This window comes from Convolutriloba macropyga, chromosome 7 (assembly GCF_964194025.1).
Source record: "Convolutriloba macropyga chromosome 7, txConMacr16.3, whole genome shotgun sequence".
Taxonomy (NCBI): Eukaryota; Metazoa; Xenacoelomorpha; order Acoela; family Convolutidae; genus Convolutriloba; species Convolutriloba macropyga.
Genome location: NC_134474.1, coordinates 36,698,219 through 36,770,307, shown reverse-complemented (window position 1 = coordinate 36,770,307; position 72,089 = coordinate 36,698,219). Strand labels below are relative to the sequence as shown.

General features: G+C 36.1%; 3 protein-coding genes across 10 annotated transcripts in view; 2 read left to right on the top strand and 1 right to left on the bottom strand.

Annotated features, from left to right (window-relative positions):
* LOC142342244 (small glutamine-rich tetratricopeptide repeat-containing protein beta-like) overlaps window positions 1-15,073 on the top strand; it is a 17,295-nt gene extending 2,222 nt beyond the window's left edge. The window contains exons 4-8 of the mRNA XM_075393507.1: window positions 10,232-10,493; window positions 10,724-10,825; window positions 11,003-11,040; window positions 13,148-13,240; window positions 14,698-15,073. Of these exons, the coding sequence (XP_075249622.1) occupies window positions 10,232-10,493; window positions 10,724-10,825; window positions 11,003-11,040; window positions 13,148-13,240; window positions 14,698-14,839 (637 nt within the window). The 3' untranslated portion in view covers window positions 14,840-15,073. The remainder of the gene's footprint in view (window positions 1-10,231; window positions 10,494-10,723; window positions 10,826-11,002; window positions 11,041-13,147; window positions 13,241-14,697) is intronic.
* A 7,617-nt stretch (window positions 15,074-22,690) lies between these two features.
* Window positions 22,691-28,929, top strand: LOC142342242 (uncharacterized). Of its 8 annotated transcripts, none has more exons than XM_075393499.1 (3): window positions 22,691-22,941; window positions 23,442-23,604; window positions 28,393-28,929. In XM_075393499.1, coding segments are annotated over exons 1-3 (495 nt in total). In that variant the 5' UTR covers window positions 22,691-22,939; the 3' UTR covers window positions 28,723-28,929. The 8 variants fall into 8 exon arrangements, with proteins under 8 accessions (XP_075249614.1, XP_075249618.1, XP_075249619.1 ...); XM_075393503.1 differs by having other exon boundaries at window positions 22,692-22,893; XM_075393504.1 differs by having other exon boundaries at window positions 22,692-22,893; window positions 23,438-23,604.
* A 6,346-nt stretch (window positions 28,930-35,275) lies between these two features.
* LOC142342825 (cilia- and flagella-associated protein 69-like) lies at window positions 35,276-49,340 on the bottom strand. The gene is made up of 2 exons (XM_075394424.1): window positions 46,377-49,340; window positions 35,276-35,891 (listed from the first exon to the last, which is right to left on the bottom strand). The coding sequence occupies exons 1-2, from the start codon at window positions 48,739-48,741 to the stop codon at window positions 35,395-35,397; spliced, it is 2,862 nt and encodes a 953-aa protein (XP_075250539.1). The 5' UTR covers window positions 48,742-49,340; the 3' UTR covers window positions 35,276-35,394.
* Window positions 49,341-72,089: the final 22,749 nt, after the last annotated feature.

Genomic DNA, 72,089 nt, shown 5'->3' with positions numbered 1-72,089 from the left:
TGACCAAATTAAAAAAACCAAACAGCAGGACCTGTCCTGAATTACAATTCAAGGAATTGAACAAACTGAAAACAACATTCAGCTTATTAAAGAACTGCTCCCATAATGAAAAATCATCAATCAGGACCTCCAAGAAAGTAAACAGAACACCACAAAATGTAAAACTGAATTGATATTTTTCCGTTTTAGAAAAATAGGATTTTCGAAGTTAATATTTCGAACAACGTCAACTTTGAAATTTCCTTGCGCAATGGGAATTTAGACAGCAATGACCAAATTTGTAGAAAACCACAGTGAAAGTAGAAGGACAACAAACATCCTTTGGTAAAAACCTGTTTTTAATCGTCAGCCTCTCAAACGGCTATTATTTAGGCGCGCTCCTTTTTTAAATTCACGTTACCTTTTGATCACATTTTTCGTTTTACATAAGTCACGATTTTCACTTTACTTTACTTGACGTACTTTACTCACTGTTTTAACGAAATGGATTTTAAATTCTTTCATGCATTCAATTACGCAATATAGTGAATACGGTCAAAGTCATAAGTGCAAAATCAAAAGTGACGGGATAAACCGATAAAGCGCGGTCATTAAGTCATTGAGAATTAGGTTATCAAAGTTTATTGGAGAGTTTGCTAGCTGATATTGGTATTAAGCTTATCAGATTATTGTTTAGAAGCTTAAGTTTAGTTTTAGAATCTAACTGAAACTGCACACCAAATTAGAACTTTTTGACACTGAAATAAAAACAGAAAAAAAATCAGTCAAATTGTTTCTTCTTTTCTTTTTCTGTTTCAATCACGATGTACATCAAGCACGTTAACGGCGGCTTTTTCCGGCAATTTGTCGGCTATGTTTACGATTTCTTTGAAAATATGTGGGATGAAAATAATTTGAACACCCAACTAAAGCTAAATCTTCAACGTCTATTGCACTCTTGATAGAATGAAAACGTATAGCATATTCAATGAAAAAGCTTGGATGACAACGTAACAATGTTAGCCACAAATGCAGGAAGCACTCTGAAGTTAAAAAATGATCAACAAACATGTTGTCAAACTCAAAGATAAGTATTAGCGTTTATTTGAAAACCTTAAGTAGATTCAACTATGGCTTTCTTTACCAAATTGTACGTCTCATTAATGACCAAGCGACGAAACAACAAAAACGGAAAAATCTAACAAACGCCAATCACGTCAAAGTACTGAAAATTGCTAGCTATGGATGAAAAGGATTACATAGATTTACTTTTGGCACATCGGAGAACCTGCCAATATTGACACTAAATGATAAAAACAACAAAAAATAAGAATAAAAATCCAAGAATAAAAAGAACAGTTTTCGAAAACAATTCATATCAGTAGTTAACACCTTCAATTTTGAAGTGAATTTAATGTTGAGGCCTGTCATTAGAGATTGAGGCCTATCATTATTTAATGAGATTTAGTCACAGAACTACAAAAACCAACAAAAAGTGGCAAAATCCCAAAACAGCATTATTCTAAAGCAAGTTGCGAAAGCAAGTCGTGAAAACCGTTAGATTTGAAAAAACGTTTTAATCGAATGACTCAAACAAAGCTATTTAAAGCTCTCAATAATGAGACTAAGTCAGAGAACGATAAACAGATTGATAAAAGATAAAAACTCCAAAAAATGGGTACTTTTTTTCAAAAATATTGTCATTCGTCCAAACCTAAATTTAAATTAAAATTTGTCTTTTCTAAATACCTCAGCAGAGAGCAACAACTTTTTTGATGAAACTAAAACTAATTGACAAAGCAACAGAAATCCAAAAAATTTACGTTTTTTATGAGGACAAATAGCTTCTAAGTCAAGAAAAACCATTAGTTGCCTTTTGAGGCGTCTAAACAACTGCAACTACGCCTTATTGGAAAGCACATATCACCTTTGAAAGACTCTATATGCAATGACAAAAATCAGCAAAAACAACTCTAATTGCAGCACGTAAAAAAATTGCTCACAAAACAGTCTCATAAAACATTTTTTTACTACTTCGCTTGAAAAACTTTTAGAAAAATCACAACTTAAAATTACTCGCTTTTAGCTCTTCCTACTACTCCAGTGTGAGCAAAAGTACTACTCCAATTTAACTGCTTATTGACAAGAAAAGGTGAAAAATGTGGACAGATCTTTAACAAAAGACAGCGCTCCTATGCAATTCAATTTCTTTGAATTAAAGTTTTAATCTTATCCATTGAAAACAAGAAATGCGTCAAAGATTAAATGTCAAATGTGTTCTTGTGTTGAAATCGCTTCTTCTCCCTTGGTTTTTAGACAAGAAATAAGTAACAATTAAATATTTTGATGTTCACCATTTAAAGTTTTTTTTGGGGCAACTGGAGGGGATAATTTATGGGTCGATTCACTTTTTTAAAGGAGTAGTAGTAGTAGTAGTAGTAGTAGAGGGTCTTGTTTCTCCACCTCCTCTGGACACAGAGGTAGGTTGGATTCATGATCTCATCTAGATTTCTGCTCTATCCGAGCATTAATGTGTTTCCAAAAAAGAACAATTAGAATAACTTCCGCTCTATCCGAGCATAGACATGTTTCCAAAGCAGATAAAATAGAATATCTTCTTTCTTCTCCAAGAATATACATGATCCCAAAGTAGAACAATTTACATAACTTCCGCTCTAACCAATGTTTTTCACCGGATGTCTTCTGCTCTAACCGAGCCTCAAAACTGTAAGTATTCTGCTCTAACCAAGCATTTTATCGAACGTCAAACATCTGCTAACCGAGTATTTTCACAACTACTGAATTAAAATCTGATAAATCCGAGCCTCAAAACTAAGTATTCTGCTCTAACCGAGCATTCAACGTCATACTTCTGCTCTAACCGAGAAATTCTCACAGCTAATGAAATTAGAATCTGATAAAACCATGCTTGCTTTAAAAATGCCACCGTTTAATCTGCTTGAAAGCATACCGAAAATCAGACGCCAGTTCCCAAATATCTTGCGGATTTGGATGCACTCCATCCGACGATATATGCCAATATCGAAACTTTTTATGTTCAATGAAAGGAATCCGATGATCGCGAGCAACATCCCGGTAGCACTCATTTACTTTCTTAATGATTTTCCATATGTCTTTTCGGTTAATTAGTGCCATAATCGTTACTTTGAACTTATAGAACTTGAGTTTTTCAATAAGATGATACATCTCATCTGATGTTTCAATAGGTCCCATCAGTGATTTATTACGTTGATCGAACAGGTTGTTTGTACCAGCCATGAAAACTACATTTCTTACACCAAATGATTTCATATTTTCAATTACGCGATCGCTGCAGAGTGTTCGCTGCTCCTAATATACAATTTTGAAACACTCGTTGACTTTTCTCTGGAAGGATTACTTTGCTGTAGGGTTTACTCAATTCGATGGATGTACAGCGTCGTTTCATTAAATTACATTTGGTTTCGCTTACTCTGGACCTCCGAAGAATTTTGTTTTCCGTTTTCTCTCTGAAAGACGCATTCAGTAAGAACTCGAGAAAAGAAACGTTTTTAACTTTTTCCTGAACAATGTATGATCAGCTATACAACGTAGGTATGAGAGCAGAGCATTCCATTTCTTTGGGCCAAGGAAAGAGAAAGCTCGTGAACCGTAAGAGTTTTTGGTTTTTGGCAACTTCATATTCCATTTGTTTTCGGAGCGAGTTTGGTTATATTTGTACTGAAAAATCACTAGGCTTTTCCAAAAGTGGCACATTGAGGTTGTACACAATTTTGTGAACATATGTCAAAATTTTGAAGTCAATTCGCTGAGCAATAGGCAGCCAGTGCAGGTTGTATCTGAATTCACGACAAGGCTCATATTTTCGCAAGTTGAAAATGAATCTGCAAGCGGCATTCTGTACTCTCTGCAATTTTGATATTTCTTTAAAGTTTAAACCAGATAATATAGCATTGCAGTAGTCAAGCCTAGAGATAATTAGATTTTGTACAGCAACTTTTCGTGACTCTAAAGAAAGATAATGTTTTATTGTAAAGTTTTCTCTGTTCATTGTATTAAGAGCTCGTGATTTTGTTTACATTCTTTTCGAAACTCAAGTGCTGATCAAAACTAATACCAACTGAAACCAAATTTCTACTGATATTCAAAACAATATCGTCCAGTTTTAGCGTTGTGATATTTGGACGTTTCTTTTTAGTAGACAATAATATTATTTCAGTTTTGTCCGGATTAACTTTGAGTTGCAAAGCTGTAAAAGCTCCGAACAATTCTTTAACTTGTAACCTCAAAGTTTCAATAAGTGGCTTTTCGTCCTGTATTTCGATTTTGGTGTACAAAACTGTGTCATCGGCGTACATTTGGTACCGTAGGTTACATTGCTTGATAAGATCACCAATTGGGGTTGCATACATCGAGAAAATCATCGGTCCAAGAGTGGAGCCCTGAGGTACTCCGTAGAAAACTTCAGTCTCTGAAGAAAAAGATTTCCGAATTTGAGTTTGTTGTTTTCTTTCGGTTAAGTAAGACATGATCCACTGTTTACATTTTCCTGTGATTTTGAAGCGCTCTTCCAAAGTTTTTCCAAAAATAGCAAAATCCAGTGTGTCAAAAGCTGCACTTAGGTCAAGCGAAATTACTAAAAGGTATTTTCTTTGGTCAAGTTCTACATAAAGGTCGTTTATGGTCTTGGAGACAACTTTCTGTAGAATGAAAGCGTCGGTATGCTGATTGCTGTGGGTCAAGCAGGCCATTTTATATCCAGATGTTTCCGTAGTTGACCTGCTGCAGTTCTCTCAAGAAGTTTAGAAAGGAAGGAAGAGTTTGCAATGGGCCTATAGCTTTTTGGATATTCTGTGTCCAAAGATTGCTTTTTAAGTTTCGGCTCCACAAAGCATTTTTTAAAAATTTCAGGAAAAACGCCATTTTGAATACTCATGTTTATCAAGAATAGAAAGAAAAATTTCCATGATTTGTACAGCTGCTTGCAGAGCACAGTAGGCATGGAATCTAGTTCACAGTATCTACTTGACATTTCAGTAAAAGCTTTGTCCAGAGAATTCAGATCCACGGGATTGAAAACACTCATTGGGTTAACATGGCTTGTGTGTATTGGTTTTAAGGAGAGTAGTTTGTCAACTGTTGTCGTGGTGGCGTTTTCAATAGAACTTTTGATTTTTGTTACCTTTTCCTCAAAGAAGGAGTTAAATTTTTGAGCAATTTCAGCATCTTTTCCCCAACCAGCAGGCAGTTTTTCTGTAGTTTTAACGCCCATTAGCATATTGAAGCTGCTGTACTTCTTTTTAATTTCGATTAACCTGCTCATCAAAGAATTCAGTTTTCTTTCGTTTGAACATCTCTTACATCTCCTGATTGCCGCCAAAAACTTTTCTTTACTTTGGTTGTCTGGATTTTTCTTATACTTTTTTTCGAGCTTTCTTCTATCTCTTTATAAATCTTGAAGCTCTCTGTCAAAGAAAGGACAAATAGCCAATTTGGAGCGGCGCCTCTCGATTGGAATGGCTTCTTTTGCAGCTAAATCTATTGCATCGACAAGGAGTTCAGCAGCAGTATCTACACAGATAAGGTGTCCATTCAGATCTAAGGTCAACTCTACATCATTCGCAAGCTTATTTGGGCTTTCTTCCACGCTCTGAAAACAGCTGGCTTTAGGCTATTTGAGGAAACAACTTCATGGAAAAAACAAAATTTGATGAGGTCGTGGTCACTGTAGTCTAAGCGTTGTTGTTCGATCTCAGAAAACAAATACGGTTCATTTGTTACCAATAGATCCAGAATTTTTCTGCACGATGTGTTGGTTTCGTCACTAGCTGTGTTAGTGAAGTTTCTTGGAAAAAGGAATTTAGGGCAGCGCTCTGAGGCATATTAAAATCACCAATTAAAAACAGGTCACTCTCAATCGATAAGGGTTGAATGTTATTGCATAAAAACTCCAGAAACACTTTTGTGCTGCCTGACGGTGGCCTGTAGAGCAAGCACAGAGTGATAACTTTCTTTGGAAAATTGAAAAAGGCAGCTGCAAAATCTGACGTACTTATATGCGAGAGAAGTGTAAGTTCGATTTTACGTTTGTAGATGACGCTAATCCCCCCTCGGGAGTTTGTTCGAGGCAAATTATGTTGATTATAAAGCTGCGAGTTTTCCTACGCCTGAGTTAACACATAGTTCTCATCAAAATCGCTTGACAGCCACGATTCCGTTATAAAAAATATCATAATTATCGTTTAAGATTTCATCCGAGAGTTCGTTTGTTTTATTTCTGAGCGACCGAATATTTAGCAGACCACAGTAAAGACGGTTTTGTAGTCACTCAGATGCATTTTCATCTGACGGTATAGATTTAAGCCAATTCCTAGCTTCCTCGTTTAAGTAGTATCTGCCATGCACAACATTCTCCGGCCAAAAGTCGCTTCTCTCAATGATGTCCGAAAACTAGATGATAGCTTCTCAGTTTTGACCCTTCTCTGCTTATTTTTCTGAGAAGTAGTAACTCAGCACCATTTTTTCACACCAGTTCTTGATCAATTCATCAAAACAGTTTGTATTCAAGCGCCCTAGATAGATGTGCCGTCTGCTTTGCTTTCATCTCACTCCACTAAAGTCATTTGAACTTGCCCTTGTGCCAACGTTTTGGATTCTTTTTGGCCTGCTCGATTTAGCAATGAAGTCGCCTTGACCGATATCATCCCAGTCATTTGGTTTGGGTCGTTTTACACTGTTATTGCTGTCAAGTCTATTTCGCCGAAATCCAGGTTCCTGTTTGAAAGTACCTTTTCTCTCTGGGTCTAACATAAACAGTGGCTTTTGCGAAGTTTCTGATATTGAATTTGTGACCGATTGCGATACAGTAGGCTTCTGGAAAAATGAACTGTACTTCGGTTTTAGTTGTTTAATTTCTTCATGCATCTGAATTAATTTTTCCGGAACTTGCTGCAGGTCTTCCACTTTCTGGCTCAATTATGACAGTTGTTTGGTTATATCACCAACTGAGGGTAAGCCACAATTTTCACAACTCCATAATATCTCTCCCTTTATAGGTGCTTTAATGCCAATACAGGACTTATGTGCTGATTTTCTGCAGGTTACACAATTTATGGAATCATTCCGTTGTACAATGTCATCACATAAGTAGCATGCAGACTGTTCCGCCCATGATCTGATGTTATCCATAGCCATACTTTCTGTTGTAGTTCGTTGCCGTCGAATGATAGTTTTCACCCTAACCGGGTATAATTCAGATGATAGTTTCCACCCTAACCGGGTATATTAAAAGTCTGAATAAAGAATTTTCCTTTCTTCGATTATTGTATCTTATCAGTTTATCCAAAACTGTAATCTGAAATGACTTATTAAACAGCAGTGAGTGCTATTTAATAAGTTTATCACAACAATTAGGCTATTTAAAGTTATGTCCCTTCATTTTAAATTGATTTGCTTCGCGATTTTTGTTTAAAATCAGAATCAGATTGCAATCATGCTAGAGAAGTCAAAAGATTACACGTGAAATTGTAGAAAAGCGGCGAAAATGGATTAAGCGAAACAATGTGTTGTAAAAATAGTGGGACAGTATTTGAACTAAGTTCCAAAAGAATTAAACATCCTAAGGAGCTGAGAATCGGCCTCACTCGACAAGCAGCTTCGTATAGTAGTGAAATCATTTATCATTACATTGAAGGAAAGAAAACAAAACAAAATATATAAGCAGAGCAATAAGTTTTTCTCAGCATTTCTGAAAAAATGGGTGTTTAAATTAAACGTTCCTCAAAAGCCAACCTAAGAAACCATCAAATTATGGAATTTATGACAGCACACCAACTTACGAACTTTGTATAAATCCAGTGAGACAAATTAAGCACACGAAAAGTTTGTCAATAACCGTTTCGTACTAATGGATTAACAATTTATGTCGTCAAAGTCATTGATACAAGCAACTGAGATTTTAAATCATTTACAGTTTTTGAATTATCAATCTTTTAAAAACTTGTCCTCTTTGATAAACAAAAACACTGAGGGGACCCGGTAACAAAAATGTATTGAACGAGCAGAAGTGGAGGTTTTGAAAACAAATGTGTCGAAGCCAATAAAACAATTAGCTAAGTAGAACTATCCAACAAAATGAAATAGGCGTCTCTAATTAGAGAGTAAGTGAGACCTATTGCAAATAAAACTGAGTGACAGTATAACAAAAAAACAAGTTGTGTCACTTGTTGAGAGTTAGTTCTGAAACAATGAATTATGAATCAAATGAATCGGCATATGACTCATTAGAAGCTCAATCAGACAAGTCAATAGTGAGACTAAGTAACACAACAGAAACGACCACAGTAACGCGAAAGCTAAAATTGCACTGTTTTTTAAAAAGTGCTGTAAGGTCGTAAAAAATGGTTGGATTTAAAATTTTTAGGCTATGTGAGAGACATACAAAAACAACTTTGTAAAGGGACAAAATTTAAAAAAATATCAGTAAAATTTTTCGAAACCAAGTCTCGTTTAAATTGATAAAAACAGTTAGATATGATCAGAAACAGTTAAATAAAGTGAGATTTCAGTCATTAAAGAGCTTGAGCCAATGAGAGTTGAGTTGAACTATTTCAGATTTTAAAACTAAGCAATGCATGCTACTTTGAGGTGCCGGTAAAAACAGGTTTGGTGTTTTTTTAGTTCTCCAGTTTGAACGAAATAGCTTTCTTTTGTTTATGCTATTAGAAAAATGTTTTTCTCTCTGTTTTTATCGTGGTTTGTATTTTGAGTTTAGTGGACTGTTTATGGAAGTGAGATGCATCTTCTACAATATTTATTTAGATTTGTCTTTGATTTTAGCTGTTAGTTACGGTGTTCAACTTTTTCGTCAAATTCACTGGATTGTCAGCCTTATAAAAAAATTTTTTGTGATAGTTTGCTTTTATGAGTCACTATTACAGTGAAATGGTTGAGTCAGACTGCTTCTGCCGTCAATGACAAATTTCCGAAAGCGATGGGCTCGTCTTGACGCATAAGTGCATGTGAATCCACAGTGACGGCTGTCAAAAGTTCTGCTTTTCGGTTAACTTGCTGATTTTGGTTCTAAAAATCAGCAAGTTAAAATTTCGAATTCTAAAAATCGATACGAAGTTCCAGATTTGGTACACAAAACTTGTTAGAATCCTTTTTGCTGGAGTTCTTTTTTTCTAGTGAATTCCCGGTTGTATTTGAAAAATATCGTCATCTTTTTTTTAGTTGCTCTCGAACAAAGCTCGTAGCAATTATTGTAAACGCGATGGTCTATTTCTTTTCTTCTAGAACATTCTTTTGACTTCACAAGTGACTTTTTCACGCTTTCATTTTTCATTTTTGAGTGATCTCTATTGCTCGTACTCCGAAGTAAATCTTGTTGCTAAAATAAAATCCTTTGCAGCATAGCAACAAGAAGGGCCTGATAGCCGAGTGGGCAGTGCTTCTGGTGAGGGATCGGGAGGTCCGTGGTTAGAATCCCGGTGTGGGTAACTATTTTTGCACCCATGAGGAAAAAATTATCTAGGCTACAGCCCTGAATTAAATTGCCTCTTCTGTCGTTCGAGAGCAATTCTTCCGCCATTAGTCGGTTTATGTTTTCTTTTGTTTCGCAAAAGTTAATATAATTTTTGTTGGTTGGGCGCGTGACATATGACCCCTCGATATATACCCCCTCCCCCCAGTATGGTATAATTACCATGATGGGGGCTATAGGATATGTGATCACTAAGATGGGGTTATAGTGTGGAAAGACCCATTTTTGCACAATTTTCTGCTAATTTTTGCATAATTTGCGTTTTTGCGCAAATTGCTATTTTATCTCATTCTAATAATCTGTCCACAGCTCCACGTCCTTATTCATGTAGTAGCTATTTACCAGAATACCTTAAAAAATCAGTGTATCAAAGCTTAAATTAAACTAGTTTTTTATTTTTAAATTTTTCTCTATACACCCAATTCGAATTACCGAATTTATCGTAAATATGCATAATGGGTTTCTTCTCTGATATCTCTTACAAAAAACAAACTAAATACAATCGTTACAAGTTTGGGCATAGATTACCACTAGGTTCTTTGTTTTGATATGGGCTTAATTTTAAGTCTTAAAGAAGCCGTTTTGTCATGACATTGGCCCGTCTCAAAATCCTGTTGTCATTGCTTGGCGACGCCAACTTATTGTAAAATCTGGTTTTATAATCGCGAATGGAACCGAATCGTGGGTTGAGTATGAATATTATTCTAGGGCTGCAGCCCACAGTAAAATGGGCAATCACGAGTTAGCTATTGAGGATTGTCATCTGGCCCTAAACATTGATCCCAAGTACAGCAAAGTGATGGGAAGAATGGGTCTGGCGTACACTGAGATGAAGGAGTACGATAGAGCTATTGAGTCGTACACGAGAGCACTGGAGTTTGAGCCCAACAACGAGAGCTACCAGAATAATCTCAGAGTAGCTCAAGATCTGGCTGCCAAAGCATCTGCTGCGCCTCCACCGCCCTCTGGAGTTAGTTCAGTCTATTTCTTTTGGTTGTTTAAAGTTAATGGTATCCTTGGGCTTGTGTGAACTGTTTTTGGAATTAAGAGAAGAGCCTGAGGAAAATTGGCTTGGTTGAGAGTGATGCGTCACAATTCAAATTTGGCTCTGAAAGGCAGGCGTTTCAATAATTTCACTCGGTTATTTTAAATTACAAATAATTGTTATTGTAAATCAAATCATGATTGAGATTATTTTAGCCCACTTTGGGAGGTGTGGATCTGGCTGGTCTAATGGGTGGCGCGGGAGGGGGCATGGGTGGCCTCAGTTCTGTCCTTAACAACCCGGACTTCATGAACATGGTAAATCATTCACTCTATCTACTCTTTTGTGCGACTACTCTTTAGATTTAAATGATGGTTTTGCAATTCCTCAATTTGACCGAGAGTATCGTAGGAGCGAGACGATCGATTTGAAATCGAAAATGTCTTAGTAGAAAATGTCTGTCCAATGTCTGCGTAATATTCGTAATGTTTTAGGCGACGAAGCTGATGCAAAATCCTCAAGTTATGAACGCGTAAGCAATTTCAAATAATTTTATTAGAATGATAATAAACGAAGCCGAATAAACTTATCCGGAAATACTGCATAAAATTGAAAGTAAAATGCACTTCAAGTTTGTACTATTCGAAGGAAATAGTAGCCACTTCATAAGTTATTCATTGCCGCGCTCATCTTAGCCGGCTATTATAGCGCACCTATTATGACTCGAAGACTAGTATTAGTGATCCATTTTTTACTTCATTTTATCCACTTCTATTTTTGGATGATGTATTAGAGGAAGTCAACTGTCGCACGTGAAAAGAAGTTTTTCTGCTGAAAAATTCAATCTGCTAAACAAAAGTAAAAAGCGGAGACAGAGAATTTAGAATGGTTATCATTCGAGCATCATTCGCAGTTATTTTTCTTTTTCACTGTCTATACTAGAGCTGTTCGTAAGATTACGCTACCAAGAGGTGAGGGTTTCATCTTGTACAGGAAAGTTTCCGCACAGAATTGATTGATTAATTGCTCGCAAACGAAGTTTTTAGTAATTATATCAGTACGGTGGGTTTTATTCGGTTTCTCGCTTGACCGATTTTTTTGGCTTACTCTTTTAACTTTTCGTACCCATAAATGGGATAAACAGGTAAAGACGGTGTTTTGAGGAGAGTTTCATGTGATGCGGGTTTCTTTATCTTAAAAGTTTAACCCGCAAGTCACCTCACCCTCACTCAACCACCCGCTCACTTCCTCTCCCAATCACCAACTCAGTTCGCTAGTTTAGAAGCCAACCGCTCGACGGTTATTTTAAAGCAATTCGCTCGACGCTAGTCGGTTAATCTTATAATTTTTTCAGGCCTTTTGTTGTTTCGCTCTTAATTGTTGTTTCATATGTTTCTGAAAAGATTCGCGTGTGTCACTGATCGAACCGACGAATTTTTGAATTTTTCTCTAATTAACTTTTTTTCTTATAGTTTTTGTGGTTGCAAATTGTGAAGACATTTTAAAGAGATTGTTTTTTTTGTGTTTTTATCAGATTTGGCTTGTCACATTTTTCTACTGTTATTGTTTTTAAATGGTTAGTGTAATAATGTATGAGGTTAATTTTGTTTAATGAGTATATTGCACGGGCCTAAGTGAATATCATATTCGAATCGGTCCCGGAGTCTTCAGATTATGTTTTTGTTTTTATAGTTCGAAGGATTTGGCATTGGTGCTATGTCTGTTGACACTTTCATTGCGACTTTATGATGTCGATGCGAAGTCAAGCTAGAGTGGCGACTTTAGTCACGCTTGAGTAGTCAATAGAGCGAAAAGGGGAGTAGGTTTGAAGCATATTTTTTTTCAAGCTGCTTTCAAAATGCAATGAAAAATTGTTGTCTGACCATTTTTCTCCTTATTATCTTAAATAATAGTTTCAAAAGGTCATGCAAGTGATGTCATGCAAAATTTAATTTATGATTTAATCAAAATGCATTTCATGGTTTTTTTTACTGGAGACATTGTTTGTTTTTGTGGCATTTTATGAATATTGCTCGTTTTTGTAGTTCTTTCCGATGTCCTGTTTCTTAATCTCATTAATGGATGGTTTAATTGGCGCTCTGATCAGGATGAATGATTACGATCAAAGTCAAAAGAGCAAAATTAAAAGAAAAAGCATAAACATATAAAGCCCGGTCATTAAGTCATAATGCATTAGGTTATCAAAGTCCATTAAAGCGATTGCTAGCTGGCGTTAGTACTATGCTTAATAGACTTCAGTTTTGAAACTGAATTTATTGTAATTTTAGAATTTAACCGATATGCAGAATTTACACAAATAAGAACAAATTTCAGTCAATTTTATCTTTTTTTTCTCTTTCTGTTTCAATCCCAATGTGCGTCAAGCGGGTCAACGGCGGCTATTTTTCGGCAATTTGCGGGCAATGTTTTGTTTAGCGGAACACTAAACTTACAATCTTGATTTCAAATTTTGTACAGCAATTTGGTTGTAAATATTTTGGACTTCTCAACTTTAACCCGCTGTTTATAGAAGTTATTTACATCCACCTTGTACAGCTTGAGAAAATTGTCTTTAGAATTAGAATACATGTGTTCTAAGTTAGACAACTGAGGATATTGTTAGATGAAGTGTGTTACAGGTTTAGCTCTGCGATGCAGCAGAACGGCAGTTCTCAAGAGGCTTCTGTGCCACCGGGAGGAGAACCTCCAAACATGAACGCGTTTCTTCAAATGTAAGTTGTTTATTTGGCCGCTCATTGCTTAAAAATGGATGGCCTCCCAGGTTATCAAGACTGCGAGTATTGGCATGTAACGAACAGTTTACAAAGTTTATTTCGATTTGGTTTAATTCTGTTTCATAAGCCCCATTGACAACAGTTGCGATAATGAAGTTAATTTTTGCTTCAAAAGTTTAATGAACTTGTCTTTTTTAATAGCCGCACAGCGATAGCTGGGGCTATTATTGGCCTTCTCTTGGTTTTTTACAATTCAAAGAATTTGAATTGTATTGGGGCGCTGTCTTTTTCTTTTTTTTAAGATCTGTTCACACATTTTCATGATTTTTGAAGTCAAATTGGAGTAGTGATTTTGGTCACGCCGAAACAGGAAATGGAGCGAAAAAGCGAGTGGTTTTGCGGCGTGAATTTTTTTCGCTCTAATTTTAAAGTAGAGTGCGAAAGTGATGTTTGAACAAAAATTCGGTTTCTCGGTAGTGGTTTTTTGTTCACATGCGGCAATTTCACTCTGATTTTTACTGTTTTTTCGATTTTTTTGGATCGGATTTTTTTTCTAAATGGTTTTCCCAATCCATTCACAGCTCATTTTAGGCCTAGTTTTTTGTTTGAATTAAATTTTCATTACTCGCTAGTGGTTTTTTGTTCACATGCGGCATTTTGACATTGATTATTTTGTTTTTTTTTTCTTATTTTTTTATCTGATTTTTTTTGAAATGGTTTTCTCAATTCACTCATAGTCCATTCTAGGTCTAGTTTTTCTGTTTGGTCAATGAAAATTCTTTGAATTGTACGTCAGGACTTGTCCTGCTATGTTTTTTTATTTCGTCGTCATGATTTTTGTTACGACCATATGACGTCACAGCCACTTTTTGTTGATTCGTTCATGCAATTTCAACTGAATTGCATGCGTGGCGTCATTTTTCGCTCTTAGTGGAGCGAGTTTTTTGTTCATTGGAGTGATTAAATTTTTGGTCACACTTGACTTACCTCACTCTCAAAAATGACTTCCTCAATTTGAAATTGACTTTTATTTACTTTAATTCAAAGAGATAAGGTCAAATGGGTGTGTGTCACTCTAATTGAAGGTTATTTGAGATCAGCTAATAGAGGCAGCCAGAACTTATACAGATTTTTAATCAAAATATAACAGATAAGCTTTCAATCAAAAGACAATTTTTTTTGATCTGTCTTTTTTACTGTTTTTTTTTACTGCCGATCTACGAATCTATTGCGGCTATTTTCTGGCAATCTGCCAGCTATGTTCAAGAAATATAACGATTCGAGATGAAGAAAGATGCTTGGCGTGATTAACGATTTGCAGAATGATACATTTTAATTACTGTAACTCGCTGTTAATATTAGCTATGCTAGTGCTTAGAGTTAGCATTGTATAGTGCACCTAGAAAAGTAATGTTTCCACTCACATCTGAACAAGAAGGAGTTTATTTGTCCAGGGGACAGCGACTGGCTGAACAGATTGAGAGAGAAGACCCAGAGCAAGTGGCCAGACTGCGTGAACAGTTTGGAGGAATGAGGCAAAATAATAACAACCCTGACTCGAGTGGGTCCGGGGGAGGGGGTAGTGGTAGCCAATGACCCTCAAAAAAACAGCAATCAGGGACACGTGAACGGAAAGACTTCGACCTTAAGAGCGGATGTTATCACTACACATAATGGAGATACACAACTTACACATCATAATCTTTGTTGCGATATTCAATGTTTTATCAGCTATTTAATATACCTTGATGTAATGCATTTAATCATAATGTGTCTTGTCTCCGCAAGTCACAATTATATTTACAGTTGGCAAATACAAATTTGATTTGACTCCATTTTCAGGTTGGACTACATAAACTATAGAAACCCAAATTCAACCCGCGGCGGTGGATTGATACCAGCTCGTCTGACACAAGTCGATTATCTTTAATATTTTTATGGTTAATAGCCGCCTTCATCTTCTCAGCCGGCTATTATAGCGCTCCTATTTTTTTTACAATTCAAAGAATTTGAATTGTATTGGGGCGCTGTTTTTTTACGACTCGAAGAGGAGTATTGGAGAAGTCCTATTTTTAAATCAATTTTATTGGAGTGAAATTTGAAGCGGGAAATGAAACGCGTGAAAAAATTTGGAGTGATTTTGGTGCTGAACAAAGTGAAGAGTGGAGCGAAAAGAGTGGTTTTTGTTCATACTGCTGTTTTTGAGAGAGCGAGAAATTGATGTGTGAAAAGATTTTCTCTAAGAGAGCGAAACTTTTTTGTTAATGTGCGGCTTTTTAAAGCAATTTTTTTGCAACTTTTGATGGTTATGAGGTTTGATTATGATATTGCATTAGTTTTAGGATTGTTTTGATAGGAATTGAATATTTCAAGTAGTCAATTTGAGTTTAATGCTAATTTGGAGGTTTTTGATCAGTTTTGCTGATTTTTAGACGAAAATTAATGATTAATAGCCGCACAGCGATAGCTGGGGCTATTATTGGCCTTCTCTTGGTTTTTTACAATTCAAAGAATTTGAATTGTATTGGGGCGCTGTCTTTTTTTAAGATCTGTTCACACATTTTCATGATTTTTGAAGTCAAATTGGAGTAGTGATTTTGGTCACGCCGAAACAGGAAATGGAGCGAAAAAGCGAGTGGTTTTGCGGCGTGAATTTTTTTTCGTTCTAAATTTAAAGTAGAGTGAGAAAACGGGGTTTGAACAAAAATTCGCTCTCTCGCTAGTGGTTTTTTTGTTCACATGCGGCAATTTCACTTTGATTTTTTATAATTTTTTCGATTTTTTTGGATCGGATTTTTTTTTATAAATGGTTTTCCCAATCCATTCTTAGTCCCTTCTTGGTCTAGTTTTCTGTTTAGTTAATGAAAGTTCTTTGAATTGTACGTCAGGACTTGTCCTGCTATGTTTTTTTATTTCGTCGTCATGATTTTTGTTACGACCATATGACGTCACAGCCACTTTTTGTTCATTCGTTCATGCAATTTCAACTGAATTGCATGTGTGACGTTATTTTTCGCTCTTCGTGGAGCGAATTTTTTTGTTCATGCGCGTGATTAAATTTTTGGTCACACTTGACTTACCTCACTCTCAAAAATGACTTCCTCATTTTGAATTTGACTTTACTTTAATTCAAAGAGATAAGGTCAAATGGGTGTGTGTCACTCTAAATGAAGGTTATTTGAGATCAACTAATAGAGGCAGCAATAACTTAAACAGATTTTTAATCAAAATATAACAGGTCAGCCTTCATTGAAAAGAGAATTTTTTTGGTCTGTCTTTACTGTTTAGACTGCCGATCTACGATTCTATTGCGGCTATTTTCTGGCAATCTGCCAGCTATGTTTTTTTTTTAATTTAATGCTTAAAGTGGGATGTGAATAGAGGCTTGATACTTAAGGAATATTCAGATACTATTTGACTAAATTTTTCTTAGTATAAATCTTTTTTTTGGGAAAATTGACAGAAAAATTGAGAAATTTTAAGCCATTTTTCTTTTTCTTATACAGTTTTACTTTTTTTTTAAAAAATCTTAGGCAAGTTTCTTTGCCTATTATCACTTGCCCATTGTTTTGCGAGCTTTTCATTGCTTTAATTGCAAAGGAACTTAACTCGGCTTTGTGTTTCCCTGTACTATTAAAAAAAACTCATTAAGTTTTTTTTGTTAAATATGTTTTTGAATGCCGTTTCTATTCTTCCTTAATTTTTGTATGGCAGTTGTGGAGGTTCAGGGTGCACAATAGTTGTTCTACTTGTTTAGTCATAAGAATGGGCAATTTTCTCCTTCGAGTAGTTTCCGGAATTCTTCCGGCTATGTTTTCAAAATCTGTTCACACATTTTCATGATTTTTGAAGTCAAGTTGGAGTAGTGATTTTGGTCACGCCGAAACAGGAAGTGGACCGAAAAAGCGAGTGGTTTTGCGGGGCGTGAATATTATTTGCTCTAATTCTAAAGTAGAGTGAGAAAACGGTGTTTGAACAAGAAATCGCTTTTTCGCTAGTGGTTTTTTGTTCACATACGGCAAATTTCACTCTGATTTTTACTTTTTTTTTCGACTTTTTGGATTGGATTTTTTTCTAAATGGTTTTTCCAATCCTTTCATAGTCCCTTCTAGTCCTAGTTTTCTGTTTAGTCAGTGAAAATTCTTTGAAGTGTACGTCAGGACTTGTCCTTCTATGTTCTCTTACTTCGTCGAACAAAAAAATGTTTCTCTTTACCTCATTTTACCGCTTTTTCATTTTACGTGAAATCTTTTTGACTTCTCTCAGCTTGTTTCTCTTCTCTCATTCTGCTAAAAGTGATTTTGAACATCAGTTGCTCAGCAAAGCAGTTCAAAATGAACAGAGTCAGTGTAAAAAATTGAAGTCAGAGATAGAAACGGGATAAACACATAAAGCCCAATTTTAGATGCCCACTATTTGAACGTCGTTCCCATAAGTCTTATTTACCATCCCTAATGCTTAGTGGTATTGATAGTATCCCCTGTAGCCCCTCTTCAAGAAACAGAAGTTAGTTCAACTACGAAATGCCATCAAAATAAATCGGACTTAAAAAATGTTTTTGTATAAAAATCTTTTTTTTTTTTCAATATCTTCTATTCTTTCAATCCCAATCATGCTTATTGGAATCAACGGCGGCTTTTTTCGGCAATCTGACGGGTATGTTTGTTTAAAAATGGATTAATCTTGAACAGTAATGGGTCGCTGTCTTCTCACGACGCGAAGAAAACTGTTGGAGGTTTCTTGTTTACAATAAATATTTGAAATCAATGTGAATCAGGGAAGGACGTGCCAAAATTTGCCTGGGTTTGATTGATTGCCAATGAAATTTAGAGCGGAGTAAATAGAAAGTTAATTTGTTCATACCGCTGTTTTTGAGAGCAAGAATATACGATGATAAACTTTTCTGTGACCGAACATTTGCTCACTTGCTGCAATTTTAAGCATAGCGTGTTTGACATATTTACACTCAAAATAATCTTTGGCGCATGCCTACAAAAATTTGCCTGCAATTGGCATACAAACTTTTTGCCCATAAATTTTTGCGGCATGGCTACAAAAACTTTTGCCTATATCCAATCCCCTCGTGTTGCAGCTATTGTTTTTGTGGAGACTTTATTCGGTTCTTCCGGTATCTTTTCTGCTGTTAAGAACACTTGTTTAAGAAGAATTGACTTTAAAAGCTTATAAACTTTTTTGCTCATCCATAAAAAGGCTAAAGGGATGATCCTCAGAATAATAGAGTTATTGTTAGCTTGCAGTCAAAATTTTCAAAACTGAAACTTGGTGCTTTATATCCATCTTTATTGGCTGTAGGGTTTGAAAACGAATCACGTCATCTCATACAATCCGTTGTTCAACTCTGTTCAAACAGTGATTTGAGTGATCAAGTCAATAAATATTGTGGGTTATATGTCCGCGAACAGTGCAGCACCTAATAAAAGACGCGAGGAACTCGCCGAATATTTCTCACAAGTTCTGTTAAATACAGCCACGATAAAATGCCAAAAGGACTGTGGTCTGTATCAAAATTGTACACAGAAGTCGAGCTCTGCAACAGTGAATGGTGGATCGTTTTTCAAAAATAAGGTTCTTAGGCGCTTCAATTGATTACATTGTCTACCACGAAAAAATTGTTCTGTTAAAAATGTCTTGTGGAGTATGAGAAAACTATGCTACCAAAACTATACTCCTGTTTAACCAAGTATTGAATTTATGAAGACTTTAGTAAAGAGTCTTTTCTATTGGGTACTCTACACAAACTGGTTAATTATGCTATAAAAGTTCGGCCCCCAGCGTAGTGAGCATAAATCTTTTATAACCCCCAGGCGCACGTGCTATTTTCTTGCATAGTAACGTGCTATATAAAAAGATATAATTTGTAACTGGAGGTCATAGAAAACACGGGGGGGATGGGAGGAGGCGAAACAGAATATATCCGGAAACAGTTGTCACATAAAGTAACCTAAAGCTCGAGCTCAAAATACTGCTAACTTGAGCATAAGTTATTTGGAAATTTGAAGTTCTGCTTGATTGAACTTTGAGTAGATAGTTATTTCCTTGAATCTTCACTGAAACGTATCTTAAAGATCAAACGAACAGACTTGCCTGCACAGAACATCGATCAAAACTCAAGCATGGCTCCAACTCGTTCAAAAAACGAAGTGCCAACTCTGCCTAACCAAAGGACCACACAAAATTTATTCATTTTGACCTCAAGTGCACGGCATTCCCTGGAAACTGTTTGTTGTTTAAAGATACAGAATTTTGGAAGCAAAACATCAAATGATATTGTACTAATAGGGACAAGTTAAATTCATAAGCAAAAAGTTGATTTTTCCGTCGGTGCCCCATCTTATTTGGTGCATATTCTGTTCATTGCAGCACCCAAGCTCTTGTGTGCAATGTTGTTACACACAGTGAATTACTGACTCAACGTGTGCACTGTTACTGGGTTTGCATAACGTAATCTGCAGGGCGTTAATGGAAAAAATTCCGAAAAATAAACTTCATTTAAGAAGGCTTTTGAGCTTCCTTTGTCCAGCTGATAGAAGCCTCTCATGAAAAGGTTATTGGCGTACTTAGAGACTTAAAATTTTGCTTTTAAATCTCAATGCTTTTTTACGTTAAAATTGTAAGGATTTTACGATGTTTGTCATGATATGAATATTATCACTCGGTTAGCGCCATTGAAATGTCATTAAATTCCATCAATAAGCAAAATTATTCAATAAATGCGAAAGGGCAATAGCAACGCTGTAGGAATTTTTAACAATTTGTGGTAGAGTGTTTAATCAACTCTCATTGTGATTAAAACAGTTGCATAACTTAACGATGAATTAAATTGCTAACGCCGGGTTATTACTTCGAAATACTGAGAAAGTGGCAAAAAAACTCTGCTTTTGACCTGCCTTTTCCCGCCACACTTCATTTTAACAGCTTGTTAATTCAAGGTGTAAGTTATAAAAAACGGAGTATTTACAGACTAGTGAAAAAATCCAGGCAGTGAATTTTACAGGTATTATGTTAGATGAGTAATTATTACAATATTACAAAAATTAATAATTTCAAAAGCGATAATGCAAGTTTTCAATCATTAAGTATAGAGAAATTCTATCCTTAAATTAGTTACCAGTGCGAACAAATCCAAGACTTATTTTATAACTATTGCCTTAAAAAAGCCACGAAAATTTGAAGTCACGCCATGAAACTTCACCAAAACTATAATTTTTATAGTTAGCAACAAACTGTGTAAAGAGAGAATTTCTTGGATTTCTTTTATAATAAGCGTAATTACATGGGCAGAATAAAAGATTTTTAGGTGACTTGTTCAGAACGTCAATACCTCGGATTACGCTTTTATCGTAGTGTTTGTTCCTACTAACTCGACCAAAAAAAACTTTCCAATTCTTTGATGTTTATAGCAATCAAAAGTAGGTAGCGAGAGGCCACCAGGACAATTGAATGCTGGTTTTTATTAGTAAATAGAAAGAGGGAGCAAAATGTTATGTTGTCGAGCAGGAGGCGAACAGGTAGTATTTTCTACTGGAGTTTAATATCTGTAGATGATTTGAATTTCCAACGATGATAACACGCGTTTAATGCCTAGCTTAATTGTTTTTATAAAGTAACTATTAAATTGCTATCATCTCTGCTCAATAGTACGGCTGGATTTTGTAAATGGCTAATTACTAAAGATTTGATCATTACAGGAAGTAGATTTTTTGGTAGGCAGTCCCGCAAGTTGTGTTAGCATTTAATACTTTGGGCCTTTTTCGAGAGCAAAATCTTAACCGCTCTTTAATAGTTCAAATCATTATCTATAGCTACAACCAGATATATGCCTTGAGCTTTCTCTTCAATTTTTGTTCTCGAATTTGTAGTGGTTGTCGTTGATTCTTTTTTGCCAACTATAATAAATTCAGTTTTATCTGCATTCAATTTAAGTGGCAGTGACGTAAAGTAGTCAAATATATCTTCTGTTGAGTGCTCAAGTGATTTTTTACAAACGTCAAGGTCGATCGCAATGTGACGTCAAACGAACAGTATCGTCAGCGTATTGGATGTCTTCGCTCGTTTTTAGCTCTATTTCGCTTACATATAGATTGAATCAAAGCTGTCTTAGAACTGTACCCTTGGGGACCAAATGATGTAGTTGAATCTAGTCCGACATTTCCTCACTCATTACTCTTTGCATCTTACCACTTAACCAACTTGATAAAATTTACGGGTCTTTCCTGTTATAGCCCCCCATAAAATTATAGCGCCCCATTATGGTATAACTACCATGATTGGGGGGGGGGGGCTGTACGTTATCTGACCACTAAGCTGGGGGGGCTATAATGGGAAAGAACCAAATTTTCGCTGATGAAGAAACTATTGAATCCAAGACATTAAAATTTTAAATAGTATAGTATGATTTATTGAGTCATTATTCAGTCAAAAGCTTTTGAGAGATCAAGAGAAGCACATTTAGTAAACTTGTTTTGTTTCAGTTCTTTTCTAACGCACTGTGTGAAGTAAACTAATGCGTCTATTGTGGAGTTTTTCAGAAACCGAATATGCCTGTTGTTTAATAATTTTTTCGCATGCAAATAGTCTTCCATCTGCGCTTTGTAAAATTTCTCAAAAAATTTTGAGATAGCAGATGTAATACAAATGGGTCTATAATTGGTTGGATTATCTGTCTCACTTTTTTGTACAGTGGAATCAAATTGTCTAATTTTAGTTCAGAGAGAAATGTTTATTCCTTAAGGTAAACATTGAATAGTTCTGTGAGTGGTGTTGCTAAAACTGCCGAAACATCACTGAATGCCCATGCTGGCAGTTTAACCGGTCCTAAAGGTTTAGATGGGTTTAGCATTCTGAGGACTTGTAAGGATTCATGTTTTGTTATGAAACGAAATAAGTCTTTTTTTCCGACCTGATGGAAATTTTGCTTTATGGGAGGAGGATGTTGAAAAACGTCGCCTAGTTTGCTAAATTTATTGTTCAAGAGATTGGTAATTTTTTTTGCTCTCTGTTGTAATTTCACCGAATGAGTTTCTCAAACTTTCAATAGATGTGGCTGTTTTACTGTGAATTCTAACTTCATTGAATAAATTCCATTTTAAGCTCTCAGATTTGGATGTTTGAATGAGCTGTTTTTGAAAGGAGCAGAAATTATTATAAAATTTTGAACCTACTGTGTTTTTGTTTTCCTCAATTTTAATGAATTCATTTTCAGTTAAAAGTTTGTTCTAAAGGTGTAAAAAGTGATGCATGAAAGTGGTGTATGCTATTGAAGGTGTAAGTTATGCAACTGTTATAATCTCAACAATAGATGGTTAAAGTAATATCTGTCACGGGAAATCAATTGTTGATTTTTCTCATAATAGCGCAAACAAGTTCCGTAGCCAATAAGATGCCTTGTTTTCAGTCTATAAAAATAGACCGAATTGCTAAATGGCTGATGGATCATAGTCTGGAGATATGCAATTTCTAACAATTGATCTCCGTCAACTCAGAAGTCAAATTTGTTGACTTTTAACTTCAAGTTACTTTAAATTCTATTTATGACATCAACTACATGACGGCATCTTCGTGGTAATTGTGGTATGCTATTGTACTTGGTTATTCTGGTTACCGTACTGGCTATCAGTAATTGCAGTAAAGTGGGACCAACTTCAGCTTCTCCTTCCTCCACAGTTTTGGACAAAAATGTATGGCGTGCAGTCTGCTCTGACTACTTCAATTCATAGGAATGCGATATTTCATGTAGATTTGTACCTAGATAGAAAATACGTGGAGTTTTTCCCATTGTACCGCATCCACTAAATTATAACCCACATTATGAGGGAGGGGTACTATGACCATTTAGCCTTTTCAGAAACATAACAGATCCAAAATTACTACTATTCAGAAGGGGCAGAATAGATCTGGATCTGGAATCAATTAAAACAGGTGCACCTGGAAAAGTAGAGGGACACAAGGGGGGGGGAGCAAGGAGGAACCTCAATATAAAAAAAAACAATTTCTGAGTTTTCCCCATTATAGATGCCCCGCTCCTCTCAAAAATCAAGCTCGTCTCAAATCTATTAAAGGGTAACTGATGGAGGGACGCCCCAGTTTTAAGCCGAGATGGAGGATTGAAATAACGTGATATTTGCATATAATAAAAAAATGAAATGGTTCTCGAATATGTCCAAAACTGTGCAGGCAGGTATTCTAATGAGACTGGAGATGCGCAATTTATGCTGAGTGAGATGGAGGAGAGCAAGAAGAAGCAGAAGGCAGAGTCATTTGTGAAAGATGCAACAGTGTCTACCAAAGACTGTTTCAATGCATTTGGTATAGAAGAGTATGCCAATACAAGCAAACATCAGTTGAGTATTATACTGAATTAAACAAATTGTTAGGTCATTCCCAACAATGAGCAACGCAGCAAACAGTTGTGTCGGTTCTTATTTCGTTCTTTCTTAATTGAAGCTATAGCTATAGAAAACAATTCATTGCTTACGTCAATTTGCATATAGTCAATCACATAAAATTGCAACGCTATTGAACGTTTCAAAGGTTGAAGTTCGAATTTAAAACATGCCGAGATGAGCTCTTTGTTGTTCAATTGAAGGTCTGGAGTTTTGTTTGAACGCTCGCTTGCGTTGCAACATGGGACTAAATATAGAACTGACTCCATACGTTATTCCCAAATAAAGTAACAATTTTTCATTGACAACTCCCCAAAATAGGAACTTTTTTGGAAACCTACTTATCATTTAATGATTAAGTAAATTGCATCATTCACTATGTTGCGTGTGACGACTACGTCACGTCATGGACAGTGAGTTATTTTCAACTAACACTACAAACGATGCATGAGGTATGAGTGGTGATACGTGATACAAATATTCCAAAAAAAGTCGACAAGTTATTAAAAATTGTTTCTGGTTTGGGAATTGAGAAAAAACCCCTTGATAACACTGGATCGTTATACAAGCAAAGACTGCATCATCATTTTTAATCCATGTTTTGATTCAAAAGGTCAATGCAATGTGTTAAGAAATACATTGACATTTTTCAAAAAATCGTTGAGTCATAGTGGAAGATCGAATAACGCCTGCTATATTTTTTCTGGTACAGGAGCAAATGGTTGTCCTGACTCAGTAACATGTGTATTTGGATCTTTTCCATTTGTGCCCCCAGTACGTCATGCACCCCCAGTTAAACAGCAAGTGTCATTATACAGTAAACTATTGTAAAAATATGACACGTACGTTTGGGGGTGCAAATAATATGCACCCACTGAGCGGGGGGCACAAAAGGGAAAGGTCCGTTCATTTTTTGAACATTGTTGAAACAGATCGCGTATTTAGGGCCAAAGTGAAAGTGATTAATTTGAAGAATACATTGAATAAGTTGAACTTGTGCATCAAAGAGAAGCTTTCAAAGAACGAAATGTAAATCAATAATGCGAAAGAAAAGGACGGGCATGATTACTTCAACAAAGAACTGTGCAGTGTATTATGCAAATTCGTCAAAACGAAACAACTAACTATGCCAACGGCCTCAATAATGTAATTAACCATGTCATGCGAGGGCCGGTTCGAAGAAAACTAAAACTTTGCAGCAATTATGGTGAAACTTTAACATCAAGTGATCAAAAACAATCTCTCCTCAATTGAAAAAAAGAATAAAATTTCAATTTAAAAAGGGCCACACTTCTCAAACCAAATGTTTAGGTCTATAATAAATTGAGTCCGTAATGTCTATTACAATCTTTTAGCAGTGCTTCCCTTGATCGGAAAAATGGCTCTTGTAAAAAACCAATTAGACACATTACAATTTTTTGTGGGAATATGGTATTTTCATAAATTTTACCTCGGATGTTTTCTTTTCATCTGCTTTAAAGATTCTGCTTTAGTGTTCTTGATATCCCCAGCCAAAAGTGTGGTAAGATTCATTATCTTAAGGCAAATTTCAGGAAAATCAATAATCCGGCAATTTACGCATTTTGTTTAAATGAAAAGTTCTATTCTTTGATTCAGACATTTTAAGTTACAGATATTTGCAACGACAAACAAAAACTAAAAATAAGTGCCTGAAAAAATCATTTTTTGCTTTAATCCTAGCCAGGTTTTATGATTCTCGGGATATCCGCTGTGAATGGGTAAAACACTGGGGGTTCTGGTTTAATTTCTCTCATTATTGTTTCACAAAAATGCAGTGAGAATTGTTTTATTATAAAAGCACACTGAAAATGTAAAAATGTTGAAATTCAATTTAATAATTTCCAGTTTCAAAGATGAGAAATAAAATTTCATTGCAGAACATCAGATCATGGAATATAATAAAGTTTTTTTGTCGCCAAAAGAAAGAAGCTGCTGTTAGCTAGTTGCTCTAAAACCTGGTTTAATGTTGACATCAACATCAAATGTTTAGATTTATTAGATAACAACTGTTAAACGCATAACTCCGGTTAACAGGAGAGTGAGCAGGACTTGCAATCTTTGTGAGAGAAGGTATGTTGAAAACTGTTGTATAGGATTTCACTGAAAGGAAATGTCTAATAATTTGTTAGAAACGCTAGTCATCAAACTGAAGCTCAAAATACAAAGCTTGCAGGAAATTTTTTGTCTTCTGAAGTCTTAATCAGCATTTAGAAATTCTAAATTTTGAATTATTATATTAGGTGCTCGAGAAAGCCCGATAGACGTAATAGTTGAGCCTTGCAGCAGAAAGCAAACGTTTATCGATGGTATAAGAAACATAACAGAACGACAGTAATAATGCGATCAATTGAAATTGGGAACTTCCTTCAGAAATTTGCTACGGAGAAATAGGAAGAATTATTTTAAAATTATTGATATCGATTTCATTGAAAGAAATATCAATGTGTTATTTAAATGTCAGCACTACACATTCTTAGCACACATAAAGGCAAGTTAGCTGAGACCAATGTGAGACCAATTAACAAATCAAAATTTTGAAAGATGCCATAAGTACGGGCATCGTAGTCAGCAAAACACGAATATCAGAACCTCAAAACCTTTTTAAGCTACAATAAAATTGGATGGTTGAATTGATATAGCATCTTTTTCTTAACTCCCTTCTAAGAAAAAATTGACAATTGCACTAACAAATGAAACGGAAGAATCCAAAATATCTGTACACATCTGCCGTGTAAGTCTATAAAAGAATTAGCTAAAACTGAGACTGTTTAGTTTTTTACTATATGTCTCATTAGAAGGTCAATTGGAACTCGTTAGAACATTGAGATTAATGTGCAAATCATTAAAAAACAACCGAGCAGAACTCAATAACCCACTAATACTTTTTTGAAAACCATGTCATAAATACCCAATATACAGAAAACAAAAGTAACCATAGTGACTTGAACCATCAAAACTTCTGCTTTTGCTAGAAATCTGATAGGTGATGTCATTAATGAGACAAAATGGCAAGACAACAAAATCTGTAAAATTGAAATGTTCAGTATTATCTTACGAAATTACATATTGTCAAAATCAAAATATCAAAATTTTACTGGAAAAATCCAATGTGAATACTAGTGCCGCGTTAGAAAGAATATATCCTTTTCCTTGGTTTGTTAGGTTGCGAGTCGTAGCGAATTTTTGAACGTCAAAAAATCCTGATTTTGGTCTTTCTCTTTTTCTCCGGTTGTTTTTGGTATTTTGTTTCTACTGATTTTGTCTGCCACATGGTAAGCAATGCTTCAACATTTTCAGATTTTTCTCTGTGTTTTGAGCGTAATTTTGTGGAGTTGGAACTATAGATCAGGGAACAACTTTGATTCGGCCCCCAGTTTAGTGGCCATCAAGCTGCTTTTACTAATATTTTCAAGTGCTGGCGTTGCTGGGAAAGTTGAAATTGAAGGCGAAAAATGATAAATGTCTCCTTTTGTACCTTCAAAAGTTTTTAACTCAAAGTTGTGGAGTTCCTGTTTTATTCTGGGTTCTTTGACTTTATAACAAATTGGTGTTCAATTGAGCGTTTTCACTATTCATTGGGGTATTGCACAAATAATCATTTCCTCTCATGACTGTATATCTAGAAAAATTTTATTTTGCTGCCAAATCATGTTCTCGTACTATTGCCTTTTTTAATACTTACTTCATGGTACCCTAAAATTACGTACACCTGAAGATTTTTTGTACAAAAGCAAAGTAAACATCAAATAAAAAATATGTTGATTTTAAATTTGTTCTCTAAAAACGCGTCGTTACACTGTTGGCTTCTTCAACGTCTCACAGACGTTTTTAGATGGTTTTCAAACAGGTTTCTAATGACATTTGCATAAGTTTCGTTCCAAATTTTTGACATACTTTCTTCCATTTTTCCTAAAGAACCGTCTGTTTTTGTTATTGTTGCTATAAAATGGCCCAAAAAATTTGAATTGCATTCGGATCAGGACTATTTCATGAACATTCAAGTAACTCCTGCACCTTTTCTTTGAGGAGTTTGATGACAATTTTTGATTAATGCACAGGAGCATTATCTTGTCAAAAAATAATGTCTTGAAAATGCAATTTTTACCAGTAAGCTTTCAAATTTCCGAGTATTGTAAAACCGCTAGCTTGTTTGAACATCTAAAAAAACTGTTTTCACTCAATTGATTGTAATGTATCTCAAAACGTAAGTGATCGCTTGTCCGAACCTGAATGCGTTGTGTTTTTGTCAAATCTTGTTCCATTCCTTCAAGGAACTTGCTGAGTTCCTTCGCTGGAGACAGGTGTCATTTGGTATGCATACTGTTTACTAGGACTTAATTTTACGATGAGTTGTTTTTTGTTTTTTGTTCATAAAAATTGGACATTTCAAATGGCAACAGCGTAGCAAACAGTAGGAAAACAAAGCAACTTGACTATCTTCTCTGTGTACACGGAGAAAATGAGAATGAATTCTTTAAAGGTTCAAAATTTCACGCCTTTCTTCGCGCTTTAGCACAGATCAAATGTTTTGAGAAAAGATAACGCTTAAAAAGCGCAGATAAGGTTGTACGTAGCTTTTTGGTACCATAGTGTATGTATATTGACAAGAATTCAATATCTTAACAGCAAAAAAGTTGACAATTTAAATGCTATTATTGTTATTTTATCTCGTTGTAAGATGAATATTGTTCTCCTTTTTAGTTGATAGGGATAAATCTGTTCTAGGCACAGATATTTTGTCAATGTGTTAGACAGCGGTACAATTTCGCTCTTGCAAATAACATAACTCAATGCTGCATGCCATACGGCGAGGCATACTTCGGACTACAAAGGGAACTGCAACAAAATATGAGTCACCTGCCCTTTTGGAAGAAAAACCAGCTGTCTTATGAAAAGCGCCAGACTGAGGTCCAGCCAAAATTCCAGCAATTTGAGCGTTGCGTTCAAGATTGCTTAAGATACGATAAAGATTGTTCTATCATGGTAACAGTTAACTTCATTTTGCTGACTATGTCAATATCATTAGCTGTGGCAACCCTCTTCAAGTTCAGTTGATACATTTTCCATTTATGGTTTTGGTGTTATTAGATGATTGAGACGCATAAAGTCATTTCAAGAGAAAAAACTTGAAAAATTGCTTAAAATAACAGACAATTTTTCTCAAATATGTTAGTATTTAAATCGAACATCGGAAGAAATGTTGAGTTATATAAATAAATTAAAACTTGTTATTTGGAGTATAATTTCTAATTAAATTTTTGCAACTGTGAACAAAATAGTATGCGTAATTCTCGGGCAAATTAATTGGAGTCACTCACCTGTTCGCCGTGGAAAGCAGTCACATCTTTTTTGCTATCTGATAGTCAATCTTGTTGCGACAACACTAAAGTGAGCTTAAATTTATTATACGCCTTTTCAGTTATACAGGGCAATGAATTTCTGATGCCAATGTTTCGGGTGGTCTTTTGCGCTATATCTTCCCGCCTTAGTGGTCAGATTAACGCATAGCCCCCTCCCACCAACCACGGTAAACATACCATAAGGGGGATATAATTTGGGAGGGGGCTATATTGGGAAAAGCTCATTCTTTCTAGCAGTTGAATAATAGACTTTGAATCACAGATAAAATTCACTTCATCAGAATTTTAGGATCTTTTCCGTTTGTGCCCCCCCCCCCCCCCAGCTTAGTGGGTGCAATTTATTTGCACCCACCAGAAGCACGTGCAATATTTTTACATAATGATTTGATATACGTAATTCAAACGCAGAATCAGAGTTCATATAGCCCACACAACTGGTTCTAAACCAAAGATGCCGGAAAACTGCAATATTTTACAGTAACAATAAAACCTATTTTAAAACTGATTAGACTAAAGAGAAACTTCTTTAAATAATGACAACTTTTTTTCAAATAATCATGTTCTTTTGCAGATTCACAGTTCACATAGCCCATACAACTGGTTCTAAACCAAAAAGGCCGGAAAAGAGCAATATTTCGCAATACCAATAAAACCTGTTTATAAAAAAGATTATAATTATAGAGAAAATCACAACTTCTCTAAATAAAGACAAATTTTTTTCAACTAAACGTATTCTGGCCTATTCTTTTGCAGATTCACAGTTCACTTAGCTCATAAAACTGATTCTAAACCAAAAATCCTGGAAATTTACAATATTTCACAATACCAATAAAACCGATTTTTAAAAATGATCATAGAGAAAATTGCAACTTCTTTAAATAAAGACAACTTTTTTAAATAATTTTATTCTGACCAAATCTTTGCAGATTCAGAGTTCATAGAGCCCACACAACTGGTTCTAAAGCAAAAACTCCGGAAAACTGCAATATTTCTCCTCTGTACCAGTAACACCGAGAAAATTGCAATTTCTTCAAAAAGTGATCAACTCTTTTTTTCAAAAAAATACAGTTTTCTGATCAAATGTTTTCTGACCAAATTTTTGCAGACTCACAACTGTAAGCATCCCTACAGCTGCATTGAAATCGGTTCTAATTACCAAAAGTCTTCTGAGTTTTAATATGTTTCCACAAAAAATTTTTCAAAAAGCCTTTGAATAACGGTTAGATAGCCGATAAGAAGTTTTTTTTGTACTTTCCTGCAGTGTTGTGAAAAGTTTCTGAGTTTTATTTTGATCCAGAGCTAATTCAGAAATGCATTCTGAATTCTCTTCTGATTCAGAACTAATTCAGAATTGCACTCTGATTTTTCTTCTGATTCAGAGAAATTCAGAGGACATAGATTCTGAATTTTGCTCTGATTCAGAGAGGTTTCAGAATCAATACAGAAACTGTTCTGAAAACGTTCTGAATCAGTACTGAAAGTTAATTTATTCTGAAAATGTTTTGATTCAGTTCTGATGCCGACTGAATGGAAGGTACGGGATACGTAATGACACGTGCTCTGTAACTGGGGGGTGCATAACGCACTGGGGGGGGGGGGGCACAAACGGAAAACATCGGAAGTTTTATAAGAAACGCTCTACTCAGTATTTCAAATTTACACTTACTTATTCGCGGTCCTAAAAGTTGCATATATTAGAAAAAAAATTCTACAAAATTTGGACTTTTTTAAATGAATTAAAAGTACCGAGGAAAGATTGAACATAGCAATTTTGGTTGCAAATTGCTCTCAAACAAAAATTATGGTTACTCTATTAGTCCTGCTGGTCTCTATATATGCGATTTTTAAAACTACCAACTTTCGTCTTTGATTTTTGTCGTCTGACCATTTGACTTTTACAACAACTTTCACTTAACTAATCTTTATGTAGGCAATCTCCCGAAATTGTTGAGGAGAAATAATTGCATCGTGTGAAGGCCTGTAGATTAGAACTTGACACTCTCCACTCACCCCCCCCCTCCCCCCTCCCCCCTCCCCCCACTCACACACCCCTCCCCCTCGTGGCCAACTCTCTTCAGTCCAGTCGTAAACCCGCATGTTTCTCGACTCACTTTCATCCTCTCCCCGGTCCACACCGTCCCCGGCAGATTTATTTAGGTTAGCTAATCCAAGTTGCGCTTAGCTACTGACGAAGGCAACAGTCCCCAGTCGTAATATAACCGCACGTTAGTCAGTTATTGTTGTTTCTCAAATTTTTAAATAGATTACTCCGGACAATGCAGACACGGAACTTTTTATAAGTTGATGAAAATTTAATGGAACAAACTCGCTATGTCGGCTGGATCAAGGGTATTTTGTTTTTTTTTTTGAAATGCTTGATAATCAATCATTTTGAGCAATCTTAATTTTTTTGATGGGTTATTGAGTCCTGAAGAACATTGAACATCGATTGATTATCAATATTTCGGTTCCTCGTATCAGTAGTATTGCCTCCAACTCTGTTAGAGTAGGTTAAAATGATTGGACCTAATGTTGTAGGTTTTATTTTCTAAAAATGATAGAGTTGATGAACCACTTGAACTTCGGTGAATTTTTTGTATAAAAATATATATAGTTGATGTATATAAACAAGCACAAAATTGGACGTTTCTGCAGAATTAAAAAGTCTATAAGCACTGTCTATAAAACGGAGACACTCCTGTTAAAATATACTCAGGCCATTAATACAGAATTTTTAACTTTTAAATCTTTTTCGGTTAAAATTTATTTTAATTTAAGCTGCAGTTGATTTAATTTTCCTGTGAGTGAAACGGCTATTATGACTGTTAGAAAAATTGCTTCGTTCACTTTTGTCATTGACGAAATCCAATATTTTAAAACGGAGATGTCTTCTCCAAGGAATTTTCCACTTCGATGTCGTTGTTGAATTTTGCTGTTGCTGTAGCAAGTTTTTTATTATAAGCACATGCATTCTAACTATTGGCACGAAAGCATCAATGAGTAAAACCCGTTGAAAAATTTATCTATGGCCAATTGTCTTAGAAAACATTAACGTGCGGTTTTTTGAAGAGTGGGCCGATTAAAAAAGACAACTTATGTGAAATATTTAGAGCCAATTGCCCACTTTGTCACACGAGATAATATTGAATTATTACTAAGCAAAGATCTTCTTCCTGGCGCAAAAACTGTGCTATAGCTAATTAACTTGTTTTAAGCATTGAAAAGCAAAATTTAATGCAGTAGAGAGATTAAATCATCCAAACTTAATAGATACTTTGATTAGATTGCTCTCATGTTTTTATATCAAAATGTCAAGTAGAATTAAAAAGGGTACTAAAGTTTGCTGTTTGGTTACAAAAATGTTAGACATTCTTTATGTTATGAAATTAGGTCTTGTTAATGGTTTTGTTGTAACAAGTTTTGGGTTAATTGTCGAAAGAAATTCCCGGAAAATGCTTGAGAGGGTTGCTTGTTGTTTATTTCTCCAATTTCGAATGGTTTTTTTCTTTTGAAAATAACACATAATTTTGAAAATTTGAACAATTTTTATTTTCGATTTTCAAAAACAATGTAGATGAGAGTAGTCGGAAATAATGTTTTTAAAATAATTTATCAGCATAAATTATACCCTAAATTTTTTTTTATACGTTAACGGTTTTTCAGAAAAAATAAAAGGTGACTTTGAGCTTGTTCAATTTGCAGACGATACTAGTATTTTATGTGCCATATAGTATGATATGAACCAGGAAAACAATTGCAACAGAAATTGAAAACATTTTACTGAAGACGGACAGTTACTTGAAGGAAAATCAACTAACTCTGAATGCTGATAAAACAGAATTACTTTAATTTTCTACCAGGGACGAATTAGAACCAAAAGTTACCTTTAACGGAAATTTAATAAAATCTGCTGAAAGTTGTCGTTATCTAGGAATACACGTTGACTCAAAATTGACTTTTGAAGCACATCTAAATGTAGTTCTGAAAAAATGGCGGCCGCCATTCGCTCACTATATCTGGTAATAAACCATATGCCTTTGGAAGTAAGGTTGCAAGATTTTAAATCTTTAGTCCTGTCTCATTTGTCATTCAGTGGAGTTTATTTACAAACATTGTCAGCAAAAAATATACAGCGTATAAATCGACAGATTAATTGGGGCATAAAAGGGTGTTATATGCGTCGTAAATTCAATCATTGTCGTGATATCCTTCTCAAATCGCATGTCCTACCAGCTGAATTAATTATTTCAAAGTTTAGTATATTGAAACTCCACACCAACTCTGATCAGAGGATAGTATCCGAAACATTTAAAAATATGCAAACCGCTTACAGTTAAAACAGAACAAACGGACAAAACAGCTGATAATAAGAACGCAAAAGTATACTAAGAGTAAAAGATCTTTGATTTTGAAGAGCATACAAAAATGGAATAAGTTACCCTCTAACGTAAGAGCGACCGAGAACAAAAATCTTTCCAAAAGAAATTTAAGAGTTTTTGCAACGTCAGCATGAAAATAGATAGACAGTTAGGATCATTCGTGTCTTTTTTTTAAAAAAGTAGAACGAACAGCTTAATGGGTAACATCAATTAATAACCAGAAGTTTGATGTATAATTTTGATTATTTCATTAAATATTCGTGATTATTTTGAAGGCATGTAAACTTTAACCTTTCGGTTATATAATTAATTTACATATTTGGAAAAAAAAATAATTGTGTCAGGTTACAAAAAATGATGTTCTTGCTTTTTTCTGCTTCCTGAACAGTTTTTAGTCTCTCATGAATTTTTTTCCAGAAGTGACCCTAATTTTTTTTGAATCAGCAATGAGGCAAAATTTTAGTAAAGTTTCATATTTTACACAAACTTCTTTTTAATTTAATCTGTGGAGCGTTTGTGTGCAGTTGCGTTATCACGTTTTTTTTTGTGCCAAAATTTGCACTTTCGAGCATTTGACAGTCTTTATTACTCTCCACAGACCTACGGGTTTCCAAATTAAATTTTTACTTCACTTCATTTACATTACTTCTTTCCATGCTAAAATTTTTCCTTTTCATCTGGATCTAAGTTTTTCTACTTTAAACTTTTTTTCTATCTAACCAAAGTGTTGATAACTTCTGGAATATAACTGTTTTGTAGATTTCGTTCTGAAAAATTTTCTCAGAACAACACAACGCTCTTGTATTTTTTCCACAACACTGACAGTTGTCCAAATTATTAAATAAATTTACAGAAAATGCAACCGCTCCTTATAACTACACTTTAAGTTATAAGCGTTTGGACAACATTAACAGTTGAAAAATTAGTTCAGGTTTGCTTCAATCTTCCTTATATGTGTCACATTTGTCCCCAAGTCTTGTTGCGCAAGCACCGATAACGTACGCTGACAAAATTTGGTCACTGTTTCACTTCCATCTCAACTGTTGTCGTTACCATCATTGTTGACTTTGGTTACAGTACTTATAATTTCTACGAGTGTTGACGTCATGCTGATAAGAGCGAAACGAAAGAAAGCGTAATTGGTGACTCATTTTAGAAAAGTCCATTGCGATGCTAAGTGCAGATCAGGAAGTGTAATAGCAGTTTGGCAGCTGCTATACATATCATAAATGACAAAAACAACTGACTCTGGGAGTGATTTGGGGTCTCAGGTAATTACCAGCGAAATTCGAGGATTACATTTTTAGCCTAATTCTAAGAATTTTGTTAAGAATTGTTAAGCGTGAAGCTGTTTGTGTAAGAATAAGCTCTTACTTAACCATATTTTCAGGTTGACCATAGCCTGACCAATGTTGGCTGCAATAATGGTACCACGTGAAAGTCTCAGACGCATAAAAAGTGGCCATAGTTACCAAAAAAGAGCATGCATGCTCACAAAATGAACACTCTGAGATGTGGGGAATAATAGAAAAAAAGGACAGCTGAGAACTGGCTACTGAAGCCTAATGCTTCTCCGCTGCGATTACGCAGAAACAAATTATTATTAAATGCTGAAAATTGTGAACAATGATTTCTTTATTCGCGATCGTGGGTGGCAATTTCATTGAGATAAATGTGGTACTGGCAACTTAATGTTATCAATTGGCAATAGACTGTTTCAAATGTTTATCTATAGGTGAATACTTTTTACTTAAACATAATTATTTTTATATTCAGTAAATGCATTTGTTCGAAGTCTGTTCAGTTGGTTCATTTTACTTTAGAAAGCTATGAAACTGCGTTCCTTTCCCTATGGAAAAAAATGCTGGGTATTTTTTTATGCTGCAATTGTTTCATTATACCGCGCAAATGTTCTCTGGTATGGAAAGGAAAACAGATTTCAATCTAAATACAACTAGTTTGTTCATAGTTTGTCTAAATGAAACTAGCTAGTCAGCGCTGAATCTGGCTTCTCGCCTGGAAGAAGTAGCCGTCATCCTGGGCGCCATTTTGATTACGTCATGCTTTGCTATGTGATCTGCGTTCACATACTTCCCCGCAAACACTGTTGTGTTCAGGTTGCCTTCAATAGCAGTCACGTGGAAATTCTTATCCTTCCTGTAGTTCACACCTGAACCACGTGACGCGTCTATTGATTGGATTTGATCACGTTTAGCCGACTTCAAAGTTTCGTAGTTTGATGTTCGTCTGACATAAGCGTGGAAATCGTCGACTAATTTTTCCTGTTGTCGCATTGTTGAACGCATTTGTCCATAGAATATCTGTTCGTCTGTTTGTTCTTGGCTCAAAATTGAGTCATGAAGTTCGTTTTGCTGTGAAACAAGTCCAGAAGTTTTGTCCAAACCGATTCGCTGGATGGATTCCAAAATTTCTTGATCTGGTGTCGTTGGTCGAATTGGGCCGTTGGTGAGTTCATCTGTCATTTCTGAAGCAAGTTAATCATGCAGACCCATTGAATTACATTTTTGCCGTAATAGGATTTAAAATTTGTGAGTCATATGAAGTCAAGATTCAAGAATGCTATTGAAAGTGGATTTAGATGGGATTGAAGAAGTTAAGTTGATTGAGAGTTTTGCTATCTATCCAGTAATCGCTTGCTTGCCATAATGATGGATATCCTTCAATGATGGAAATCGAGTGGATTTATTTTTACTATAGAAAAACAGCAAGCTTTATTATGATTGGTATTCTGTTCAGGTACCATTTTATTTTTTTTCATCCTTAATCAAAAATAGGTTTCAGATATTTTATGCATGGTTCTACTACCCTATATGTGCCTTTTGAATCAATGCTGTTTTTCAATTTATAATCAATTTTGGAGGATTTTTAAGGAAATTACATAGTTCTCAGCTTAATTACCGAACAAATAAAAATTTTAAACGAATGAAAGAACCAAACTTAGTTGTAAAAAATTCTAGTAAAAGTATTTTATTCTTGTAGATTCACAACAACAATTGTCTTTAGAAAATCAATCATATCTGCTCCAATTTTTTCCCATGACTCGCTTCCAATGATCAAATTATTGTGGTTTACAGTGAACAAAGATCTGGGATATTTTGACAAATTTGATCCCCAGCAATTTTCAGGCTTAAATTGGAGGAGGACTTTGCATAATATGATAGACTTTGTTCGTTGAAATCAAATGGTGACCAGACTCAATTTTAAAACTTGCGGCAAAAAAGTTGCAACGATTTGAAACAGTCTCAAAAAACAAATCGCGATTGGTTGTGCCAAACTCAAAAATGTTCCAACCCTTAAGTTATAGCCAGAAAAAATTTTAAAAGCAAATTACTAACGCACAATTAGAATGCCGCGGCAAATTTTTTGTGCGCACAGACACGCACACACACACACACACGCACACACAGACAAACACACACACACAAAGCACACGCTCATACATCAGTGCGCCACATGTACCCAAAGTTAGTTCTCAGAGCATTTGAGCACTTAACTGGCCTATTAATAATAGTAAGTGAAAATAGTTTTGAAACAGTGCAAGCTCGTACTTGAGTCTCAAAGAATTTCAGCGCTGAACCAGCATATTTCAAGCGTGAAAACTTAATTCAGTTCTGAACCATTGCATCTCCAGAATATTTTAAGTTTCTCTAAGTGCAGTTTTTCTTCATTATGAATTTTTTGAGGTCACAGAGTTTGCCCAGGCTAAACTTATCCTGTAAAGTTGGAAAAATACTCATATCCCAAAATTAAGTCTGAGCAGAATATTGTCATAATTTTGTAGCTTGTAACCGGTAATTACTATAAACTTATACACACAATTTATATATAAGCGGGTTTGTAGGTAATTACCGCGAAGCTCATTTAGCTTAGTGGTTACAATTTTTTACGCTAATTAATTTTTACAAGTACCCACGCGAAAGTTCGAGCATAAAATAAACCTTATAGGCGGGACATAAGTTGAACGTAATATTTTTCGTGCGGTTAATTTTACTCAAAAATCAAGACTGTCCATTGTAAATTGTGACATGAACAGAGTACTGGCCATCTTAAAATACAGAATGTCTCTAGACTGTTTCAGCTCTGATTTGCTCTTCCACTAACCTCCGGGAGAGTATTTTGCACTCTCAAGAGTATTTTAAGTTTCTTTATCAACAGTTTATCTCTATTATGTCTCTTTTCAGCTCATATTATTTGAACGGACATCTTTTGTAAAATCTATGAAAATAGTTGTACATTAACGAGAAATCGTAGCAGATCATACTTTTGTAGAATAAAGTTTGTAGACACTATACTATTATACAACATCATCATGCTGACACTTAATTGTGAGTAACTTCCAAAAAAACCCGTTTTGCTGAGTGGCTATAAATTGTTTTAAAAACGATTGATTAACTTCTCCCACGCGGAAGTTCGAATTACACATAGATTACAATGAAGGCGGGAGATAGACAAAATTGTTTTTCCTGGAGCAAATGTTGCTCGAAAATTATTCATAAAAAGTATAATTGGGACAAGAACACACTAATGGCAATTCAAAAGAACCATAATGCTTTTAGTCTGATTTTGATACCGATTTGCTATGCTGGCAAACTCTGGATAACAAAAACTATGCGTCAAAAATTTTCGAAAAAATGTGTTGTAAAGTTTATTCTGCGCGACAAGCAAAAAATAAATTAATCAGCCCTCATTAGACAGCAATACTGAAAATTGGCCCCGATTGAATTAGATTCATACGAGCTTCTCTTTGACATATATTTTATTTCTATTGTCAAAAAAAACTGCCCGAAAAATTCCCCTGTCATAAAATTCCATCCAAAAAATTGGAGGTCCAACAAGAAGGTAAAAACCAATTTTTTTGCCAAATTCAGCTGCCCATTACGCTAACTTTGCCACCTTCAGCTGCCACCTTTGTGATCAAACACACTTTGTGGTCAGGTTTTTCGCAATTTGAAAAATTATTATATGTTTTTGTGAAAGATGTTTTTGATGTTTTTTTAATTTAAAGCGATGGTGCAGTTACGTTTTATTAGCAATCTACTTCATCTGAAGGAAGGTTTACAGAAAAAAAAATTTCATCCAAATCTGATAAAAGTAGAAAGAAAGTGGCCTCAACAAGCCATACATAAGATAGTTTTATTTTAAATAGTCTGAGAGCATTTCAGCGCTGAAACAGTATCTTTCGAGGGTAAAAATTAATTCAGTTCTGAAACATTGCATCTCCAGAATAATTTAAGTTTCTCTAAGTACAGCTTTATTTCATTATGATTATATTGAGGTGATAGAATTTGACCAGGCTAAACTTATCTTGTAAAGTCTGAAAAGTTCTCATACCCCAAAATTAAGTCTGAGCAGGATATTGTCATATTTTTGCAGCTTGTAACTGGTAATTGCTCTAGAAGTAAACACTTTATTTATATATAAACTGGTTTGTAGGTAATCACTGCGAAGCTCATTTAGCTTAGTGGTTAAAACTTGTTACGCAAATCAAATTTTACAAGTTACCACCTAAAAGTTCGAATCGCATATAAAGCAAACCTTGTTGGCGGGAGTTAAGCTTAGCATGTTATATTCCATGCAGTAAGTTTAACTCAAAAATTCAGACTGGCTAGTTTAAATTGCGACATAAACCGAGTACTGTACAACCTAAAAACAGAAAGTCTCTTTACTGATTCAGCTGTGAATTGCTCTGCCATCACAACCCCCGGGACAGTTAAGAAATATGTTCTTGTTTTATATTTAAAGAAATCAATATAGGACTGACAATTGCTCTTTCTGCTTCTTAGTCAAATAAGTAGTTTTACAGAGACGTGATAAATAGCTTTTCTGGTAGCGTCATTTTTGAACTGGTTAATGGGTTTTCTTAACGAATTGGGGATCATTTCGAAGTAAAGTGGAACTGGGTAACGACAACTGACTGCATTACGTTATCATTTTTCATTTTGGGAAACATTGAGCTGAATCTATTTATTGCCCTGAATTATTTAAGGTTGGCTAGCAATTTTTTTGATTGTGTGCCCAGTAGGAAGTTCAGGAGAAACTACTTCCAAGAAACTGTTTCAATCGTTCTTAACTATTAGGTAAATTAAAATGATGTATAACAGTGTTCAATTTTTTTTTCATATTAGAATTGTTTTAACTGGAGTAAAATTGAAAATGCTCTTTTGATGGGGGTCTTATGAAAAGAACTATTTTGACGTGAAATATAAAATGAACAAAGTGACTCGAAACGAGTTTGTGCGTAGGACAGTTTGTTCCATCATAGATCTCATTGTTTTTGAAAAATTTTGTTCTTTCGAGAGAATAAAACCTTTTTTAATCATCAAATTTGTGGAGCTCAACTTGAGGCAACTTGTCCGAAGCAACTTTTTGAGCATAAAATAATCTCAACCATTTGTGTATAAAATTTATTTTGTGTATAAAATAATCTCGACCGTCAAATGGCTATGATTTTACCAAATATAAATCCATAGGCATTTTCTTTTATTTGGCTATGCAAAACAACTATTCATGAAGACTTGATGTTTAACAAATGGAATCAGCTGCAAACAATTGCTAGCCTAAAAGAACAAAGTCAGCTCCCTGCAAAAAATACTGTTCCACCAATTTACCATATCACTGTTTTTTAATTTTTAAACTTTTTTCTGATTTCAACTATGCTATGGTGTTAAAACCCTTAGCAGCCAGTTTGAAGTAGGATTTAGTTTAAATTTTAAAATAACTATAGATAAAAATGAATTTATCAAAAAATGAAGTTGAAATTTTTGCCTTTATTTTTGTGTTTTTATATCTTATTTTAAGATCAAATACTTTTTTCAAATGCATATTTTACATTGTGTACGTTACGAATTGAAGAAAACGTTTGAAGTCACCAATTTCTTGATTTTTAGTGGTGTTCCTTTTTGATGTCAAGTATTACAAGCTAGTGAAATCTGCACGATTTCAGCTTAATTACTGTTCCACCAAAGAAAAAGAAAAAATTTAATGTCATCTAAGCAGCAGCCAAGACGAATTGCAAGTTAAAAGGATAACATTTTTGCCCACATTTATCAATTTTTTTGATCTTTTTTGAAAAAGTGTACTTGACGTCTTCAGTACTGCCAAAAATCAATGAGTGATAAAAATGAACAAATAAGTTTTTTTTTGTTTTAATTCTACTGAGTGTGAGTGCTTGCATACTTTTTTTAGGGAGCAGTATTGTAAATTGATAGTCCCAATACCTCGTTTTATCATTCAGCTCAAATTTGTGTTCGAATTTTAAAAGAGGAGGATGTTTTTTTCGCCTCTGATCAAATTTTTCTGTTTAACTTCATTGAAGTAATTTTTTTGTAAGTGAACATTCAAAGAGATATAAATTGCAAGTAAATTCAATATTAAGGAAGTGAAATAGAAAATTATTTTCTAGAAAAAGTGAGTAAGCAAAAAAAGTAAGAAAAAATAAGTCAAAATTTGTAAGCAACGTTATAGAAAAGTAAATAAGTAAACTTTATTCGAAGTATGGGTACCATTTTTTTGTGGTTTTTCTGAAGAAGCTATGTTTTCTGTTGTTCATGTTTGCCATATAAGTATCCCAAATGTGGTCAATTCTACAAATCTGGGGTCTTATCTCATCCTTATGAACGTGGGAGCCAAGAACGTAGGAACAGCCTTATCTCATCCTCATTAACGTAGGGTCCTCATGAACATAGGAACTGAGTGTGAGTGCTTGCATAATTTTAAAACTTTCAAAAAAATTTCAGTTTTTCAAATCATTCGAACTTCGTCACTTATTAAATAATTTCAATAATGTTCTAAATTCTATTGAACATATTGGTTCAAAAAAACTATAGTCTAAAATTTTGAAGTAATTTCATTTGCTTTTAATTATATGATCCAGTTTCTTGACACTTAAATAAAATATGTCAATTATTTGTCAATTTTTGTCCCTCTCGGTCTCTAATAATAATAATAATAATAATAATAATAAATTGTTTCCATCAGTCAATAAGTAGCTTTTCACAATTACTTGTACAAATACAATCACATATTTGACTGTGGGAGAGCACTATTGGGCCGATGGCCCGTTCTCAAGTGTCTCGTTTCTCAAGTGTCTCGTAAATAAGTAAACTTTCACGTAATTTTTACGTGAAAGATCGTTTCACGTAATTTTTAAATCAAGTGTTTTGCATTCCTATGCATGTTTTCTGACAAATCAAACTTGAGAAGTAAACCTGAATTCAAGATATAATTTTTAAAATATAAGCTGGGAGTTTAAAAAAGGGAAAAGCTTAAATTTATTAACAATTTAAAAATTTAAAAAAAATTAAAAATTTGGCGTCTGTTTTATTTTTTGTAATTCTTTTCAGTTTAAGCGATTTCTTTTCAATCTGTTTTGGTTACATCAGGAATCCATTGAACTAAAAAAATAGGTACTACAAGAAAGAGCAGCAACTTGAGAAAACTACAAAAATGAGGAGCATTTTGATGACATAAAAATTAAAAAGACATTTATTTTTCACAAAAATCAAGTTCAGAAAAATTTTTTACTTTGTCTTTTTTAACAAATTTGTATAATCCCAGTGTCATTGAATCACAAAGACCGCGTTCAATCTCCCCACCACCGATTGCGGAAAAAAACACCCACGGAAAAACCCCCACTTCATTTTAGATAGGAAATAACCCCCACGGAAATAAACCCCCACGGAAATGAACCCCGACTTTACTATTAAAGAGCTGCACATTTAGCGCGTTTAGCCATGCCTCGCGGGCCATGGCCATGTCTCAGCGGCCTGTGGGACTTGGTATAAAACTATCACAACCGAGCAAATTATCACAACCGAAATTCAATTTTAAAATGGGGGTTTAATTCCGTCGGGGTTTATTTCCGTGGGGGTTATTTTCCGTGGGGGTTTATCTCCTAGACCCCCCCCCCACCATACACACACACACACACACACACACACACACACATATATATATATATATATATATATATATACACAAACGCACACACACACAAACACACACACACACACCAATAGAGACATTTTTGTTCATTTTGTTTTCATATATGTTTGCAAATAGCCGATTTTAAAAAGCTGGAACAATAAAAAACTTTTGTTTTTCAATAAATCAGATAATTGTTAAAAGTTTCACACGGATATTTGGTTTTATTTATTTTGCGATCTTTCAAGATTATCCGAACTTCTGCCAGATTCTGGTCGAGTCTTCTGACTCGCAAGATCTTGCAAGATTATCAACTGGTATTGCCTGATGTAACAACCCCTGACAGTCATCAAATTCATCGAATTCTCGTATCGTATTAGATTAATCATAGTATTAATATCAATTTGCGGCATAAGGGGCAGCATTCATTTGAAGTGCCCAGGTTTTTGTCCAGAGCTAGCCAACCTTAAAGTTATGGGTGCTCTATGGAGACCAAACGATGCCTTTCTTATGTTGCGTCATTTATGCGTGAAAACTAACTTTCGTCCCAATTTATTAAAAATGTCTTTTCGAGCTATTCTCCCCACGCAGAAGCCAGTGTTGTAAACATGAGATAGGATAATCCCACAACAATTAATTTCCACGCCCGACTTAACCTCCTTTATGGCCTTCTAAATGGGCAAAATTGATATCCGCAACCCTTTGTTCTTTCTAAAGTGCTTTTTGCGCCCAAAGATGGTTGAAAAGGAACTTTATGAGCAATTTAAGACGCTGAATGGATTAAAATCCTAAGTTTATTTGGCTATTTTTACAACCTTAGTAATGATTTAGTCAGGAAACTCAATTGCTTCATAAGAAAAATAGTCTCCATTTCACCCATTTTACGCATCGGTTTTATTTTGTACGCATTTCGGAACAAAGTTGAGCCTGAAATCAGTCGATATGAAAAATTTAGCCAAAACATTGAGTTTGTCACCAGCCGTGGCGCTTATACTGTTATTCCATATTACCTCCGCTCGCTACGTATTGCTGTACGTTCCCGACGATAGCATGAACCCTTCGAACTATAATTCCGATAGTTATATTAGCCGAACAGTTCCAAATATGTTCAGTCCTGACCTAACAGGCGATAACAGCTACATGCCTGTCAATACGGACTCTTACGTTTCGCCTAGTAGAACATACCCAGATTCATTCGGCCAAGTGGTGCAAGGGCAGCAGCAGTCAGATCCAAGGGACTATTTTCTAGGAAGCTGGCACAAAGTTCAAACCAGATCTCAAGCTGATTTGTCCCATGGAGCATACGACACGTCCTATAGTCAGCTTCAGTACCCTTATAGCGGATGGAAACCTTACTAATATAACTCACAGTCTTCTCTAATATCAATTGCTGTAAAATTTTTCATCAATTTCAAGATTTGGATACTGATAAATTGTTCTATGCAAAATGCTTCAGACAAACTTTTTGTCCAATTGACATCTTTTGGATTACATAATCATAATTCCATCAGAATTACCTTTTCAAAAGAAATCGTGGAACTTTGTAAGCGAATCAGCAGTCAGCTTTCAATATAAGTGAGGTAAACAATGTTAGATGTAGGTACCAAAAACCTGAACATTTCAATTTTCGAAAGTTTTGCTTGAAAAAGTTCTTCATTAGCGCTGATAACAGTTTTTCAGGGCAATACCACCGTAAAAATACGCTCTGAATGTAATAAGACAACGTTAACAAGCACTCCAATTCTGAGCACTAATTGCTTTTCATGCGTAAAATTTAGAACTTCTTTTGGTATTTTATTCTCATTTTCAATTTTGAAGTTTATCTAAGCGTTTTTAATATAAACCTCTAAAAATGGTTTTTTTAAAGTAAGTATAGCATACAAATTTTTCAAAAATTTTCACAAAACCGCAGTCTGGCGAGTTAGAATGACTACAAAAAAAATTATTACTGCAACTTATAGCTTGAAAAAAAATTAAATTAGTGTAAAGGAAAAGTTTTCCAAATTTTCAAAGAATTTGCTTACACTTTTTGCTGTTCCATTGCATCGCTTAAAAAGTACCAAACAATTATATGAATTGACATGACATAATGTATATTGGTTAACATTGTACTGATTTGTTGTAAAGTTCTTAGGTATATGTTCAAAGTTTAGCGAAGCCTTTTGAAACTCGTATCAAAATCAATTGCCAAATTAGCGACAACAGAAATGACTGGCTCAAGACCTATTAAACAATCGGCAGTTACAATGTCACTCAAACAAAATTTTATTTGTGTTCCATCAAAAACGTGTATATTTAGCTTGCTTTGTTGTACCTGCATTATTTTCAACACAATGGAAATAATTTTTTTCATTTTGCATCAAATGCATTAAATCATGAACTTTATAAGATGTTAGATGAATAGCAAAATATCAAGGTATTTGAGCTAAAAACTGGCTAGATTTAAATTCGTTTCTAAGTCAATAATTCTCCCTTGTTCCAGCGTCATGGTATGTTCCTTTAAATATGTTAAGTAATACCTGCTAAAATTTCATAACGGCAAAAATTTTATTGCAATAAGAAAACAACAAGCAAACAGCTGTACCTGGTTGTTTGAATATTTTTGATGATACGATCATTTGGCGTAAGTTGTGTTGGAATCTTCTTTAATCGCGAATTTAAAAAGTTAGAATTAATTTTCGCGTGCATTGCTTCAAGGAATATTTTCAACGAAATTTACTGGATTTGACGCAAAAATTTTTGAAACCGGAATGAGCTGTCCAATAAAAACAAAAAAATCCTTTTTATTTTCTCCCGTATTGAAATGTTCTTCTTTGAATTGCTTTAATGTTTTTTTTGAAAAACGTTCTCTCCCGCTGCAATTTAGTTTTTGTTGATACGTGTATAACAGAAAGGCACCCAGATACGTGTATAACAGAAAGGCACCCATATACGTGTATAACAGAAAGAAAACATATTTTTATATTTTTTAGTTTTCAAGAGAAAATACTTAACGCCAATATACTCAATGTAACAAAATAGAAAAACAAGCCCAATATTTTTTCTCACTATTAAAACTACCATAAAAATTATTTAGCGTAATATTTAGCCAATGCATTTGGCCATGCTTTGCAGGCCATGTCCCTGCCTCAGCGGCCTTTTTGTCCTAATATGAATTTATCAAAATCAAACATCGGATTAAACAATCATCTTCATTGTCAAAACTCATGCTTGTATAGCTGTATGCTAATTTGTTATCGGATTACTGAGCGAAATGATTAAGGGTAGTTTATTACAAAAAATTGAGTTTATTTGCATTGGGTATATTGGCAAATTGTGTATTTTGGGCGTGTTGTCATGCAGCCGATTCTATGTCATCAAAATTTGGTGTACCCCGCTTGATGACCTGCATATTTTAAAACACAATCTGTGTGCTACTTTTCTAAAGAACGGGCCTAAGTTAGTGCACGTTTTGCCATAGTTACCGAAAAAAGTCTATAAAGCCTTGTATACGAAGTACCAAAGAAAGAGTAATTACCAAATAGCAATGTATATTTGGCATGAATATATAAGACAGCTAGCGTACGGTCCCGAAAGAAAGAGCACTGTATCAATAATAAATTTTCTTTGTGTTTGTAAAGATAAAACTATGTCGGATCTTAAAAAGTTTTAGAATATTTCGAAGACGCCATAAATAATTAAAATTCTGTGTCTGAAATCGCGTGACCGATAAATCAAATTGCGTTGCGACTATTTTTTGGCGTTAGAGTCTTGCGTTTTATGATTTTGATATCTATATGGAAACGTTTTGCTTGTTTAATCTAGGTAGCAATCCAATCTTTTTATTTTGTTTTTCCACGCTCAGTGAAGCACTGGTTTAACAGCTGTAGCGCCGCCTTCACTGGGAAATTACGAATAGATATGTAGTTTTTCTTTGGAATTGATTAGTTTTATTATTTGGCTAATATTGCTTCAATATTAGGGGGAATCGTTGTAAAATGAAACAACTCAAAAATCCGAGCGTAACGGAATTTTTAAAGCTACTCACCTGTCCAGACTTCAGCTGATTTGAAATCCAGATATTTGTCAATTAATGAGAGCCAGACGTAGTCAGAAGGTTGCATGTCTTCCAAGTCTTCCTGGGGAATCTTCAGGAAGAATGAGTAAATTTTAGCTCGCAGATTTTCTGACACTTCTACTATGGCTTTTGTTTTGGTTGAGCTCAAACTGGGCTCTTTTTGATTGCTTTCGGCTTCTGAAGAAAGCGTTTCCAGTGGATCTCTCATATTCTGGACAATTCCCAGATCACCGCGATTGATATTCAAGTCTCGCTCAGTTTCTTTCCATAGATTGATCATGAGCTTAGGTGCTTTAGTTTGGTCACGATTTTCCCATGTCAAAATATGAGGAATGGACATTGAATTTTCCATTAGGTCTAGAACGCAGCCGAGTATTATAGACTGTAGGTATTTGGCGCTGGGTTCTAGCAAGTCAAGCAAAGCGAACATTCCAGAACTTTCTAGAAAATACTTCTCGTTGGTCGAGCTTCCAATGACACAGCTCCAAATTGCCTCCAAAGTTGCCGTTAGTAACTTGTTATAACCAAGACCTCTGCAGATTTTACTAGGGTCTATGTTGAGTATATACACTAGCAGCGATATTCCGTCTTTTGAGAGAAGTTCTTTGTGATCAGCTAGTTGCTCACAAAACATGCTGAGCAGATACAAACTCTCGCACGTGACATCCAAACAAAGGGCTTCCTTTTCGTCGGCTTTGTCAGTGACAGGGTTTTTGTCTATTTTTGGGTTCTCAATTTCTCTGACCAAATCATTGATTAGCAGCGTGAGTTTTAAAACTAACTCGTTTTGAAGTAAGATATACATTGGTTCCTCTTGCGACGCTCGAATTATTTGTCGGAGGTATCTTAATGTGTATCTAAGTTGGGACTTTTTGCTATGGCGGCCGCCGGATGAATAGAAACTGTTGCCCTGGCTAAGATAAGGATCGTTCACTTCATCAATGCACCATTCTAAGAACGCAAGCGTTGCTCTTACATAATCGGGAACGCTAGTCAATTCAGGACAGTAATCGGTCAAACTAGAAATAGTAGACAAACACTGAAGTTGAATTTCTTCTAATCGTGACATGTCAAACGGACTTTCAATTTTTCGAATTGGTCTTACGTAATGAAACAAAGCTTGAAATAGTTTGACTTCAGTGAATAAATGAAGAGTGGATCTGTTTTTGGCAAAGCACAGAACTAAAGCGATCAAATGTTTCTTGAACTCAAAATCTTCAGAATTGTTATGGAATTTGATATGCTTAAGAAGAATATTTCGAGTTTTGGTTTCTTCTAAAGTTAGAATTTGTAAACACGTTTTTACTATACCCGATTCTATCAAAGGTGATTCGGGATTCGCCCGGGCTATCAGGGTGATAATGGCTGCGATGTCGTTTCGAACTGTTCGGTGGTACGCACTATGATTCATTGAAAGCTCTGACGTCAGAAGTTTGTGAAGAACTTGCAAACATTGCAAGTTTGAAATTTGTTCAAGCACAACTTCCTGGTTCCCATTCTCAATTAAATTCCAAATAATTTCTGTGGTTTGTTGAACTAGTTTATAATCTGCCAAATTACCTTCTAAAGTTAAGCATAAAATGTAACCCGCGTTCGAGTTTAACATAAAATTACAATTTACTTCAGAAAACGAGGCGGCTTGGAGATAATTAAAGAAGAAATTTCGTAAATCTTTTTGCTCGGAATCAATGAGAGCCAACGCTTTTGTAACTGTTTCAGTAACGCCCGACTCCTCAATTGCCCGAATCAAGAAATCAAATGAAACTCTTCGAGTCTCCTTCGTGGGTTCCGATATTTGCTTCCTAGTGTAGAGTACAAGAAGTGTTTCTATAACTGCCGACCGGATTTCGACACTGTCGACTCGTAGCAAATACCCTAATTGGGCAAAAGTATCTGTGACTATTCCACTAAACGATATCTCATCTGAAGATTGGTACATTATGAATGGGTGCTGGAGTAAATTTATGATGGAAACCATAATTGGTTCATAATCAAAATCATCCCAAACGAAATCTGCGCAGGCGTTTAAAATGGTCAAAACATTAACTAAACTCTCTAAAGGAAATCCCAAATCGTAAATCGCAATGATTTTGTACAGAATATTCATGTGACGTTTTTTGAGGAGTTTTGCGTGTTCACAGGTCAAAAGGTCGACGGCATTCTGAAGTTTAACAGGGTCAAATGTAGCTTCGGGCGAGAACCCCAAATCTTCATCAGTAACAAGGCTGTGAATCAGCGGAATGGTTGATAGGTTGCTGTTTTTGTGTTTCTTGGTGAGGTTTATCAAATGGTTTGGAGGCAATGATCCGTTTTGCAAGCCCGCAACGGTTGCCATTTTTCTCAGGTATTTCAGGGAATAATAAAATTGAAAAAAAAACACGAGGTCAATTTATAGTAATTATGAGCTAGCTTTTGATAAACGAAGAAAAGTATAGTTTCAATTCCGTTTTGCTTTTGTACTTGAACATGAAAATTGTTGTTATCGTGGACCAGCTCAGTAACAGCCCGTTATGAAAGACAAGTTGAAGAAAAAATAAACAACAGATACAAATGCTAAATATTCTAATATATGGTTGAATTTCTGAAGAGTGTGGAAAAATTGGTAATTAAGTATCTAAATTGTAAAAGAGATTGTGTTTTTATGTAGTCATATATTTTTATAAAATTGAAACGAAAAACGATTGAAGTAATTTTTTAATAGCTGATAACTGATTTTCTGACTAAATGCATAAAATATGCGGAGATTAAATTTTTTACTGTTTCAATTTGGGTTTTGTGCGTTTACATATGGTGGCACAAAAGGAATAAAAAACACCTCTCACATGAATACTAAAAAATTGTTCACCATTTTATGTGAAGTTTCTCACACATTTATTAGATGCATTTTGTATTGATCTAAACGTGTGTGGATGAACGGATTCGCTAGAACGCACGTGCAAGAAACCCACAGCTTTGAATCTAGAACGCTGGTAAGAAAGAGTACATATTATATTTAAATTAGTATATTGGCTCGCTTTTCTAACGACTACATTTGATTGCTTCTGCATCAAAACCGTTAGAGTCGTTTTTGAGCTGTGCAAAATTCATTAGCAGCCATATTTATAGTCGTTGTTGATTTGTTTGTTTTGAAGAGTTGATTACTTTTGATTAGGATAGGCATAGCAGCATTGCTACCACGATATCACATGAAAAATCTTATTGAACTTGTTGAGCTTCATAATAAAAAACACTCATGTGATAATACAAGCAAACAGGTGTGCTCAAAAGTAAGCAGAGTCTTAAAAAACTGTTCTTTTTGTCAACCGCGAATTCTATGTCCGTTCTGGTTTGCACTAAACTTTCATAAAGAGCGTTAAACAGCATAAAATTTTAGAAGTACATTTTAGAAGAATTTATATCCCCAATTGGTTTTTTTTGTTCATCCAGTTGGGTTTTTTATATCCCAACTGGGTTTTTTATATTCCCAACTGGGTTTTTTTATCCAACTGGGTTTTTTTGACTCATTGATATATTAATATATTTGACATAGAATTACTTGAGTACGCATAACGTGACCAATTTCCGAAAAATTGAGTATGCATACTCGATGTTGTCCGGCTCTTTTATAACCGATGTTTCAAGATGAGGGTTGCAAGTATGCGTGGAAACGAGTGACACTAGGCTAATTTAGTTGTTTTTCTTAAAATTAACCCCCTACCACGGATGCAGTATCTACCCGGACCTGAGTCTCATAATATTTCAGTACTGAATCATAGTATTTTTATCATGATTTTTACTATGCCCAGAGTTCTGATCTTGACACTTTATAGACATTTCAAGGTAAAATTCATAGTAAAATTCTGAGCTTATCCTGAACATTATGAATCTCAGTTCTGAGATTACCCTGAACATAATGATTTTTTAGCCTGATTTTAGACTGCATATAATGGAATTCATCGTAAAAATCAGCAAAAACTCAAAACCTCTGTAAAAACCCGAAAGGCAATGTCATAGTTAACTGAAAATAATATAGATAAATAAACGTAAAAAGTTTTTATCATTAAAAGAAGTCTAAGAGTTCCCGAGTTAGGGCAATTCAGAGTTTACAGTTGGTTCACAGTATCTTCAGTTGAAACGTGACCTGTTGGTGCTCCTCTTTGAAACGGGACCTGTTGGTGCTCCTCTTTGAAACGGGACCTGTTGGTGCCCCTCTTTGAAACGGGACCTGTTGGTGCTCCTCTTTGAAACGGGACCTTTATTCTTGTTGTATCTTCAAATGAAATGGGGTGCTCCTGTACCTTCTCGTCGATATTGTTCGCTCAACTTCTCCAGAACTCTGCTCCACAGAAGGTTGATCGGTCCACATCATCAAACAGTGGAAGACACATCTGGATGTCCGTTCATACGTGAGAATGACAACTCACAAGGTAAAAACATTGCGAAAAAAACTAAAAACAGAATCGAAGGCGCAGGAGGAATTTGATAAAACATAAATTAGTTTCGAATAACGGAATTGGGGCGGGGGGCACAAACGGAAAAGAAGGATTTGAATAAGCATACCATAATGGAGGGGCTATAATGGGAAAGACCCGAAGTAATTAGGATTCAGTTGGTGTCCCCCCTCACCCCCATGTCCGTTATGCATCTCCCAGTTACAGAGCACGTGCCATTACATCGTAAACCATTATGTTAAAATACACGGGTTGATAATTCCTAGTAGTCGTACAGGGATCATATATGATGTCATATGTCCGAGGTATTATGATAACTTCGATGGCGATAACAACCGTGTGGCAATTTTTTTAATCAACACCTGTTGCGATCATTTCAAAACTGAACACAGTTGTATTGGTTTTTATTTTTTACTTTTTGTGGACAATTAAATTTCAGAAAAATGACGAACAGACAGAAAAACCCAAAAACTCAAGTATTTTTAAATTGGCGCGTGAACGAAAATATAGCCTCCAAAGCAAATAGTCCACTGGAGTAAAAGATGATGCACTAGACTGATGATATACCCATATTAAGAAAGCAAGTAAAAACGAACATGAAAATCAAACAACAACAAACCTTAAAAATTACATCAAAAACTTTATACCCGTTTTAAAAATCAACACAACACACACCACAAAAACACATACACACACGCAAACGCACACACACACACCCAAAAACAGACACACCACACAAACACACACGCTTACACGCACACACACAAACAGACACACACACAAACACGCACACAGACGCAAACAAATCACACAAACACACACGCTCACGCACACATAAACACACAAACACGCACACACACACAGACACACACAAACACATCAACACGCACGCACACACAGACCCACACAAACACACACACACAAACAGACACATCACACGCTCACACACACGCACACACAAACAGACACACACACACAAACATACACACACACACAAACGCACACACACACACAGAGACAATTGTACACAAACACACAAGCACACCCACACGCACGCACACACACACTTACACACGCACACACACACACACACACTAACACATCAGAGAGCCCGGCAGGTAATCAAAAAGGTCCAAAAATCGACAAAAAGAGTCAGGCAAACGTCAAAAAAGGTCCAAAAAGCTTCAAAATAGCTAGGCAAACGTCAAAAAGGGTCCTATGAACGTCAATCGGGGACCTAAACTTGTGTAGATTCAAAAAAAATTGGCGATCACATCGTTGAATTCACTTTTTGAGAGCACTCACAAAGTTAAAAAGCACAAAAATGAAACTTCAACGAGATCAAGCTCTGAGTGCAAATTACCAAACGTTATCAAACTCTCTAAACACAGACAAGATAAGAGCGGCAAGATGACGGTACCCTTCTCCGCCTCTACTGAAATGAAAGGCATATCATTACTGAAGTCCTTTTTTAATAAGTTTTCTATGGTTCAAGCCCAGTTGTTCGCTCAAAAATGTATTGTTACTGGCTACCAAATCAGAGTTCAGATCTTTCCTTCTCATGTGTCGACAAAATTTTACTTTGGACTGCCAGACAGCGTCGCTGAGTTCATTGAATCGATTCAGAATAAATTCAATTTTTTCCGTATTGACATCATTGTCACCAACTATCACGACAAAATGAGAAAAATTGACTGCGTAGTTTACCAAGCCACAAAGATGGTGACACCGCCGACCACCTTGTGAGTCGAACTCAGCTCTGCAAAAAAGAAAAAAATCTATAAGTTTTGAAATTTCGAAAAAAAGTAATGGTAAAAAAAAAATTACCCATATGATTGCAGCACCTGGTCTCCTTCTATATACGGCATCGAATCCCGTAGATTTGAGTCGCCAATTACTAGATACCTCCTCTGAAACAAAACAAAAATCGTTAAAAAAATTAGACACAATTGGAAAGGCAAAAGTTTGGAAAAAATGGGCTCCAGAGGTTATGAATTCATTAAATAAGACTCTTCTGGACGCCATCTTTTGAACGCATAAAGAAATCTTTCCTTTGAAATGTAAATTCAGTTATAAACAAATTGAAGCCACTGCCATTATAGATTTAGTGACAAGTAAAGTGGAAACAAGAAGAAAGCGGTGAGTATTTAAAAACAATTAGTTTGGTATTGAGAAATAAAATCACGAATGTTCAAACACATCTAGTAGTTTCACAATAAAACAGCATTCAGCAGAGGTTAAACTAGTTTCCTTGGATATTTTTACAAAGAGTACTTTCTTAAGGATTTCAATTGGAATTAGAAGCTCTTCATCGGTCGGTTGAACTTTAAAGAAGATGTTGCGAACAGGTCCAATGTCTTCAACGATCCCTAATTTCGTTACAACTGCAAAAATTTTCCCAAAAATGGAGCATTTGGGAACTTAACAAAGTACTGGATTTTTCCAAAATTTTCTTCGTTTCCTTAAAAAAAAGACACGAAACAATTTCCTTGCTTCGACTTCTTTTATGCCGGAGAATCAAAGTAAACATTTCTATGCCATTGTCTGTTTGAGAATATTCCTTCAGTGTAAAATTGTCGACCCTCCAAAAGAGCCTCAATTTCCACAAAATCATCAGGATTTCTCGAAAGCTTTGAATAAATGGGACACAATCTCGCGTCATTGATTTCCACACTTTGCAACTTGTGACGCTGAAGAAGTCTACGACAAATTATCTCGCATTCCGAATTGGAGTCACTGAACACTTCTCCGAGTGACCTATTCGCAGCTTCAAAGCCCATAGCAGACTGGCAGAAAAGGGGTCCGAACCTACTGACTTGGTCGGGCAAATGGCGAAGATTGTCGTTTCTTTTCTTTCGATTGTCCAAGATTGTCGAATTAATCGTTTCTTTTCTTTCGTTGTCTCCATGGATAGAAACAATTTCTTGACAAACTTGTTGTAGAAATTTTTCTGCTTCACTGACGCGGTTCGGTGAGGAAGATTGAAAAGTGAGCCGAATTCCAAAAACCAAGTTTGATAGATGACTGTAGAGAGAATCCGATATTCTTTTAAAGAACACTATTGGGCTCAAATAGAATATTTGACATATTTGAATATTCGCCAATTAAACATTTCGTTGATTTTGAACTGTGACACTTCATCCAAAGACCTGATTCGTCGCGAAAATGAAATTCCCGAGGACATGATAATTCTGAGATCAGAGTGTTAACAGAGTCTTTTTCTTGAGTCTTTAAAGATTGATAGCAAATTTTTAAAACATCTGGAAAAACACCTTGCAGAATGCAATGCATATAGTCCACTGGGGCTGTGAGAGGCAAACCATCAACCAAACTCGCGAAAGCGCTTCTGCTTTTAACGCCCACAACGTTTGTAACTTGCTTCAGACGCAAAACTTCTGCCGTGCTAATATAAATATCATTTAATGAGGATTCCCTTATTGCTCCCTGCTGGTCAAATGGATAATACGCATGAGTTCGCCCAATTGTTTTTCCTTTTGCCGTACAGTACTGGCATCAATAAAAGCCGTTGAACTTGTTCATATTTAGTAGATGGTTCTTTGCTCCGAGATCTGCTATAAGCAGTCGGGTCTTGAACACAAATTTGTAGTATACTTCATCCCTAACTTCCACAATCAGGCCTGTGGAAATTTCATCGTTGACATGAGCAATCACTTCATGCCAGGATGGATAAGAATCCACAACACTAAGCGCAGCTAGAACTATGCACTTCCGAGCCGAACGTAATTTTGGAGGCAGGTCAGCAACTTGAATCCAAGTCGGCCAGAGCTCTTTTTTATAAGTGGATTTCTTGATGTTTACACCATCGGTGAATATGAGCAAATTAACAACAACATTGTTCTCCCTGACTTCAAACAGAGGGCAAATTGACGAATTGAAATCTTTGTCAGGACTTTTTCTCCGAACATCGGAATATATTATTATTTCATAAAGATAACGCTTCAGAATATTGGCTAGTTGAAAGCGGAAATTAATGACACAACAAGTATTCCCAGGCTTTTTTTTTTGAAACGGGTCGAGCTTTTGAAATTAAGTTTAATATTGTTAATTTGCGAGTAGCCTGAGGGAAACTTGTTGTCTTCAGGAAGAAGAACTTTCACGAGCGAAAACAAAGAGCTACTGCATTCATCCGACAAATTGAAGTTCGAGCAAAACAGGTTCACCAAGCTCGTTGCATCATCAATGCTTGTCTTGCTACCAGTAACGAGTTTTTCAGACTGAGCTTCTGACTCATTCTCTAGAGGCAAAATCGTTTGAACGGATTGCTCCTCTGTAATTGAGGAGACCGAACAGTTGATTAGAACTTGCTGATGTACGGGAGATGAGGCTCTAAATATTTTCATGTTGGTGTCCTCACAAGGAGAATTATTAACGCTTTCAACTGATTGAGGAACAGTTTCATCATCCTCAGTCAGATTTTCTTCATCGCTAATTAATTCTGCAGGAGCTGATTCCAAAGAAGAGCTAACATCGGGAGAAGTTGAGTTAATCGGGTTTTCACATCTCGGAGTTGCTTGCTTGTCAAAAAGATCAGTGTAACTTGTATTCAGAGCTTTTTCAGGTGAACCATCGGAGCTCACCGAGCTGCTTGTAAGATCATTAAACTGTACAACTAGTTCGCGGCATTTTATTCTTCTTCTTTTGGTTGCTCTTACACAAGTCTTGGCATCAAGTTCATCGGCCAACTCACCCAACGTTTCAGTGCATAAGTCAAAAATTAAAGTTTCTAAAATTAAGTCAAACGCCATTTTCTGTCTCACTTCTTCCTTCGTCCTAACCTCACAAGTTCTACAGAGACAGCAGTTGAATTCAAAGAATTCGGCTCCGTATTTCACAAACAGCTCATCCCCTGGTTTTACTTTTCTTTTGACTCTTAACTGCACAACACTCGAATCGCTACTCTAGTCATATTCACAGTTTGGACTGCAATCTGAATTACCAAATCTAAGGGGGCCAAGCATTAGCAACTGCTCTCCTGTTCGCTCCGATGACATTACAGACAAATTTGTTACGACCCCGTCTGGTATAGGTCTAATAAAACCTACAGGTTTTCTTCTGAAGACAAACGGTGGTTGAACAACAGTTTTTCCAACGTACAGAAGTCGATAGCCGCCAAAATTATTGTGTCGTATCACAAAATCGGGCTCCAAATTTTTGAGTAGCAGATGGTTCTGTATGCTTCACACCAATTAGAGTTATTTAACAATTTTCTATTAAAACTCGCTTCCCTCATGGGTTCAAAGCATCTCACTGCCTTCCGATTCGACGTTTCAACGAATATCTCTACTGCAAAAGAGTCGCATTGTGCCAGAACTGACCAGTCAACTTTCCGAGACAGCGTAACATCTGGAAAAAATATTGAGTGACTTCACTTCCACTCACGGAAAATTTTGCCTTTCTACACAGTGCTTTCGAAAATTCCAAAAACCAGCCAGGTCCAGCAACCTGACTGATTATTCTGGGCACCATTTGCCTTTCTACACCATCAGCAAGGAAAATATCAATAAACCAAGTCCAGCAACTTGATTTAAAACAGTGCTTTCAAAATTTCCAAAAAAGAGCCAGGTCCAGCAACCTGACTGATTATTCTGGGCACAATTTGCCTTTCTACACCATCAGCAAGGAAAATATCAATAAACGTAATCCAGCAACTTGATTTAAAACAGTGATTTCAAAAATTCCAAACCAGCCAGGTCCAGCAACCTGATTGATTATTCTGGGCACAATTTGCCTTTCTACACCAACAGCAAGGAAAATATCGATAAATCAAGTCCAGCAACTTGATTTAAAACAGTGATTTCAAAAATTCCAAACCAACCAGGTCCAGCAACCTGACTGATTATTCTGGGCACAATTTGCCTTTCTACACCATCAGCAAGGAAAATATTAATAAATCAAGTCCAGCAAATTGATTTAAAACAGTGCTTTCAAAAATTCCAAAACCCAATCAGGTCCAGCAACCTGATTGATTATTCTGGGCACAATTTGCTTTTCTACGCCATCAGCGAGGAAAATATCAATAAACCAAGTCCTGCAACTTGATTTAAAACAGTGCTTTCAAAAATTCCAAAAAAGAGCCAGGTCCAGCAACCTGACTGATTATTCTGGGCACAATTTGCCTTTCTACACCATCAGCAAGGAAAATATCAATAAACGTAATCCAGCAACTTGATTTAAAACAGTGATTTCAAAAATTCCAAACCAGCCAGTTCCAGCAACGTGATTGATTGTTCTGGGCACAATTTGCCTTTCTACACCAACAGCAAGGAAAATATCAATAAATCAAGTCCAGCAACTTGATTTAAAACAGTGATTTCAAAAATTCCAAACCAGCCAGGTCCAGCAACCTGACTGATTATTCTGGGCACAATTTGCCTTTCTAGACCATCAGCAAGGAAAATATTAATAAATCAAGTCCAGCAACTTGATTTAAAACAGTGCTTTCAAAAATTCCAAAACCCAATCAGGTCCAGCAACCTGATTGATTATTCTGGGCACAATTTGCTTTTCTACGCCATCAGCGAGGAAAATATCAATAAACCAAGTCCAGCAACTTGATTTAAAACAGTGCTTTCAAAAATTCCAAAAAAGAGCCAGGTCCAGCAACCTGACTGATTATTCTGGGCACAATTTGCCTTTCTACACCATCAGAAAGCAAAATATCAATAAACCAAATCCAGCATCTTGATTTAAAACAGTGATTTCAAAAATTCCAAACCAGCCAGGTCTACTAACCTGACTGATTATTCTGGGCACAATTTGCCTTTCGTCACCATCAGCAAGGAAAATATCAATAAACCAAATCCAGCAACTTGAGTTAAATCAGTGATTTCAAAAACTCCAAACCAGCCAGGTCCAACAACCTGACTGATTATTCTGGGCACAATTTGCCTTTCTACACCATCAGCAAGGAAAATATCAATAAATCAATTCCAGCAACTTGATTTAAAACAGTGCTTTCAAAATTTCCAAAAAAGAGCCAGGTCCAGCAACCTGACTGATTATTCTGGGCACAATTTGCCTTTCTACACCATCAGCAAGGAAAATATCAATAAACGTAATCCAGCAACTTGACTTAAAACAGTGATTTCAAAAATTCCAAACCAGCCAAGTCCAGCAACCTGATTGATTATTCTGGGCACAATTTGCCTTTCTACACCATCAGCAAGGAAAATATCAATAAATCAAGTCCAGCAACTTGATTTAAAACAGTGATTTCAAAAATTCCAAACCAGCCAGGTCCAGCAACCTGACTGATTATTCTGGGCACAATTTGCCTTTCTACACCATCAGCAAGGAAAATATTAATAAATCAAGTCCAGCAACTTGATTTAAAACGGTGCTTTCAAAAATTCCAAAACCAAATCAGGTCCAGCAACCTGATTGATTATTCTGGGCACAATTTGCTTTTCTACGCCATCAGCGAGGAAAATATATTTAAACCAAGTCCAGCAACTTGATTAAAAACAGTGCTTTCAAAAATACCAAAAAAGAGCCAGGTCCAGCAACCTGACTGATTATTCTGGGCACAATTTGCCTTTCTACACCATCAGAAAGCAAAATATCAATAAAGCAAATCCAGCATCTTGATTTAAAACAGTGATTTCAAAAATTCCAAACCAGCCAGGTCTAGCAACCTGACTGATTATTCTGGGCACAATTTGCCTTTCGTCACCACCAGCAAGGAAAATATCAATAAATCAATTCCAGCAACTTGATTTAAAACAGTGATTTCAAAAATTCTAAACCAGCCAGGTCCAGCAACCTGACTGATTATTCTGGGCACAATTTGCCTTTCTACACCATCAGCAAGGAAAATATTAATAAATCAAGTCCAGCAAATTGATTTAAAACAGTGCTTTCAAAAATTCCAAAACCCAATCAGGTCAAGCAACCTGACTGATTATTCTGGGCACAATTTGCCTTTCTACGCCATCAGCGAGGAAAATATCAATAAACCAAGTCCAGCAACTTGATTTAAAACAGTGCTTTCAAAAATTTCAAAAAAGAGCGATGTCCAGCAACCTGACTGATTATTCTGGGCGCAATTTGCCTTTCTACACCATCAGCAAGCAAAATATCAATAAACCAAATCCAGCAACTTGATTTAAAACAGTGATTTCAAAAATTCCAAACCAGCCATGTCCGGCAACCTGACTGATTTTTCTGGGCAAACTTTGCCTTTCTACACCATCAGCAAGGAAAATATCAATAAATCAAGTCCAGCAACTTGATTTAAAACAGTGCTTTCAAAAATTCCAAAACCCAATCAGGTCCAGCAACCTGACTGATTATTCTGGGCACAATTTGCCTTTCTACGCCATCAGCGAGGAAAATATCAATAAACCAAGTCCAGCAACTTGATTTAAAACAGTGATTTCAAAAATTCCAAACCAGCCAAGTCCAGCAACCTGACTGATTATTCTGGGCACAATTTGCCTTTCTTCACCATCAGCAGGGAAAATATCAATAAATCAAGTCCAGCAACTTGATTTAAAACAGTGCTTTCAAAAATTCCAAAAACCAGCCAGGTCCAGCAACCTGACTGATTATTCTGGGCACAAATTGCCTCTCTACGCCATCAGCAAGGAAAATATCAATAAACCAAGATCAGCAACTTGATTTAAAACAGTGTTTTCAAAAATCCCAAAAACCAGCCAGGTCCAGCAACCTGACTGATTATTCTGGGCACAATTTGCCTTTCTACGCCATCAGCAAGGAAAATATCAATAAACCAAGTCCATCAACTTGATTTAAAACAGTACTTTTAAAAATACCAAAAACCAGCCAGGTCCAGCAACCTGACTGATTATTCTGGGAACCATTTGCCTTTCTACACCATCAGCAAGTAAAATATCAATAAACCAATTCCAGCAACTTGATTTAAAACAGTGCTTTCAAAAATTCCAAAAACCAGCCAGATCTAGCAACCTGACTGATTATTCTGGACATCATTTGCCTTTCTACACCATCAGCAAGGAAAATATCAATAAACCAAGTCCAGCATTTTGACTAAAACAGTGCTTTCAAAAATTCCAAAAACCAGCCACGTCCAGCAACCTGACTGATTATTCTGGGCACAATTTGCCTTTCTACGCCATCAGCAAGGAAAATTTCAATAAACCAAGTCCAGCAACTTGATTTAAAAGAGTGCTTTCAAAAATTTCAAAACCAGCCAGGTCCAGCAACCTGACTGATTAATCTGGGCACAATTTGCCTTTCTACGCCATCAGCAAGGAAAAATTTCAATAAACCAAGTCCAGCAGCTTGATTTAAAACAGTGCTTTCAAAAATTCCAAAAACCAGCCAGGTCCAGCAACTTGACTGATTATTGTGGGCACCATTTGCCTTTCTACACCATCAGCAAGGAAAATATCAATAAACCAGGTCCAGCAACTTGATTTAAAACAGTGCTTTCAAAAATTCCAAAAACCAGCAAGGTCCGGCAACCTGACTGATTATTCTGGGCACAATTTGCCTTTCTACGCCATCAGCAAAGAAAATATCAATAAACCAAGTCCAGCAACTTGATTTAAAACAGTGCTTTCAAAAATTTCAAAAACCAGCCATGTCCAGCAACCTGACTGATTAATCTGGGCACAATTTGCCTTTCTACGCCATCAGCAAGGAAAATTTCAATAAACCAAGTCCAGCAACTTGATTTAAAACAGTGCTTTCAAAAATTCCAAAAACCAGCCAGGTCCAGCAACTTGACTGATTATTGTGGGCACCATTTGCCTTTCTACACCATCAGCAAGGAAAATATCAATAAACCAAGTCCAGCAACTTGACTAAAACAGTGCTTTCAAAAATTCCAAAAAGCAGCCACGTCCAGCAACCTGACTGATTATTCTGGGCACAATTTGCCTTTCTAAGCCATCAGCAAGGAAAATTTCAATAAACCAAGTCCAGCAACTTGATTTAAAACACTGCTTTCAAAAATTTCAAAAACCAGCCAGGTCCAGCAACCTGACTGATTAATCTGGGCACAATTTGCCTTTCTACGCCATCAGCAAGAAAAATTTCAATAAACCAAGTCCAGCAACTTGATTTAAAACAGTGCTTTCAAAAATTCCAAAAACCTGCCACGTCCAGCAACCTGACTGATTAATCTGGGCACAATTTGCCTTTCTACGCCATCAGCAAAGAAAATTTCAATAAACCAAGTCCAGCAACTGGATTTAAAACAGTGCTTTCAAAAATTCCAAAAACCAGCCACGTCCAGCAACCTGACTGATTATTCTGGGCACAATTTGCCTTTCTACGCTATCAGCAAGGAAAATTTCAATAAACCAAGTCCAGCAACTTGATTTAAAACAGTGCTTTCAAAAATTTCAAAAACCAGCCAGGTCCAGCAACCTGCTGATTAATCTGGGCACAATTTGCCTTTCAACGCCATCAGCAAGGAAAATTTCAATAAACCAAGTCCAGCAACTTGATTTAAAAGAGTGCTTTCAAAAATTTCAAAAACCAGCCAGGTCCAGCAACCTGACTGATTAATCTGGGCACAATTTGCCTTTCTACGCCATCAGCAAGGAAAACTTCAATAAACCAAGTCCAGCAACTTGATTTAAAACAGTGCTTTCAAAAATTCCAAAAACCAGCCAGGTCCAGCAAATTGACTGATTATTCTGGGCACAATTTGCCTTTCTACGCCATCAGCAAAAAATATCAATAAACCAAGTCCAGCAACTTGATTTAAAACAGTGTTTTCAAAAATTCTAAAAACCAGCCAGATCCAGCAACCTGACTGATTAATCTGGGCACAATTTGCCTTTCAACGCCATCAGCAAGGAAAATTTCAATAAACCAAGTCCAGCAACTTGATTTAAAAGAGCGCTTTCAAACATTTCAAGAACCAGCCAGGTCCAGCAACCTGACTGATTAATCTGGGCACAGTTTGCCTTTCTACGCCATCAGCAAGGAAAATTTCAATAAACCAAGTCCAGCAACTTGATTTAAAACAGTGCTTTCAAAAATTCCAAAAACCAGCCAGGTCCAGCAACTTGACTGATTATTCTGGGCACAATTTGCCTTTCTACGCCATCAGCAAAGAAAATATCAATAAACCAAGTCCAGCAACTTGATTTCAAACAGTGTTTTCAAAAATTCTAAAAACCAGCCAGGTCCAGCAACCTGACTGATTATTCTCGGCACAATTTGCTTTTCTACGCCACCAGCAAGGAAAATATCAATAAACCAAGTCCAGCAATTTGATTTAAAACAGTGTTTTCAAAAATTGCAACAACCAGCCAGGTCCAGCAACTTGACTGATTATTCTGGGCACAATTTGCCTTTCTACCCCATCAGCAAGGAAACTATCAATAAACCAAGTCCAGCAACTTGATTTAAAACAGTGCTTTCAAAAATTTTAAAAACCAGCAAGGTCCAGCAACCTGACTGATTAATCTGGGCACAATTTGCCTTTCTACGCCACCTGCAAGGAAAATATCAATAAACCAAGTCCAGCAACTTGACTAAAACAGTGCTTTCAAAAATTCCAAAAACCAGCCAGGTCCAGCAACCTGACTGATTATTCTGGGCACAATTTGCCTTTCTACGCTATCAGCAAGGAAATTATCAATAAACCAAGTCCAGCAACTTGATTTAAAACAGTGCTTTCAAAAATTTCAAAAACCAGCCGGGTCCAGCAAGCTGACTGATTAATCTGGGCACAATTTGCCTTTCTATGCCATCAGCAAGGAAAATTTCAATAAACCAAGTCTAGCAACTTGATTTAAAAGAGTGCTTTCAAAAATTTCAAACCAGCCAGTCTAGCAACCTGACTGATTATTCTGGGCACAATTTGCCTTTCTTCACCATCAGCAAGGAAAATATCATTAAACCAAATCCAGCAACTTGATTTAAAACAGTGTTTTCAAAAATTCTAAAAACCAGCCAGGTCCAGCAACCTGACTGATTATTCTTGGCACAATTTGCTTTTCTACGCCTTCAGCAAGGAAAATATCAATAAACCAAGTCCAGCAACTTGATTTAAAACAGTGCTTTCAAAAATTCCAAAAACCAGTGAGGTCCAGCAACTTGACTGATTATTCTGGGCACAATTTGCCTTTCTACGCCATCAGCAAAGAAAATATCAATATACCAAGTCCATCAACTTGATTTAAAACAGTGTTTTCAAAAATTCTAAAAACCAGCCAGGTCCAGCAACCTGACTGATTATTCTTGGCACAATTTGCTTTTCTACGCCAACAGCAAGGAAAATATCAATAAACCAAGTCCAGCAACTTGATTTAAAACAGTGTTTTCAAAAATTCCAACAACCAGCCAGGTCCAGCAACCTGCCTGATTATTCTGGGCACAATTTGCCTTTCTACGCCATCACCAAGGAAACTATCAATAAACCAAGTCCAGCAAAGTGATTTAAAACAGTGCTTTCAAAAATTTCAAAATCAGCCTGGTCCAGCAACCTGACTGATTAATCTGGGCACAATTTGCCTTTCTACGCCACCAGCAAGGAAAATATCAATAAACCAAGTCCAGCAACTTGACTAAAACAGTGCTTTCAAAAATTCCAAAAACCAGCCAGGTCAAGCAACCTGACTGATTATTCTGCGCACAATTTGCCTTTCTACGCTATCAGCAAGGAAACTATCAATAAACCAAGTCCAGCAACTTGATTTAAAACAGTGCTTTCAAAAATTTCAAAAACCAGCCAGGTCCAGCGACCTGACTGATTAATCTGGGCACAATTTGCCTTTCTATGCCATCAGCAAGGAAAATTTCAATAAACCAAGTCCAGCAACTTGATTTAAAACAGTGCTTTCAAAAATTCCAGAAACCAGCCAGGTCCAGCAATTTGACTGATTATTGTGGGCACCATTTGCCTTTCTACACCATCAGCAAGGAAAATATCAATAAACCAGGTCCAGCAACTTGATTTAAAACAGTGCTTTCAAAAATTCCAAAAACCAGCCAGGTCCAGCAACCTGACTGATTATTCTGGGCACAATTTGCCTTTCTTCGCCATCAGCAAGGAAAATATCAATAAACCAAGTCCAGCAACTTGATTTAAAACAGTGCTTTCAAAATTACCAAAAACCAGCCACGTCCAGCAACCTGACTGATTATTCTGGGCACCATTTGCCTTTCTACACCATCAGCAAGAAAAATATCAATAATCAAGTCCAGCAAATTGATTTAAAACAGTGCTTTCAAAAATTCCAAAAACCAGCCAGGTCCAGCAACCTGACTGATTATTCTGGGCACAATTTGCCTTTCTGCGCCATCAGCAAAGAAAATATCAATAAACCAAGTCCAGCAACTTGATTTAAAACAGTGTTTTCAAAAATTCTAAAAACCAGCCAGGTCCAGCCACCTGACTGACTACTCTGGGCACAATTTGCCTTTCTTCGCCATCAGCAAGGAAAATATCAATAAACCAAGTCCAGCAACTTGATTTAAAACAGTGCTTTCAAAATTACCAAAAACCAGCCACGTCCAGCAACTTGACTGATTATTCTGGGCACCATTTGCCTTTCTACACCATCAGCAAGAAAAATATCAATAATCAAGTCCAGCAAATTGATTTAAAACAGTGCTTTCAAAAATTCCAAAAACCAGCCAGGTCCAGCAACCTGACTGATTATTCCGGGCACAATTTGCCTTTCTACGCCATCAGCAAGGAAACTATCAATAAACCAAGTCCAGCAACTTGATTTAAAACAGTGCTTTCAAAAATTTCAAAAAACCAGCCAGGTCCAGCAACCTGACTGATTATTCTGGGCACAATTTGCCTTTCTACGCCATCAGCAAGGAAAATTTCAATAAACCAAGTCCAGCAACTTGACTAAAACAGTGCTTTCAAAAATTCCAAGAACCAGCCAGGTTCAGCAACCTGACTGATTATTCTGGGCACAATTTGCCTTTCTACGCCATCAGCAAGGAAACTATCAATAAACCAAGTCCACCAACTTGATTTAAAACAGTGCTTTCAAAAAATCCAAAAACCAGCCAGGTCCAGCAACCTGACTGATTATTCGGGGCACCATTTGCCTTTCTACACCATCAGCAAGGAAAATATCAAAAAACCAGGTCCAGCAACTTGATTAAAAACAATGCATTCAAAAATTCCAAAAACCAGCCAGGTCCAGCAACCTGACTGATTATTCTGGGCACAATTTGCCTTTCTACGCCATCAGCAAAGAAAAATATCAATAAACTAAGTTCAGCAACTTGATTTAAAACAGTGTTTTCAAAAATTCTAAAAACCAGCCAGGTCCAGCAACCTGACTGATTATTCTTGGCACAATTTGCCTTTCTACGCCACCAGCAAGGAAAATATCAATAAACCAAGTCCAGCAACTTGATTTAAAACAGTGCTTTCAAAAATTACAAAAACCAGCCAGGTCCAGCAACCTGACTGATTATTCTGAGCACAATTTGCCTTTCTACGCCATCAGCAAGGAAAGTATCAATAAACCAAGTCCAGCAACTTGATTTAAAACAGTGTTTTCAAAAATTCTAATAACCAGTCAGGTCCAGCAACCTGACTGATTATTCTTGGCACAATTTGCCTTACTACGCCACCAGCAAGGATAATATCAATAAACCAAGTCCAGCAACTTGATTTAAAACAGTGCTTTCAAAAATTCCAAAAACCAGCCAGGTCCAGCAACCTGACTGATTATTCTGGGCACAATTTGCGTTTCTATGCCATCAGCAAGGGAAATATCAATAAACCAAGTCCAGCAACTCGATATAAAACAGTGTTTTCAAAAATTCTAATAACCAGTCAGGTCCAGCAACCTGACTGATTATTTTTGGCACAATTTGCCTTTCTACGCCACCAGCAAGGATAATATCAATAAACCAAGTCCTGCAACTCGATATAAAACAGTGCTTTCAAAAATTCCAAAAACCAGCCAGGTCCAGCAACCTAACTGATTATTCTGGGCACAATTTGCCTTTCTACGCCATCAGCAAAGAAAAATATCAATAAACTAAGTTCAGCAACTTGATTTAAAACAGTGTTTTCAAAAATTCTAAAAACCAGCCAGGTCCAGCAACCTGACTGATTATTCTTGGCACAATTTGCCTTTCTACGCCACCAGCAAGGAAAATATCAATAAACCAAGTCCAGCAACTTGATTTAAAACAGTGCTTTCAAAAATTACAAAAACCAGCCAGGTCCAGCAACCTGACTGATTATTCTTGGCACAATTTGCCTTACTACGCCACCAGCAAGGATAATATCAATAAACCAAGTCCAGCAACTTGATTTAAAACAGTGCTTTCAAAAATTCCAAAAACCAGCCAGGTCCAGCAACCTGACTGATTATTCTGGGCACAATTTGCGTTTCTACGCCATCAGCAAGGGAAATATCAATAAACCAAGTCCAGCAACTCGATATAAAACAGTGCTTTCAAAAATTCCAAAAACCAGCCAGGTCCAGCAACCTAACTGATTATTCTGGGCACAATTTGCCTTTCTACGCCATCAGCAAGGAAAATATCAATAAACCAAGTCCAGCAACTTGATTTAAAACAGTGTTTTCAAAAATTCTAATAACCAGTCAGGTCCAGCAACCTGACTGATTATTTTTGGCACAATTTGCCTTTCTACGCCACCAGCAAGGATAATATCAATAAACCAAGTCCAGCAACTTGATTTAAAACAGTGCTTTCAAAAATTTCAAAAACCAGCCAGGTCCAGCAACCTGACTGATTATTCTGGGCACAATTTGCCTTTCTACGCCATCAGCAAGGGAAATATCAATAAACCAAGTCCAGCAACTCGATATAAAACAGTGCTTTCAAAAATTCCAAAAACCAGCCAGGTCCAGCAACCTAACTGATTATTCTGGGCACAATTTGCCTTTCTACGCCATCAGCAAGGAAAATATCAAAAAACCAAGTCCAGCAACTTGATTTAAAACAGTGTTTTCAAAAATTCCAAAAACCAGCCAGGTCCAGCAACCTGACTGATTATTCGTGGCACAATTTGCGTTTCTACGCCATCATCAAGAAAAATATCAATAAACCAAGTCCAGCAACTTGATTGAAAACAGTGCTTTCAAAAATTCCAAAAACCAGCCTGGTCCAGCAACCTGACTGACTATTCTGGGCACAATTTGCCTTTCTTCGCCATCAGCAAGGAAAATATCAATAAACCAAGCCCATCAACTTGATTTAAAACAGTGCTTTCAAAAATTCCAAAAACCAGCCAGGTCCAGCAACCTGACTGATTATTCTGGGCACCATTTGCCTTTCTACACCATCAGCAAGGAAAATATCAAGAAACCAAGTCCAGCAACTTGATGTAAAACAGTGCTTTCAAAAATTCCGAAAACCAGCCAGGTCCAGCAACCTGACTGATTATTCTGGGCACAATTTGCCTTTCTACGCCATCAGCAAGGAAAATATCAATAAACCAAGTCCAGCATTTCGATTTAAAACTGTGCTCTCAAAAAATTCGAAAACCAGCCAGGTCGAGCAACCTGACTGATTATTCTGGGCACCATTTGCATTTCTACACCATCAGCAAGGAAAATATCAATAAACCAAGTCCAGCAACTTGATTTAAAACAGTGCTTTCAAAAATTCCAAAAACCAGCGAGGTCCAACAACCTGACTGATTATTCTGGGCACAATTTGCCTTTCTACGCCATCAGCAAGGAAATTATCAATAAACCAAGTCCAGCAACTTGATTTAAAACAGTGCTTTCAAAAATTCCAAAAACCAGCGAGGTCCAACAACCTGACTGATTATTCTGGGCACCATTTGCCTTTCTACACCATCAGCAAGGAAAATATCAATAAACCAAGTACAGCAACTTGATTTAAAACAGTGCTTTCAAAAATTCCAAAAACCAGCCAGGTCCAGCAACCTGACTGATTATTCTGGGCACCATTTGCCTTTCTACACCATCAGCAAGGAAAATATCAATAAACCAAGTCCAGCAACTTGATTTAAAACAGTGCTTTCAAAAATTCCAATAAACCAAGTCCAGTAACTTGAATTAATTTGCATTAACAACGGTTCAAAATTGAATACAACAAATTCAACAACTCCTACTTTTCAGCAATTTGAAAAGTGAAAGAAGAACGGCTCAAGTCAAAACAAAACAAAACTAAAATTGGTTGCTCAAGGAGTCTCTTGATTGCAGTATGCCACTCTCTGGCTCAGTGTTTTCATCTTGTGCAATTTTTTCTTGACTTCTTCGCTCTGTTGACCGGATTTCGTAGCCCAGGTTGTTAAGACTAACTTTAGCTAGTTCATACATCGCCAGCCACTTGTTCTCATACTTCAAATGGAAGCGATCTAAAGGGAAGTCGGTTTCAACTCAAACCAAACTCTTCTTAATTAGTGGTAAAATTCTAGCTTTTCGAGTCAAAAGTTAATGAGAAAATTTTCTTGGTAACCTCTATAGTAGAAAGTGGAAACCTTTGAAGAGCTGCTTCCGTACGGGTGAGAAGTCAGTGCGAGGCTCTTTCCCTTGCTTGTTTTTTCCTTTCGGTGACAGCTCATGACATTTGAGCTCTTCTTGCTCCCACAGCTCTTTAGCGGCATTGCGACCAATTAGCTGAGGAGTTGCGCCTCCCACAAGGGCGAGATCATTCCCTTTGCCGGGTCCTTTCGGGATTGGAAGAGCTGGATTTTCTCCATGGGTTTTCCTGTTGGAATGAGGACCCCAAGTTTCGAAACAGTCTGAAGACGGAAACTTAAGAGATAAATAGGTTAAAACATTCTTTTTAAAAAAGATACTAACGAGCTGTCTGATTGCATTAGACGACATTTGGATCTCTCTGTAGTTTCTGTTAGCCAGAGCCCTTAATTCAGGCCTGAATTCGTTCATACAGTTTGCTATCAGATTAGCAGCTTCCCAGATTTTATCAGCAGCTCTTTTGATTGCCTGTGTGGCCTCCAAATCAGCTCTTCTCACCTCGAGCTCAGTTAGATCTTCTGGATTGACAAGACGTGGACGCTTAATCTTTTTGTTTCCTAGAGTAGAACTGTGTTGGGGCTGCTCCAAGACTCTAAGTCGTTTTTCACCCTATAAAGCGTTATTTTACTACATATTTTTGTGTCTTGTTCGCAAGAACGATTGAAAAGGATATGAAATTTTAAAGACAAATGATAACCTTATCGCTGGGGCCACCGGCCAATTCACCATTAAGACTATTTTTCAGTAAATCTCGACCAAATCCGCTGCAATCGTGCTGACTGGAAGTAGGCTGTGAGCCCTCCGGCTGATGTATGACCAATTTATTCGCAGAATTCCTATTAACATTTTCGCAATGTATATCACTCAGACACTTTGAGACATCGTGTGGATCCAAAACGGGGCAGTCCTCTCCATCAACAAGATCATCTTCAACATTATTGTTAAGTAATTCTGACACAGTGCTCATTGGCTGTATTTCGTTCATCCGTCTTTTCACTCCTTGCGAACTACCTTCACCACTCAGCAGAATTTGATTCACGTTATCGTAAAGAGTCAAATCAGGGTCCTCTACTGGTACCAATGGCAAGTAGCTTCTGTCTCCGTTCGTTTCAACTACCTGGACCCATGCGTTTTTTTGAGAATTGAGACAAAATTCCTTATGACCAACAGCAATCACAGTTGATTTGCATAGAAAATTGTTCGTTTTCGGGTTTTTTAATTTGAATATTACATCGAATGTTGATCCATCCTATAAAAAATGGAACGTTAGCCGAAAAAACAATGCTGTTAGACCGAAAAACAACAAATGCGCTACATACTTTTGTTTCGAGTTGCTGTCCTTCATCCATGCAGATGCTGCCATGCAGGCTCCATATCGTGTCGCATGTCAAATCTTCATAGTAGACCAAGAAGTTTTTATTTTTCAGTCGATTTCTTACTACCTTTTTGGCCTCTTCAATATTTTTGCTATTAATTGGACACAGACCACGAGTTGTTCTCTCCGGTAGTAGTTTCTTTTGAGATTGAGGGACCTTAAAAAAGCAATTCTCTTACCTAACTACCCACCCAACAAGAATAATACCATGTTAATTACCTACTTACCAACCGACCTAATTACCTGCCTACCTACCTACTCACCGACCTACCTACCTTCTCACCTATTTAACTACCTTCTTACCTACCTACCTACTTACCTGTGTTTGTCTGTCTGTGTGCGTGTGTGTATATGTGTGTATGTGTTTGTATGCGTATTTATGTGTGTGTGTGAGTGAATGTGTGTGTATTTGTTCGTGTAGGTGTGAGTGTATGTGTGTGCCTATGTGTATATGTGTATATACATATGTGTGTATATTTGTGCAAGTGTGTGTGCGTCTTTGTGTATGTGGATGTATGTGTGTGCGCGTGTACGTATTTATGTGTGCGTGAATCTGTGTGTACGTGTAAGTATGTATGTGAGTGTATGTGTGTATTTGTGTGTATATTTGTTCGTGTAGTTGTGAGTCAATGTGTGTTTGTATGTGTGTGCGTATTTGCATATGTGTGTGTATGTTTGTGTATGTGTGAGTGTATGTGTGTGCGTATGTGTGTATGTGTTTGTATTTGTATGTTTGTGTGTATGTGTGAGTGTATGTGTGTATTCGTTCATGAATGTGTGAGTGTATGTGTGTGCCTATGTTTATATGTGTGTGTATGTGTGTATGTTTGTGTATGTGTATGTATGTGTGTGCATTTGTTCGTGTATGTGTGTGTGTGAGTGTATGTGTGTGCCTTTGTGTATATTTGTTTATATGTGTGTGTATTTTTGTTTAAGTGTGTGTATGTGTGTGCGTGTTTGTGTATGTGGATTTATGTGTGTCAGTATTTATGTGTGCGTGTATGTGTGTGTAAGTGTAAGTAAGTATGTGAGTGTATGTGTGAGTGTATATGTGTATTTGTGTGTGTATGTGTGTATATTTGTTCGTGTATGTGTGAGTGAATCTCTGTTTGTATGTGTATGTCTGTATATGTGTGTTTCTGTGTATGCTTCTGTAGTATATGTATATATATATAAATATATATATTTATATATATATATATATATATATATATATATATATATATATATATATGCGTATATGTATGTGTATATTTGTGTGTATGTTTGGGTATGTCTGGTTTGTGTATGTATGTATGTGCGTATGCATGTGTGTATATATGTGTGTTTGTGTGTGCGTATGTGTATATGTGTGCGTGTGTGTATGTGTTTGTATGTATATGTATGTGTGTGTATGTGTGAGTGTATGTGTGTGTATTTGTTCGTGTACGTGTGAGTGTATGTGTGTGTCTATGAGTATATGTGTATATACATATTTGTGTATATTTGTGTAAGTGTGTGCGTCTTTGTGTATGTGGATGTATGTGTGTGTGTGTGTGCGTGTCAGTATTTATGTGTGCGTGAATGTGTGTGTACGTGTAAGTATGTATGTGAGTGTATGTGTGTATTTGTGTGTATATTTGTTCGTGTATGTGTGAGTGAATGTGTGTTTGTATGTGTGTGCGTATGTGCATATGTGTGTGTATGTTTGTGTATGTGTGCGTATTTGTGTATGTGTGTGCGTGTATGTTTGTGTAAGTGTGAGTGTATGTGTGTGCGTATGTGCGTATGTGTTTGTATTTGTATGTGTGTGTGTATGTGTGAGTGTATGTGTGTATTCGTTCATGAATGTGTGAGTGTATGTGTGTGCCTATGTTTATATGTGTGTGTATGTGTGTATGTTTGTGTATGTGTATGTATGTGTGTGCATTTGTTCGTGTATGTGTGTGTGTGAGTGTATGTGTGTGCCTTTGTGTATATTTGTTTATATGTGTGTGTATTTTTGTATAAGTGTGTGTATGTGTGTGCGTGTTTGTGTATGTGGATGTATGTGTGTCAGTATTTATGTGTGCGTGTATGTGTGTGTAAGTGTAAGTAAGTATGTGAGTGTATGTGTGAGTGTATATGTGTATTTGTGTGTGTATGTGTGTATATTTGTTCGTGTATGTGTGAGTGAATCTCTGTTTGTATGTGTATGTCTGTATATGTGTGTTTCTGTGTATGCTTCTGTAGTATATGTATATATATATATATAAATATATATATTTATATATATATATATATATATATATATATATATATATATATATGCGTATATGTATGTGTATATTTGTGTGTATGTTTGGGTATGTCTGGTTTGTGTATGTATGTATGTGCGTATGCATGTGTGTATATATGTGTGTTTGTGTGTGCGTATGTGTATATGTGTGCGTGTGTGTATGTGTTTGTATGTATATGTATGTGTGTGTATGTG

Coding starts and splice junctions, on each gene's coding strand:
- LOC142342242 (XM_075393499.1), top strand. Junction 23,605..28,392: donor CCAATACAAGCAAACATCAG/TTGAGTATTATA, acceptor AATCTGTTCTAG/GCACAGATATTTTGTCAATG.
- LOC142342825 (XM_075394424.1), bottom strand. CDS start 48,741: ATGGCAACCGTTGCGGGCTTGCAAAACGGATCATTGCCTCCAAACCAT. Junction 35,892..46,376: donor ATCAGCTGAAGTCTGGACAG/GTGAGTAGCTTT, acceptor AACTTGCTTCAG/AAATGACAGATGAACTCACC.